Below are 72,089 nucleotides of genomic sequence, written 5' to 3'. Positions count from 1 at the left end.
CACACACATTACTCACACCACACTATACGCATTATATTAACAATGACCCAGGCTCCCCCACTTGTAAACAGTGCGGGGCCTATCCATCAAATAAACACATCTTGTGGGAGTGCCCTGCAAACGCCATCTTCAAAAAGGCAATACTTTCCAAATTACCACACAACCAGCGTCCTGGCAGCTGGGAGGAGTGGACCACTCCCCCACGAAGGTTTGAAAAACTGTGGTGGTCGCTTCTGGTGCAGCACGTCAAGAACGTTCTGGGCCAGGAGGCATGAGCCTACCAGGAGGCCCGGACTTGGGCTTTAGTTCCTTCGGGGCTAATAAATGTTATTTCTATCTCTCTCTCTCTCTCTTCCTGTGAACCTCCTTCTTGTTTTGAACTACTTAGTTGCTCTTAAATGTCCAGACTAACGGTCATCATCCTACGGCCATGTCAGGCCATCTATGTATTTCTTCCCGAATGTTTGCGTAATTGGTGGCTTCGCGCATATCTTGTGTTACGTGACGCTGGTTTTACTCTTTCGAGCACGCGTCGTTATCCTTCCCGTGCTCGTTTCTGCATTTTTGCGTTTAGGTATAAAAACATAATTTCATCGGAGAACCAGACGTACAGCTCTGCATCTCTGCTCTGCACGGCCAGATTAACGGGAACAAAATGATGAAAAAAAAATTCCCGTTCCCTCGAACGTTGGGTCCAACTTTTACAACACTGCGCATCACGATCCACTGATGCATTATGCAGGAAGCCATTACATAATTGCGGAATGACGCATGGTTGCTGCTGAGCCTGAAGTGATTGCGCTCTGCGCACACGGCCAGAGTGCAATCAAGAGCTGGTACATTTTGGTTCGGTTGAGAATGCACGTGATTCACTTCATTCATGTGTGTCACGAAGCGTTATCAGGGATGCCGGTTGCAGGCACTCTTCAGCAAATGATAAGTGCGCCATGTCAGGTAGACTTGGGGATAACAGGACAATTTATTATATTAGCGTTTTCTTTTCAGTTTTCTTTTGTAGATGAGGGCTAGACAGTAGAAACTTCCTGATTAGTTTTCCAGAACGATCATGGCGACGGGGGCACCACTAGTTAATGAAAATCTGCGTGAAGACGCTCAGATCTTGAAACAAAAACAATATATATGTAATATCTTTAGATACCCGGCCTTAAAAAGGACTGGCTTTCCTATTAGCTTTATATAATTAAGAACAGGGTAGTCTATTGCTGTCTAATTCAAGCGTAAAGACCTATTTGCCATTTAATTGAGTACAACTTCAGCGGGAACAGGCAACCTATATTGATCGTGAGCTGCAGTGCCTGCGTTGTTTGTCACTGCAGAAATAATAGCTTTACTATCTCTCTTAGCTAATCACGGTGGTTAAAATCATGAACGCATTATACTGCTCAACGCAGTAACGTATTTCCTTGTTCGCTTGTTTTGCTCTCGGCATTTCTTCGTTAGTGATGGTACGCGCTCTTCTTGGATACTTCTGTGCAAATATTTTCTGTTTCAAAATTTTCACCTGATATCCTTTCGCATACTGTAACAGTCTCATTTATACAGCTTGAAAAGTTGGCCGTGTATGCGGAACGAACCGCAACATACATGCTGTCTAAAATACGTAGATCATATGCACACCCACATTTCACCATTGCTACGTAAATGCACTCTTGGTCAATATATGATCCTATCACGTCCGTAATTTCCTCGCATGCACAAGCTTCTGTGAAAAGCAGGCAATGAAAACCAATGACCTTACACGCACGTCAATAAACATATGTAGAAAATTTGGAGACGGTCAGTTTCCGACGTACGACTTCCCGCTCCTTGGGAAGGGAACAAAAACATTGTGCATGGCAACGTTCATGTGATCAGCTCAGAACTGAGAAGACACCCACATGCAATATATATATATATATATATATATATATATATATATATATATATATATATATATATATATATATATATATATATATATATATATATATATATAGCCGAAATCACAACCTCCGCATTATGCGTGCGTTGCACTACCAATTGTGTTATTGCGACGGCCATAAATTCGTCCACTAACTTCGCTATTTATGTATACTAGATCTAGCCCTAAGAGTGTTAGCTAGCGCCACTACAAACCCCCGAAGTTTGTGGGTTCGGCTCCCGCAGGCGACAAGTTATCTTTTCGTCCACTTTCATTTCCCTTTTCTTCATTATTTTCTACATTCCAATTTCAGCCAGACTTAATTTCCCCGACGCTTTCCTTGGCTTCATTGCCTGTTGGTTTTATGTGGTTATTATGATTAGCAAAATTGAGCCCCTCAGTTCCCCTTCTTTCGATTATTCATTGCGGAGGTCTCCGATCTGGCAGCCCCGATGTGATTAGGTAGCAGGCGAGGGTTTATTAGCCAATGCCCGCTCTCCCAAGATCACGTGTTACGTGACGCTATCGGGCTAAAATGGATGTTCCACATCCGCCCACCATGGTTCTGAGTGGCGCTGGCTAACACTCCTAGGGCTAGATCTGGAATACATAAATAGCTAAGTTAGTGGACGAATTGAAGGCCGTCGCCGTAGCACTATTGGTAGTGCAACGCACGCGTAATGCGGAGGTTGCGGGTTCGGTTCCCGCCAGCGACAAGTTATTTTTTCGTCCACTTTCATTTCCCTTTTCTTCATTTTTTTGTACATTCCTATGTCAACCAGACTTAATTTCCCCGATGCTTTCCTTGGCTTCATTGTCGGTTGGCTTTATGTGATTATATATATATATATATATATATATATATATATATATATATATATACACCACTTTGTCCTCCTCTTGTCCGTCCACCACACGCACACGCACACACACACACTGACACCATAGACGCCGAATACTGGCTAATCGAATACAAGCAAGCCAGCAAGAACAACCGGTGGAACCCGACTATCATGCTGGCTAACATCATCTATTACCTCAAGGGAACGGCCCGGCCCGTCTTTGGTTCCAAACAGACGAGGAGGAGTTGGCCAGTCGGGTCACCTGCAAGAAAAAACTGCAGGAACTCTTTGGGAAGCCAGTCGAGTGCCAGCGAGCCGCCAAGAGGGAACTTTCGTGCCGGGCCAAAACATCTACTGAACCGTACGTTGTGTACATTCAACATGTATTGGTACTTTGTCGGCGGCTCGACGACAAGATGGCCGAAGCTGACAAAGTCAGCGACATTCTGGACGGCATCGCAGACGACGCCTTTAATTTACTCGCATGCAAGGACTGCTCGACCATCGACGACGTTATAAAAGAATGCCGATGCTTTGAAGAAGCAAGCTTGGAGCCGTCGCGTGGTGGCACTGGCTAACAATCCCAGGGTTAGTCCTAGTAAAGAAACATAGATACCTCAGAATATGGACGTTAAAACGGTGCCATGGTAGCCCAATAGGTAAGAGCATCGCACGCGTAATGCGAAGACATGGGATCGTTCCCTCCCTGCGGCAATTTGTTTTTTCATTAATTTAACATTTCTTTAATTCAATTAGTAAGTGCAAGTAATTTCCCCCTGTGTTATCCTTGGTGTCTTTGTTTGTTGGCTTCTGATAATATGATATATATCATATTATAAGAGGGTTAATTAAATATATATATATATATATATATATATATATACAGGGTGTTTCAGCGAACACTTTCAAAAAAACCTAAAGCTTGGTTTTTTGAGAAATATAGGAAATACTTTAAGGAGCAAGATTTCAGGTTCGGCGGACGTCAGAAATTATGAGAAACATGCGAATTACATAGTAATTAACTAAAATTGCCTAACGAACTTTTTAATTAGCGACGTTTGGTGTTTATTGCCAATGGCGAGTTTGTAGCTACGGAGACGACGATGCCGTACAAGTTTTTAAAGCAAAGAAAAAGTCACTCTGTAAAGCCCTACAGCCCGCGAAAATCAAGTATTTTTTCCCTCGTGAAACCGAAACGCGGCGAACATGGTGCGCCGGAAATCGAGTGCAAACGCAACGTCCGCTGATGACGTGTTGCGGTGACTGCGGCGCCCAATTCGAAATGTCTGTGATGATTCCCCAGGCTAGGGAGCCTCAACGCTCAGCTTAGACCACGGCTCGCGTTATCTTTTCTTTCGCTGGTAGGCGCAAGAAAACGAAAGAAAAGATAACGCCAGCCGTGGTCTAAGCTGAGCGTTGAGGCTCCCTAGCCTGGGGAATCATCACAGACATTTCGAATTGGGCGCCGCAGTCACCGCAACACGTCATCAGCGGACGTTGCGTTTGCACTCGATTTCCGGCGCACCATGTTCGCCGCGTTTCGGTTTCACGAGGGAAAAAATACTTGATTTTCGCGGGCTGTAGGGCTTTACAGAGTGACTTTTTCTTTGCTTTAAAAACTTGTACGGCATCGTCGTCTCCGTAGCTACAAACTCGCCATTGGCAATAAACACCAAACGTCGCTAATTAAAAAGTTCGTTAGGCAATTTTAGTTAATTACTATGTAATTCACATGTTTCTCATAATTTCTGACGTCCGCCGAACCTGAAATCTTGCTCCTTAAAGTATTTCCTATTTTTCTAAAAAAACCTAGCTTTAGGATTTTTTGAAAGTGTTCGCTGAAACACCCTGTATATATATATATATCTGTAAATGTACAGGATGAAAAATAAACAATTGCCTTTCATTCATATATATTCGAGGAAACTGTGCATATTTTCTATTTCGTGACATTTTCACCACCTTGATAAATTCCACCGGACTGATTTTTCCAAGATTATTGTGATTACCTCTGAAAACGCTAAGCTAGTAGTGAGAGTTGTGTTTAAAGCGGAGAAGCCGCAGTGAAGTACTGCTCGTATACCACAAGGAGTGAAGGGAAACAAAACACCTAAATGTCATACCTATACGGCTACAAGCCAGTAACATGACATAGGCAGCCGAAGCCAGTCTTGAGATTGGGGTGTGCAGACAAGGAACAAATGGAACAACTTTCGATTGCAGTGGCTACAGCGTTTCGATTAGCTCCTGCCTACAACTACGGGAATGGCTGCCACGAGGACCGCTTTTCCCGCTGTCAGGGCCGCTCTTGTGGGGCTATACGATCCTTGTTCTCTCTATACTGATTGATTGAAGCAGCGGTTAACCCTCCACCTTGGAGTATTTCTTTACTGTACTTTTTTTTACTTTGTTTCATTCATTTCTTTTACTTTAGAGTTTATTTTTGTTTTCCCTCCATCTCTCCCCTCGTTGTGCTCTTCTTCAATACCCGTGTATAAGGAGATTACGTGCTCCTGTAGGAGGCACCGGATTCTCATCTTTATTAATGCGTAAGCATTCTTTGGCGAGTACCCCAGCAAAATCTGTTGGTCACGCGAAAAGTGTAATGCCTTGTTTCTGCACGAGAATGCGTACTTTTTGAGGTCAAGACATTTAATTGTTATAATAGTGTAAATGTAGATGATTGGTAGCCTTATAAGTGATATGGAACAAGAAAAAAATGGCCGCCTTAAGAGCTTACTTTTCCGCATTATGTGTGTGTGTGCAGAGAAGCCTGTTGTGGTGTTGCTGAGTATAAAAATAAGAATAACTGATTGGTACATGTAATAATGGTATAATAATAATTATAATAATAATAGTAATAATAATAATAAATGATTCGTGCCGTTAAAAACAACTGGTGACACCTCCGTCCACGCGTCAAGGTCTTAACACAAAAGGAAAAAGACAAAATAAAATAAAAAAGGGAAATAACAGCTGTAGCACGTGAAATCGGTTGTGACAGCGTTCCGGCCCAGTTGAAACGATCGCGTTCAAGGGGCCATGCAGCTTCCTTGCAGCTCATCTTGAAACCGTTCAGTATGCGGATTTCATTTCTCTGGCACCGGAAAAGCGATAGGTAGACGTGCATAGCATGGTAGAGTAAGCAAAAGCAAAGCAACAGCTGAACCAACGAATGCTTATGAATTATTAGACAATTCTCAGAATTTCTCTAAAATATTTTTGCAACAGCGCGCTAACTACACTTGGAAAACGTAAGAGACTTGAACAGCGCTGTCGAAGTCTAGCCTGCGCCTTTTTCGTTCTAATAATGTCTTTGCAACTAACCTAACCACAACTCATCTCCACTTCTTGGAAAGGTAAATTATGCGTAAACGCACTGTAGTGTACAAAAGCAAAAAGGAACAAAAATTGAATGAATGAATGAATGAATGAATGAATGAATGAATGAATGAATGAATGAATGAATGAATGAATGAATGAATGAATGAATGAGTTAAACAAGATCACAAGTGAAGGCCCCCTTCTTCGTTTGACAAACAGAACGTTTGTTTGCCTATTAATCATTTTATTCTTCGTCACAAGTCCTGAGCGTCTTAGAGTTCTTTTACAAAAATTATGTCGTTGCTTCATGCTTGTGACTTCACGTGCCCTTGTGGCGTTTCTTCATTGTGCTTTAACTTTCTAAGGTTCTATTCAATTATGTCCTATTGTTTTAGCAATTATATGGACGCTCCGGGCGCATTAATGCAGCCGCCGTCGCCGTGATGTTCCGTATAAAGTTCAAGTGCGATAACATCGTCGCGGCGCGCCGTATGCTCTATGTGCGAGTGAAAGCGTGCGAGGGTGACCAGACGATGGTGGCTCAGCCAGGCGCGGATCCAGGGGGGATGTCTGGATGTCCTGACCCCTTCCCCCCCCCCCCCTCAGATTTCTGCATCGCCCCCTCGCTGACAGGGGAATGGCCCTGTCGCAAAACAAATATGGCCACCAGCATTCTTCAAAAGTATTTTTCGCGAGCACCAGTGGTAGCAGCCATGTATAAGTAAAGTTAGCTCGCTCACAAGCTTAGTTGTATTCCGTAGGGGTGTGGTGTCGCGAAGTTGCCGTAGTTCTTTTTTCTCATGAACACGTTGGACCTCCTGGCGCCGGCCGTGCCTTACTCGTCCCGTCGGTGGCGTCGAATGAACGAGGGGATGTCCCTTTTGCCAAGCACGCCGATGTCCGCGCCTGATCAACTTAGTTGCCCCTTGGGGTGTCATCGGTTGCGCGACCAACCTGCTTAATGAAAGAGATTTCTCGCTGAAGTGTTCATATATAAATAATAACAATAACAGCTAAACTAAGAACTACGCATAGGCAACTTCTTTACTGTAGCACTCATTGTGATCACAGTTACACGTTGACAATATCCAGCACGAGCACAGTACCGTTCGTACGCTACTAGTTTTTCATTGTAACTTCGCAGTTTTATTGTCGTACATTAAGCATAGGAGGCTGAAACCCGCCGGATCCGTTAATCTGAGTGGGCGTTCTCGCGGAGCGGGGCGAAGCCTCGAGCCGCGTCTGCGAAGTGGGGGAGCGTGACGTCAGCGGCCAACGCCAGCGCGCGTGCCTAGGATGGCGTCGCGTGGTTAGATATTGAAACGGGAGCAGATGCGCGCCTTGTGTAAAAGGATGACGTATAGTGGGAAACAAAACATGAAAACGCTGGCTCGCGCTCTCGGCTAACACGCCACATCGTTCTTCTTGTAGGTGGCGTCGTGAGTCTTCATACGCGGCGATTCGCATATCGTAAACACCCAGCTTTGTGGTTGCCGCGTTGCTGCGGGGCGTTACGCCCGTATGCAAGAACGTTCCTCTAGTCAACACAACACCTCGACTCAGGAGGAAAGATAGCACCGCCATCCCTCCAAAGAAGTGGTCACTGAGCTTCGTGATCATTCACGGGAATTCTTTAGAATTGTCGCGTCTTTATCAGTCGAGAGGCGGCGCTGTGCTCAACAAGGTGGAGTGGACGAAGAGCTTCGAGTCGAGGGCTGTTTGAGAATACGGAAGTTATTAGTCCTCCAAAGCAAATGAAGGTGTCTCAGCCGAACACAAAGAATCTTCTTAAGGAAATCAAGGTGTCCCAACAGAACTCCAAAAACGGACGCGTGCGTACGCATTTATAACGAACCTGCAACAGATAATCCCAAATTTTATTTTAAGAAGCAATACAGGCTAGATATACCGGGTGTTCAAAATTAAGCTTTATGGTTTTCTTTAAATTAGGCACTAGGTGGCACGTGAAGACCATCTGCGCAAATAAGATATGTGGCCAGGGAAACACAAAGTGAGATAATTATCGCTGTCAGCCGAATTAATTAAAATTGAATAATTAATTTTTTATTGACTGCAGTAAGTTTGTATGGTTGTATTCAAAAGTTACAGGCAATCGTGTTTCTACACAGTTTCACTTGGAAGAATTCTTCTAGCATATCTGTGCTCCGAGATATCTAACTCCAAATTTTAATTCTCCTTCGCATGATTACGCATGCAACTTGCAAGAGAGTGAGGATCGGCGCAAAGCTCCTCCCTAATGTGACGCGGCTGTTGGGTGCGGCGTTTAGTCTGACAACGGGGCGGAGGCATTGGCAAAGATAATAACTGTCCCCCTTCCCCTCATGGCTGGTGAAATGAAAAAAAAATCGAAGAACCCGTAACCGCTGTCGTAACACGCGACCGCGCAGCCTATAAAGATGGCAGCAGCTGCCATGCCGATATAATGGCGCAAGAGAGAAGCCGGAGGGCAGTGCGTGTGCGTAATGGTGACTAGACGACCGGGCATGGTCCTTGCCTGGGCTACGCAAATAAAGTGACTGCTGATTTCCAAGTATTGTAAGTTTTATTGAAATCAAGAGCAACAACTGCACCATCAACAGCAGAAACCTTTTTAGCCATGCTAACGAATATTTCATACTACCGCTTTAAGTTTGGTGTTGTCATGCACAAATCTCATGGCAACACTTCACCCATCAAGATGTGAATGCCCTAAAAATGTTCAAAATGCCTCCCTTCCAAAGCAACATAAAGCCTAAACCGCTCTCGCGTCGACTCGATAACTCTGCGCAGTACGAATATTGAAATTAGGAGTTGGATATCTCGGAGCACGGACACGCTAGAACAATTCTTCCGACTGATACTGTGTAGAAACACGACTGCCTCTAAGTTTTCAATAGAAACATACCCACTTACTGCAGTCGACAAAAAATAATTGTTCAATTTTAGTTAATTGGGCTGCTCACAGCGATAATTATCATCTCACTTTGTGCCCCCTCCCCCCCTGGCCACATAACTTATTTGTACAGGTGGTCTTCGCATGCCTCCCAGTGCCTAATTTTAAGAAAACCATAAAGCTTAGTTTTGAACAGCCTGTATTATCAGGCACAGCCGCCAAGCACATGGCTGTATTGGGCAACGTCCTTTTTCTATAAGCTCGGAGAAACCGATACCTGGCTTCGCTACAGGTCTTCTTCCTATTTCTGGGGTTTCACGTGCCAAAACCAATTCTGATTATGAGGCACGCCATAGTGGAAGGCTCCGGATTAATTTTGACCACCTGGGTTTCTTTAACGTGCACTACAACGCAATCACACGGGCGTTTTTGCATTTCGCCTCCATCGAATCCCAGCCGCCGCGGCCGGGATTCGATCCCCTCGATCTAGTGCTCAGCAGCGCAACGCCTGCACTTACTGAGCCACCACGGCGGGCTACAGGTGTTGCTCTAGCCGTATAAAACGCGGGTTTATCGTGAGCAGAAACGGTGAATTTCGGTAAATAAAGGCTACTGTCATCATCATAATAATAATAATAATAATAATAATAATAATAATAATAATAATAATAATAATAATAATAATAATAATCATTGACAGAAGCTGACCCCCCCCCCCCCCCCTCAGAAAAAACCTGGATCCGCCCCTGGGCTCAGCCTCGCGCGCGCAATAAATGAAAACGGGCAGAAGCGCGCCGTCTTCCGTCGCGCGCGAGGCACCAGGGAGAGGGTAGGGAGAGGGGGGGGGGGGGGGCGGCGGCTGCGTATGGCGCGGCCGTGTGGGCCCTATCTTGAAAGTGATCTGCGATGGGGGACAGAGTGAGCCGAATGCTGATAGCTTCGTGTGCGCTGTGTTCTCGCCGCTTAGCTCGCATTGAAGTGCCGCGCTTTCTCTTTTATAAACCCATGAAGGCAAAAGGTTCCTATACACATTCGTATTTATTACGAATGATCGAATTTATAACAAAATATTTTTGGGGGAAATCATCAACTTTAGAAGTCACAAAGCCATGCCGTTTCAAATCAAAAGGACGACGTCTAGGCAAATCTATTTACTGCCCATCAATCCAATGCTGACTGTGCAGCCAGCTTGCAGCTCATGTAAACAGTATAGCCAGAGTTCTCTCTAGTGACGTTTGTTGAAAACTCATTGCTGCGCATTGACCAAATGTCCCAGTGGCGCGCTCCAAGCCTTCCTATTCAATATAGAAGCAGCCGGTTCACGAAACTGCGTGCCCATCCTCCCCTACCATTCACTTGCGTGTGAAAGCGAATGGGCCGTGCCCGACACTTCGTTTATTGTTTTGCTCGTTCTCACTTAACTCAGTGAGCTTGATCACGGTTGCACACAAGAAGGCCCGTGGCCTGCATGCAGAAAGTGGCGTTGTAGCTGTGGCGTTCGAGTGTACCCAGCAGCCACTTTAACTTTCTGAATGGCGCACCTCCCCTCCATCCAACAGATCGGGTCTTCACTTCTGCTCGTGCGCGGTAGCCTGTTTGCTTGTTGCAAGAATTTGCCGCTGTTGCTCGGTATTTGCGCTTGTTTAAAACGGTATGCACAGTACGCTCTGCAAATATGATCAATTCATCTTCGCATGCATTAGAAAAGTTTCTTTCAGTCGTGTTTTAGTAAGATAGTAAGCACGTAACGGGGACAGATGGTATTCTAGTTGACATTAATAGAAAAAAACTGAGCTGGGCGGGTGCGCGTATAGAACTGAGCTCTATGCACGCACCCGCCTTCTCAGGATGCGCCACGTTTCCCCAATCGCTGTCGACGTCGAGACCACGACGTCGACAGCGAATATATGTGGTTGTTCGCATCATGACGTGCTGCTGGCACACTCGCTTTTGGTTTTGTTTCCAACCACAGAGGCATTGTACCGGATGACGCTAAGATAAAAAAGAGTATTTCAATATGTTTATCCTCTTTCAACGACTAAACCACGCAACTGAACTGCTCAGCTCTCTGGAATGCCCAGATGGCCACATATGAAGCGGCTCTATCGTCTTGCAACTAAAACGCAAGAACAAGTGTTCGCTGAGAGAATGGACTAGGCAGCGTTGAGTTTCGCAATGGGCTTTGCAGTAGCTTTTAAAAAAGGCGCATGTCCTGACCGTGTCATCCGGTGGCCTCAATGTGCTTACGCAGTTACTTGATCCTTCGACGTTCATCTGTCTTTCCGCTTTCTTTACTGTTTCGAACCATAAACCCGTTCGCTTGTCTCGCGCTGGTAGCTTCTTTCCTGATCTCGTGCGATGAATACTCCTGCCGGAAGGATTGTATTCGTCTCTCCGACCACTCGCCTTCCCACATTCCTGCCATCATTTCTGAAGCTTCTTCGACTGCACTCAAATGGTGCTTCACTGTTATTACGTCCCTATACTTACCGTATTGCATTCTTTGTTTTCTCAACCACTGCCGGCACCGCAAGCACCATTTCGAGGTCTGCCACGGTGTTTTCCAGGGACTCCGCCTCAAGTCCTGCTCTCCGGAAAATTGAATCTGCCCAGTCCTGGATGCACTCTTCCCGAGTGCGTGTCCGGACCCTCTTGGATTTTGTTTACCTTTGGATCCAAAGGCGATTGCGTCGTGGCATCTGCCTGCGGGCCTAAAGCAGCTTAAATTCAGCCGTGTTTCAGCGCAGGTCCTGTTCCCGTAAGCCGGAAGCAGAATTCTGTCGTACTCTTCTCTGGCGCCTGTAAGAGGCAAACGCCGGCTGGAGATTTAAGCACTGAGCATTAACTCAAAAAAAAAAGCTTTCGGTTTGAAGATTACGCCGGGAGACGAAAGGAAATAAAAAATTTCCGTGCTTTTAACGGGGAAAAAAGCACTTAGAGAAGTATAGAGTATTATTCTCAGGCGCCTATTTACTTCATTCGTCTTAACGTTCGTTGCATTCGGGGATAAAACTAGCATAAATAACTTACGTATTCTCGCAAGAACCTTTCGAAAAGTACCTCTCCTTGCGTTCGAATTGTAGTGAAACGCTACGAGTTTATCTCATAAGATGGCGAAGTGGAAATGTCTCGCAATATGACTAGAGAAATAGCGCTAGGTTGAAACAACGTATTCTGGGCAGTTGAATGGACAATATATTGTTAGTGCAATACTGGCTGGTATTTCTCATTATTCTTCCTTATGCACGGGTCCCCTGGTAATGTTTAGGTGCGGGAGAAAACGATAAAGACGTTGATGCGAATGATTGTTCAGAGGGACTCGAATAGATAATGCAATGTTGCCTATTATACTCTGTGCTGAGTTTGAACTGAGTTTTCTTTTTGACCTTCCACACGTGATATTACTTGGAGGAGGAGTATAAAAAAAAGTTTTATTCGGCCAAAAAAAAGGGGGCAACATGTACCTGGCAACAGGTACCAAGACCACGCGGCTGCACTGGTCACGCGAGCCCGACAAAAAACACACCGACAAAAAACAAGATGACGCATGTGTATGCTGCCGCAGAAATCCGGAGATCACTCAGCACATCCTAATGGAATGCGAAGGAATTCACCCAGGGACACCAGGAGGTATTGTACATGCTCCAGAAGCGCTTGGCTTTAAAGTGGACGGAAGCATCAACCGGTCCGGAGGCGTGCGATGCGATGGGCTTCTTCTGCTCGGCACAACGTCTCGGCAACCGAAATTTCCACGTCTAGGGTAAAAGGAAGAATAGTGACAAGACATCTGCGAGGAGAGCGAGCGTAGATCACATAAAATGGAGGTATACCCTGTGGTCTCATGCTTCGCGGTGTTGTAAGCGTAAGTGATATAAGGTAGCACTTCGTCCCAGTTCTTGTGCTGGGAATCGACATACGTGCACAGATAGCATGTTCGCAAAAGTCTTGTTCGTGCGCTGTACGAGGCCATTGGTCTGCGAGTGATATGGAGTGGCATGGCGGAACTGGCACCCAGGCAGACGCAGGATCTCCTCAACGACGTCGGCGATGAACTGACGCCCCCGGTCACTGATGATGACTCGTAGGGGACAGTGGTGTAGAATAATAAAGCGAAGCATAAACTGCGATACGTGGAAGGCCGTTGCTGCAGGTGTTGCATCAGTTTCTCCGTAGAGGGTCAGATGGTCGACCGAGACGACTACCCATCGATTGGCATTGTTTTATCGCGGAAATGGGCCTAGGAGATGGATACCAACAGTCTTGAAGGGAGAGTTAGGAGGCGGTACAGGCTGAAGACCGGGTGGCGTAGTCGTGGGACGCTTCTGACGTTGGCATTGTTCGCAACCCGCGACGTATTTTTAGTGTCTTGTCCCAACTTGGGCCAGTAAAACTTTCCTAGATGCAGTGAAACGTTCTGGCAAAGCCCATGTGACCGCAGGTTGCGTCGTCATGCGTGAAATGAACGTGCGAACGTAGAGTGCGTAGAACGATGAGAAGCAGGCGGGCTCCTTGACCTGAATAATTCTTCTTGTAGAGGATGTCGTCGTGGACCACAAAACAGCTTGGGTTGGCGAGCTCATTCACAGAGGCAAACAGAGTATCTAAGCCACGGTCGTCATGTTGTGCTTTCCGGAATGCCGCTAGACCAGGGAATGGGGTGCCGATAGCGTCGATATACTGATCGAAGTTGTCAGCTTCGCATTCAGTCGGAGGCAGAGGTAGGCGCGATAAGCAGTCAGCGTCTGCGTGGCGGTTACCGTTTTGTAGCGAACTACAAAGTCAAACTCTTGTAAGCGCAGCGCCCATCGTGCAAGTCGGCCAGAGGGGTCACGTAGGACCACCAACCAACAAAGGGAACGATGGTCGGTGATGACTGAGAAACGACGGCCGTAGACGTATGGGCGAAACTTGTGAACAGCGAAAACGACTGCCAGGCACTCCTGTTCTGTCACGGTGTAGTTGCGCTCTGGCTTGCTCAACGAACGGCTTGCTTGGGCAACCACGTGTTCAGCATTATCATGACGTTAGACGAGCACTGCGCCGAGGCCGATTACACTGGAATCGGCATGAATTTCTGTTGGAGCAGAAGCATCAAAGTGGCGCAGCACCAGCCCCGATGTCAGAATGAACCTTTTCTGCGTAAATGCAGAGTCACAATCCGCTGTCCAGTGGAAAGGCACATCGTTTTGCAGCAAGGCAGTCAGTGGTTGCACCCAATCAGCAAAATTTGGAATAAAGCGGCGGAAGTATGAGCCTATCCAGAAAACCTCGTAGGTCACGGAGAGATTCAGGCTTCTTGAAGTTGCTGACAGCGGCGAATTTCTACGGATCCGGCCTAACACCACTTTTGTATTTTTGTCCACAAGGTGTCCCAGAACCAGTGTTTCGCGTTCTCCAAAACGACACTTCTTGGAGTTCAGTGTCAGTGCAGCTTTCTCCAGACAGGTTAGAACAAGGTTAAGGCGATGGTTATGTTCCTCAAATGTTCGGCCAAAGATCATCACATCTTCCAGGTAACATAAACAGATTTCCCATTTGAGACCCCGTTACAAAAGCTGTATTTTTTTTGTCAGTCGGATCCATAGGAATTTGCCAATACCCGGATTGCAAGTTTACCGAGGAAAAATAAGACGCCGAATGTAGGCAATCGATAACGTCATCGATGCGAGGAAGTGAGTAGACGTCCTTCTTGGTTATGGAGTTGAGACATCGATAGTCAACACAGAACCTCCATGACCCGTCATTTTTCTTAACCAAGATAACAGGTGCAGCCCAGGGACTCGGCGATTCTTGAATAACGCCGGTGGTTAGCATCTCGCTGACTTGCTCTGAAATGACTTTGCGCTCCGACGCTGAAACTCGGTAAGGCTTCTGTCGAAGAGGATGCGCAGGTCCGGTTTCAATCTTGTGACGAGTGCGTGAGCTCGGTACCTGAGTTTCATGCACCCTTCTGAGCAAAATCAAATACTTTAGCATGTCTGGCCAACAATGTAACTAAGGCTCTGCGCTTCTGCGAGGGAAGAAACTTGCTAATCATATTTAAGTACTCTGATTCTGTAACAGAGATATCAGCAGGGTCAGACTTAGCTCAGTCCCTTAGGGCTCCAAGCAGATGCCACACTCCTTTTCAAACGGGGCAAGGCGCATACCCTCCGGGAGTATAACTGACTCGGACGAACAGTTCACCACTCATAACTGTGTTTTTCGGCCAGTAAAATAGAAGGCAGTGTTTCACAAACATGTTTTTCTTCACACAACACAAGGGCAACGACTCAATCACAATGTCAAATGAACTTGCACTCGGGTCGGTTCTCGAAGCATTAACTAGCACGCTGGACGTGGACCCAACCGGGAGAACAGAATCCTTTACTACAACGAGGTGGTCGCTTCGACAAGGAGGCTGCTGGGCGAGAGCGGATAACAGAACCTCGCCTGCTCCGCAGTCCACAGTCGCACGACACTCTTGCAAAAAATTGAAGCCAGTTCCACGCTTGTGAAATCTGATGAAACAGCTGAGTTCTGCAAGTGTGGGTGTATAGCGCAGTGGGTATAACGCTCGCCTTCAGACCGTGAGTCCCCAGCTCAAATCCCACCTCTCTCTCTCCTTCTCTCTCTCTATCTCTCTTTCTTTCTCATCTTTCTTTATCTCTCTCTTTTTTTTTTCTCTCTCTCTGTGTCTCTCGCTCTCATTTTCTCTTCCTCTAATCCCTAGCAAGTTGTGTTACAATCGTCCGTACAACAAAATCATATAGTTCTCATAAATGCATGTTCTGTAAGCGTGGGTGTATAGCCTAGTGGTTATGACGCTCGCGTTCGGACCGTGGGTACCCGGGCTCGAGTTCCACCTCGCCAAGAAAGTTTACTTTGTTTTCTTTATTTATATATATATATATCTCTCTGTGTCTGTCTCTCTCTGGACCTCCTCTCCTCATTTCACTCTCTCCACTTCGCTCGAAACTGCGAGCACCATCGCTCCGTAGGGATCGACCTTGAACAGCTCCGCTGTTAAAAGTTGATACCAAGAATAACGATGTGCGTGGAATGAGCAAGTACTGCAAATTCTGCCTTGAACGGCCTTGCCAGTGACACAAACAGTGCATTCACCTACTGGACACAAAGACGCGTTGCTCACTGCTCACTGACGTTGCTTTTGGGTAGTTGGCTACCCTACCCAAAAGGCAGCAGGTTTGTCCCAATAAAAAAAACATAACTTTACGGCCAAGTCGTTCCTTGAAAACTAAACTCATTACAGCGACAGTTGCTCCGGTGTCTATCAAAGCCACTGTGGGAACATCGTCAATAAGAACATGAATCTTATTTTGAAGCATAGAAACTTGTGTGTACGTTCAGCGACCTCATACCTTCATCGGCCGCGCAGGCTAGTTTCCCGCTTGCGAAGATGGAAGCCAGGGCCGTGCAGATGGTGACCGTCGCTGGCGCGTTGTAGGCGGCGTCAGGCTTCGCACAAAGGCAGGATAGTCACTACGGACGTTCGCCGCTACACTGGCTGCTGGGCAATTAGATCCGAAGGCCAGAAGATGTGATCGGGCCGTTGGCGTCGCCGTGGATATGCCGCAGATCGCTCGGAAAATCTCGTACGTGGGTGACGTCACGTAGGGCAGAACCGGGCGATCTGTTTATGAACTCCGCACTGGTAGCACACGGGGCGTTCACGCGGCATACCAAAAGTCACAGTATTGTGAGCGTACTCGGCGTACTTCTTTCATTGTTGTAACGACCAAATTTTAAAGGCGTATTGATATGACATATATGTAAAAAAGTGCTCATTTTGTAACATGAACACTAATGCTGTGTCGCCCAGTGCAAGCAGGACCCCGTCAAGAAGGTAATCACCTCATTGTGTCCTGACCCGCGGGCAAGGGCTTGTATTATCCTAAACAATTCAGCAGTCGTCTAAGTATGCGTATGTACCACTTGCTCACTTTCACGCAGCCCGGTGTCATTATCAATGTTGTGAAACTTGATACGAACCGTATAAACCCTTATCAACCTTTATACGTCGTTATCAACCTTACGGAATCGATCCGACCCTTATCAACTTTTAGCGGATGTTACCAAGCTTTTTAGACTCGATTCCACCCTTACAAACCGCTATCACTTGTTATCAAGCTTATGAGACTCGATCCGACCCTTATCAACCATTATTGGTCATTATCAACCTTATCGCAATCGATCCAATTCTTATCAACTCTTATCAGTGCTCATCATTCTTAACAGAATTGCTCCGACCAATATAAGCCCTTTTCGCTCTTTAGTACCTTATCCATCCGCGTCGAACCATTATCAACCAGGATGAAACCCTTATAACCCCTCATCCCTCCTTATCATCCTTATCAACTCACTGACGGCTTATCTGCGTGTGTTGCCCGACGTGAAGTGCATGAGCCATAAGAGATCGGTTACATTTCTGTCGGTGAATTAAGGCCCTAACGGAAGGTGCATCCCGCGATTAGCGAAACGCAATGGGGATGTGGCGTGTGTGGCAATAAATTTTCGCAAAATCCAAATTTTCCTTCTGTCTACAATGCTCCAAGTCCGCTCTACCTGTGGTACTAGATATGGCTTTTATTCCACCATCACCAAATCTATCAACAAAGCCTTCATAGAAACTGTTCTCCTTTGAAATTCATATTTAACGCGGGTATAACACATTCGTATGGTTCAGATATAATCACTTTCTGCAAGCGTGCGTGTTTAGCCCAGTGGGTAAGACACTCGGCTTCTGAACGTGGGGTCGAAACTTACCACCGTGAACGTTTTTCTTTTCGAATTTATTTTGTTTTATACATTATTTCTTTATAGTGATTGGTCGATTCGTCTTACGTGAAGGACGGACGGGATTTCTCGTTGGGTAGGCATAGAAATGCTTGCGCAATTAAATATGAATAAAGGAAAAATGAAATTAAATAACAAGCTCGCAGTTTCCCCCTGGCGCCACCATCTAGCTCAATAGAGCCCTCTCTCTCTCGTATGGGAGATTGGTCTAACTGTACTGGCTGAACGTAAGGAATACGTACGCTTGCAAACAGCTACGCATTAAGACATTTGCATGTTTATACAGCCTTCCTGCCGGCTCATCACTTCGCACATCCTCAAAGGAACATCGCTTCTCATTCTGGTTTTCCTCAGCAGCGCTCTTCCTTCCCTCCTCCATCAACTTGCCAAGGATCCTGACGTGATGTCACCCGTTTAGAAGTGCAGCTATTCCTCTGCTCGGCGAGCTTTATCTCCCTGATAACTTGCTGCACTCCGGTGCCTCGTCATTGCCGGCAAACATGGCAGCCGATATTTTTCCCTAGCTTGGTTCATTGCGAGAGACCTGAGAACTCTTCTCCCGCAGTTGGTACGATCTTCGTACATGGGTGACGCAAGGAAAAGTGCCTCCGTCGGCATTCGCGTGCCCGGCTTTCAGGCAACTCTTTTTTTCTGCGGTCCCTTTCTTCGTTTCGGGGAGCCTTCTCCCGTCCCATCTCCGCCCACGCATCCAATTCACGTGTTCTGCGAGTAGTCTTTTACCTGAATGCCGTGGCCCGGCGTAGCTCTGGCCTGGTAGCTCTGGCCATCAACGCAGCTTATAATGATGCATTCCCCGGGGAAATCAGATTCCGTATTCTCGTGCCGGCTTCTCGAGAGTTCAGTGCTTATTCTAGGCGCCATCTTTTGTTCTCTATTTCGCACTCCTGCTTTCGTGTGTCTCCTTGTTTGTTGCGACGGCTGCCGCTTTGCTTCTCGTCCGCTATATATTTGTTCAGGCCTTGATGTCTCATCTCCGCTTCCGGAAAAAGCATTCGCATCCAGGTAGGGGCAAGTCCAGATGCGTGTTCCTTCTGTTTTTTTTTTTTTCCTTTTTTTTACAATACCACGCGTTCTACTGATGCCTGCCTTCAAGGTCGTGCTATTTTGTACGCGTGTTTAAGGTATGAATGCATACGTGTAATCGGAAAGCTTGTTTTCAGCATTACAGGCCACCGCGCACGACGCTGCCTTTATTATGAAGGTTGCAGTGATTCGTCAATCCTTTGAAAGCGAGCGTCTTTATTTGACGGTGTGCTGTCATTTCTTTTCTGAACCGTTTCGGCACTCAGTTACTTTCATTGTAGTTGTGAGTAACGCAGGTTGCAAAAGGAATAAAATTAAAGGTAAGCAGACCAAATAATAATACCGCCTTTACCGACCAGCATGGTTTCTACAACGCGTTCAGTGGTAAACATTGTGGACAAGCAGCCGCGAACTCCAAAGCAAAAATAAAACATAATTTCTGTTTTTTTTTTTTGGAAACGTACCTCGCTGGCCACAATAACGCTACTGCAATACTGGTTTAGAATCGCGAGTCATTTTCCAGATGGTAAAATCTTTCAGAAATAACATGTGTAGCATAACAATAGACACTGAAATAAAGAAACACCAGCTAATATATAAGCGAAACAGTCCTGCAGTGGCGAAATTTAGCAGGATGCAGTAAAACACTCAATTTTAGCGCGATAGCGTTAAGGGCACCGTGTCGCAGAAAATCCGGCGTCTGCGTCAGCGGCGGCGTCTGTTAGGGAAGGCTCATCCCGAAACGTGCAGGCCCTCCGCGTGGAGCATAGGCATTACTGCACAAAATGAATGAATTTCTCAAACTAAAATGCGCCAGAAAACTCGTAAAGTACGACTTACACACAACCTACCGACATGACAGCGTCGGATTGTAATTTGAATATACGAGAAAACATAATTCTGTTACGTGAAACTCAACAACAAACCCCTCTTCCCGCTGTCGCTTGAGGCCTGTCTTAGTGGGAGAGGCGCGCCCCACTCGATTCCATGCAACACCATCCAGATAGCGCTCGCCTCAGCGCATCCCCGACAGCGGCGGCGCCCGCTGTGCAGGGGAAAGAAAGAAAAAGAACCAGAAAGCTCGTCTTCGCACATAGCGCTCGCCGCTAGCGTTTGCAGGTAAACATTACGGTTACATAAGCTGTAGTTTACAGAAGAATAAAAATGGGCCGGAGTGCGTACGGCAGGCATTGCCAAACCCTGACTGGGAGATTACCACTGTTGTTAAAAAGTGTACAATCATTGCATTCTACCGGTGCTAACATATGGGGCAGAAACTTGGAGGGTAGCAAAGAAGCTCGAGAACAAGTTAAGACCGCACAAAGAGTGATGGAACGAAAAATGTTGGGCGTTACGTTAAGGGACAGGAAGAGAGCGGTGTGAATCAGGGAGAAAACGGGCATGGCGGATATTATATTTGACATTAAGAGAAATAAATGGAGCTGGGCAGGCCATGTAATGCGTAGGGTAGATAACCAGTGGTCCATTAGGGTTACGGAATGGGTGCCAAGGGAAGTGCAGCCGTAGACGGCAGAGATTAGGTGGCGTGACGAAATTAAGAAGTTGGCAGGCATAAGATAGAATCACCTGGCGCAAGACATGGGCATAGTTAGAGATCGCTGAGAGAGTCCTTCGTCCTGCAATGAACATAAATAGGCTGATGACGATTATTATAATGGTGATGATGATGATGGCATTTTGTTCTTTAACAGGCACTCCACGCCTGTTACAAGAACCTTTTCATGCGCAGTCGAGGATCGCCGAAAACTAGGTGGGGTCATGAAATTAGGAAATTTGCAGGTGTAAATTGCAATCAGCTAGGGCAAAACAGGGGTAATTGGAGATCGCAGGGAGAGGCCTTCGTCCTGAAATGGACATAAAAAAATAGGCTGATGATGACGAGGAAGCTGCAGTTGCCGGGAAGCATGAGAAGCAGTCGGGGATCTTTGATTGTTATCGCGTTCCACTCTTAAAAGCGAAGCTTGAGCTTCCTCCAAGTTTTTTGCACGGTTCATGGAAATAGCCTTAACCAGAGTCCAAGTCCTTAATGATCTATGGCCTCAGAGGCCTTTGCGCCATGAAACATCCATCGATGAATCCATAAATGAATAAATGAATCAGAACCCAAGTGTGCCTTTCGGATGTCATTTCCTACATTGAATGAGCTGTCCCCTTTATTTTTTTGCTGTGCGCCCAGGCTGCATGAAAATGCGATGTTTTCGCTTATCCCTTATCTCATACATTAGCGTTTGGCATCGATCGCTCGGACAAATGAAAATAAATATTTGAGCACTTCATTTTGTTAGTCATATTATGCAAATTACACTACAAGAAATTGAATGCCTTACATGTTTTCAGTAAAATCAGCATACTTTAATCCTTAATTCACACTCGTATCAACGACAACAAATTGCTCATCAAATTTGTTTGACAGTGTGAAGTTACTTATAAGTATTGGTGTCACCGCCATATAGAAAGAAAAAAATTATGAATAGCAGGAGAAATGACACTAACTAAATAATAATAATAATAATAATAATAATAATAATAATAATAATAATAATAATAATAATAATAATAATAATAATAATAATAATAATAATAATAATAATCAATTGATCAATGAAACAATCACTTATTTATTTCATCCTCTGCTCCACCACGCGCAGCGTACAGTGTGTTATATATGTGATGCTGCGCATTTTTTATTTACTAGGTCAATTCAGCATCACCTTGGCCGAAGACATTGTGACGGAATAAAGACTTCTGCATAATGGCTTTGACACCCGTACACTTACAAACCAACCTTTATTTACCCTCCTCGTATTCAACGTTTTATTGGGAGTAATGCACTCGGAGTATACCATACAGCGGGCTGAAAAACAAAATGTTAAATCGCCTCGCACCTTAGGTGTTCGGCTTGGAATTAGGAAGTGCTCAGATGCACCCCAGTTGCAAAGCGATTTATTTCTGACGGTGCCGAAGCGATCATTATTCTCAGCGAACTTTTTAACCCTCCACGGCACATCGTGCAAAAGAAATCCGAATATCGCCAACTATCTTAGTTGGCCGCCGCGCAGAAATCGTCTTGAGTGGTTCGCGCTGATTTAACGAGCATCCTCTTTCGTTCCTGTGATGAGAGCACCTCGGCTTAAGCACCGGGTCGCATATTTTTTCCTCAATGGCCCTTGCGACTTGGACGAAGCGCATTACCATCCATCTTGGCTGAAGCTCCGGAAGTGGGTGAAGCGCCCAGAAAGGAGCGCTGCTTCACGGTGCCTCGGCTATTAATTAATTACTCTTGTCACCTTAGTGAAAACATCCTCTCGTCGCTCTTGATGTCCTCCTCGTCTATATTTTCGTACAGCCCTGCGAGGCTTCCCTCTTCGCTCTAAATGATGGCTGCTTCTTTTTCGTCGTTGCTGCTTTTGTTATAACATTATGCCTCTCCTCTCTCGCTCTCTTCCTTGTCCTCGCTCTCATAAGTTCCAGCTCTAGTGCAACGAAGCTTTGACTGCCCTCACTTCGACGAACCAAAACTATAAGGGAAAGACAAATGCCGCAAGGGCTTTGTGCTTTCTTGGTCTGTCTTTCTTCTTTCTTCTGGTTGGATATCCAGCTTTATTCGTTTCCTCTTTGTTTCTGTTTTATTAACTTTTTCATCAAGAATTATTTACGCGACAAAAAAAATTATTTATTTATTTATTTATTTCATTACTACAGGTTCGCAATGGCAGACAGATCTCAAGGCAATAAACAGAGGACGCGCTGTAAAAATATCCTGGGAAATAAAGGAGTACCGAAAGTATTTCATCAGCTAATATGCTAAAATCTTGCAGGAATTTTTGACAATACGACGCTTTGATCGGTTTAGTGTCTTTTTTTTTTTTTGTGAAGATATTCCTTCCCATCTTCTATGTCTCCACAATTTACATATATCTTGTTTGTGAAAGTCCGTTTCTTCTATCAAAATACCGAGCAGCAATCCCGTTTGATGTCACCAAGGTTGAAAAAGAAAAGAAAAGGCTGAAAAAAAAATGTCTCTCGCACGAGCTCAAGTCAATAAGTAAAAGCTATCTGTAAAAACAAGGAGGTAATCGAAGTTGAGTCGACAACGCCGAAATATGCTCAGGCAATGCGGGTTGCATAACACGCAGGTTGCATCGCGAGTCACATGCATGGGCCGCAAGAGAAACGTATAGGTTGGTGTCTCTCGTCACTGGTTCCTATTTTCGCCAGCTTCTAGAGAGGAAAAAGCTCTCGGGTAAAATTCGAGCGACGAGTAGAAAAGACAAACAGAAAAGAATGAAAGAAATAAGCAGTATGTCATGAGCACAATTTATGGCACTGTACATCCCTCGCAAGAGTCTCTGAACAAGACTGAATATATTTAAATTTTCCTAACACATGTCACCTCGCGACATCGAAATGTAGCTTTCATGTACACGGATGCAATAGAGCGCGCACTAATGTGTGTGCCGCAATCTGACGTGCTCGAACGCCGGACTGTGATATAAACAGATAGAAATGACCAAGTGTGCTGAGAAGACTTGAATGAAATTTTGACAAGAAAACGGGTACAACTCAAGTACCTCCAGAAGCAGGAGTCGTCTCTGCAAAAGAAACATCGCAGAGGAATCGTGGCAAAACATTCAGTTGCGATTTATTAGTAAATACAAGAGAATTGCGTTAGCATTACTTGGCCCCTCTTTGAGGTCCCGGATTCATGATTTAGACCGCGTTCACCACATTGCGAAGTGTTGTTCAAGAACTCACTCGACCAACGCTGTGCAACGTGCGCAGAAACTTGCGCAGAAACCACGTTTTGAGCGCCTGCTCAGACCCACATCGCAACAAAGGAAGGCAGCCTAGTGCATTAAATCAAGAAAAGTTCCGTTTGTATGTGGTGACCTACTTGGTTAAACAAGTGTACAGTGGACAGGGAAGCAATACGTGGTAATTATAACCGCCTACAATGTTTTATAATTTTGTACCGTGCATCTATAATATGACGTTGCAGGAAACCTCTTATATGTATTGTTTAAAGATCCCTATTTATGCTTGTATAGACACAGCCCACATACCAGGTTATCCACCTTATGGTTATCAATCCACCCTATGGATGACCATCCATTACCATAGGATGGATGGATAACCATGTATTACCATAGGATGGTCAGCCATCCTATGGTAATGTTGCCGCTGTTCATCAGCTTAATTTCTCTCATCAGTAAATCTGATTTTCAAGAATATTCGACCTTTTGTACGTGAATAAACAGAAGCGTGAGCAAAGGGTGACCATGATTGGGTACATTGAGTATATCATGGAGTAGAGCAACCTCTCGTCTTCGTAGAAAAATTCGCCTCGCCCCTTCCTTCTTCAGACTCTTTAATTTCACTCGCCAGTGTGTCTAGGGGCCACTTTTTAACCCACTAAGCCCAACAGAAACTTTGCAGCGCCAACGTTCTGCTGTCCTGCTTTATGTCCTCGAACTTCAACAGCGCCACGAAAAGGCGCCACGCGGATGACCCAAATTTCGCGAGCACCACTGCGGCTCTCCCGCAATTGAAGTGGGCGTTCTCGCGGCTGGGCAGAGCAAGGATGCCTCCACATCGCTGCCAGCGATGCGCACTGTTACCGAGAAAGGAATGTCACGTCGGCGAAACTGCACGCCGGCCTGTGTTCTTTTCCGGCTCCGTCAACTCCTCCATCGCTTCCCCAGCGTGACTCTCATCTCTCTCACTTCGCGTACAACGGCGCTTCCCCGCAGCACTTGCTTCGTGTCTCGGCGACGCATCTTGCTCCGGTCGAGGCCCCGCTCTCTTGTCCGGGCAATGCGTCGTCGCTTGTGCCCGTTCTTGAGACGCATGCCATGCACGTTGGTGGCTCGCTCTTGGCTAATGAGAATACCAGCATCGCGAAGGAGACAACATGGCATAACAACCATAGTTATACGCCTGAACGCAAGTTTGTTGTTGTTTTCTCCCCTCAGCGCTACTTCTCAAATTTACTCGCAATAGATCCAAGCAGCACGGACTATGAGAGAAAGAAAACATTTCTTTGTTGCTTTGCGTTGTTCCCACCACCGTTCTAATATAGCCGATGATCATGAAGATAATGGGCAATATCGAGTCGACCCGAAAGGTATGCCGACTCACAAAACAATCGTTCATGAGGTACGGGAAGAACCAGCTAGCGATTAGGCAAACAATGAGATATTGTAACAAGCAATGACATCAAGATGGCCCCGACGTATACGTACATGAGCGGCAATGTTATAAGGCTGGCGTTTTTTTCTAGGGTGTGAGTCTTTATGTGTACATTGTTCCATTTGCTTCCGGCCCAGCAACTAGCCTACTTTTCTCCTACCAGTACCACTAAGGAAGCGCCAGTAAAGCACAAATGGCGTAAGTCAAGGCACAAACAATATTTCTGCGCTGTAAACAGTCGTAAACCTATATTAGCGCCGGTATCCTTTTACCCAGCATAATCATGACCATGCTTTCACCGATGCAAATTACCTTTGCGCACTTCGCTGTATAATTTGCCAGCTATATCTGCTATAACAGGACTTGCTATACCTAACGTCTTAGGCCTTCTCAAAAATCTGCGCAGCCTCTGATTCACTCTAATGTTTGAATGGCTTCCATCGCATGTAGGCGTACCAGAAAATCAGGTGGCTGGAATGCCTTGCTCTTTAGTGCGCGCGCGCGTCTGTGTGCGTGTGCGTGTGCGTGCGTGCGCGTGCGTGCGCGTGCGTGTGCGTGCGCGTGCGCGTGCGTGCGCGTGCGTGTGCGTGCGCGTGCGCGTGCGCGTGCGCGTGCGCGTGTGTGTGCGTGTGTGTGTGTGTGTGTGTGTGTGTGTGTGTGTGTGTGTGTGTGTGTGTGTGCGTGTGTGTGTGCGTGTGCGTGTGCGTGTGCGTGCGTGTGTGTAAACTTTATTGAAAGAGGTCCGAACGCTCGACTGAAGTCGAGGCGGGCCGCTCCCACGTTAGCACTGTCAGGCCAAGCCCTTCAGCGACATCATGGGCCCTCTGGACAGCTTTCAGTTGGTCTTGAAGCAATGGGCTTTGTATTCTTTTTTGCCATCGTTTTGCCATCGAGTCCATTCTTCCAGGAGGCTGGGAAGAGTTGCGGGGCACCCCGCGAGCATATATTTGATTTCAATGATGTCATTACAATCATTACATTCCTGCCTAAGCTCCCTCTCTGGATATATTTTGTTAATGTGGTAAGGCGTGGGGTATGTGGCCGTTTGCAATAAGCGCAGTGAGACTGCCTGAGCCCTGTTTAGTTTTGAGTGTGGCAATGGGAATTGCCTGCGTCCTAGATAGTAATGTTTGGTAATCTCATTATAAGTTATTAAATGTTCTCTATATTCCCCGGACTGATGGCGAACGGCTCGATTATGGCTGTCACGGTTAGCAAGTCCTCGTGCCAAGTCATGCGCAACCTCGTTGAGGTTTACCAGAGTCTCGTCCACGTTCCCTATATGCGCAGTAAACCATCGGATTTCTGTTCTCCTAATCATAATGCTTTCAAAGAGTTTAGCTGCAACTACAGCTCCGTAGCCTTTATCAAAACTTTTTATAGCGGCTTTTGAACCACTGTAAATGAAGGCCCACTTATTACTCCTGATGGCTAGAGCAATTGCCACTTGTTCCGCCACCATGGGTTCCTTGGTAAAAATAGTGATAGTGTCTTGCACCTTTCCTTGAGAATTTGATACAATGGCCGTATAGGCTTCTTTACCTTTCACCCAGGCAGCATCAACTATAGCTGCCACTTGGTTCTGCTGTTCTATCTCCTGTAAAAGTGCTTTAGCTCTTGCCTTTCTCCTTTTGACATTATATTCTGGATGCATGTTTCTAGGGAGAGGGTTGGTTCTGATCCTATCCCTAACTTCAGTATTTAATTCCACTTCAGCCTCTATTGGGCTCCTTGATCTATTAGTTTCTACACCTATTGTCTGTAACATCTTTCTGCCAGCTCGTGTTTTTTTTTTTTTTTTTCAATCTTTCGTGTTGCGCTAGCTGTTGGGCCTCAGCGATTTCTTCCAATGTGTTGTGGACTCCTAGACTCATGAGCTTGTCAGTTGCAGCGGTACACGGTATCCCTAGGGCTGTTTTAACAAGTTTCCTGATCATGACATTGAGTTTGATAAGTTCTGTCTGTTTCCATTTGAATAATCTGGCCACGTAAGTGAAGTGGCAGAAAGCAAAAGAATGTATTAGCCTCAAAGCACTGTCTTCCCCCAAGCCTCTGTGTCTGTTGGTAATTCTCCTTAGCAACCCAATGACTTCATCTGTTTTGTTCGAGATATGCTGTATTGTACTATAATTAGCATTGTTTTCTTCTATGCGATAACCATGAACCTTCATTTTTCCACTAGCCTGACTGCGGATCCTTCATGAGTGTATAGGCACACTCTTGGCTCCTCTTCCGGAATGTAGCCTCTTGGTTTACGACCTTTTCTGCGATGTTTAATGACCAAGAGTTCCGACTTGGCTGCCGAGCATTTCAGCCCCATGTCTTTCAGTGTGTTCTCCACAACGTATACACTTTCCTGTAGTCTGGTCTCTGTCTGTCCTACATTACCCTCGGTACTCCAAATGGCTATGTCGTCGGCATATACGACATAATGTATACCCTCAGTTTTCTCTAAATTACTTGCAACCTGTCTTAAAATTAATAGCAACAAAGAAGGCCTCCCAGAGACTTTCAACCGCTTCTAAAAGAAGCTGTGGCCAATCATTTTCATTCTTTATGGTCGCCATCTCAAGAAGCTCTGTGTGAAAAGGGGGCTGAGCATGCCTCCCTGCTGCACTTCGCCGACGCACGGGGTCCGCGCGTACTCCAGCATGGCAATACTAGATCGTCCTCTCCGCATCGCCGTTATGTACGACGTGTAAGATTTCATGTACTGTTCCACACTATTTGTTGGAGTGTACTGGACTTGTTGCAAAGCGCAAAAAAAAATTGTTAGAAGCACTCCAACATCTAAGCTCTCCACACGCTAGTGTGTACGACATGGTGTTTCCAGTGGACACTGGACATTAAGGAGGTAGGTGTCCCTACTCCTCCTGAAGTTGTTAAGTGATAGAGACTTAGCTTATGGTTGGTAACACTTGGCAGACTCATTTCAAGCGTTGTGCCGAGAGGGGAGGGGCGGAGGGGGGCGGACGACCCGGTTCGGCACCGTGAGCAGGAGGGATCCCAGGTTGCGGTGAGCTAGTGTTCTGTTCCGCCTCGATGCACGTCATCTTGGTAAACCCGTCTCGCGCGGCCCTTGTGAAGGGTGATGAACTTTCTTAAAATTTCCTGAAAGGAGGCGCCCGGGTGGGGAAATTTCCGGCTTGGTTTTCAAGGCTAGATCAGCCTGCAGCCAACAGCATCTTACTCCTCCTTTTTTAACGCCCGTGGTTCTGTATATATAAGCATTTATTGGAAAATTCGGAACACTCTGCTGGTCTGCCACGGGCTGAGCATGGCTAATGGTTGTCACCAAATGTTTCAGCACTTAACATCTTGAACTCCAATCACTCGCTATATTCACTCATCAGCGACTTCACGTATATCATGTTACATGTAAGTGGTGTTTTCGCAATCCAAAGTATTTTATTGTGGCACAAAAATTAAATACCTATCCCTGATTGTTATCCACAATTGAAAGGTTAGGCTTGTCACGTGCGAAGAATGCGAATCCTATAAAGCCTTATTTTTGTGTGCGCATGCGTGTGTGTGTGTGCGCGCGTTCCATACAATTCAACGCGTGAAACTTATTTCTTAGTTCCTTCATTTGGTACATGATGAGTTCCGCGAAGGATGATGTGAAACTTGCGTATTATATCGTATCAAATTTTCCTAATATTTTGCTCGCATGTTATCCCATCTCGAGTAGGTATCTCTGTATATTTGTGTACGCGCTCACTAGAATTGACTCCATAAGGAGCTAATAGCCGTACGTATTTTCTTTTTCTCCGTGCTTCTTTTTCCTACTATCAGAAAGAAATAATCAAGAAGCATTGGCACGATCTTCCATCGGTGAGTGAAGCGCGCAAATAACAGAATTACCACAGTTGTTCAAGGCCTAGTTTCATTGTTGTCATAGCCAAGAATTATATGCTCTTATGATTTCATATTTCTCGTCACGTCTGATAAACTCTGTCCCTGAAGGATAATATAATTAATCCTCAGCGCTGCTCGACAGCTTCTTGACGTCACCGGTGTTATCGTAACAGGCCATTTCGCGCTCGAACCACTCTTAGAGCAACGAGGCTTCCAGGTCCAGTGATACACGTGTGTCCTTTACATCGCGGCTCTCCATGAGCCGTGGCGACAGACAGCCTGTTTTGTTATACGACACAAGGTAGCATAATGGACCATCGTTCCCAGCCACTGCTCAAAATGTTCCCTCCTGTCGCGTCAGATCATTTCATTGTCTTTCTTGAGGAAGGCGCCATCTTTATTTTCCCAGTGCCGCCTACTTTTTGTTCAATGCCTCGACATTCCAGCGTATTCAACTTATTTCTTTTTCGTTAAGGATTCATTATGAGCACGTCAAAAAGTCACCTACAGCGAGGTTTCCAAAAGCTTTGTGCATGCAATACTTGGTTCTCTTATTCAGTTTGGGTTGGCTACCATCATGAATGAGCCCTGGGGTTCACGGAATAGCTATTTCCTGACCAGTTATGCGAAAATTCACCATGATTTCTTCTTTCCTTTCTTTTCCTTCTTACTTTCTTTTTCAGTATGACGGTCCCGTGATCGCTACTCGTATCATGTAGATGTAACTTAATATCCGAGTTATTATTGTGCCAGAGAACGTCGCGCTATTTGGCTCTCATATACTTTGCACCTTTATACAACGCCTGTTGCCTGACTTCCTTTCTTTTTTCTCTCAGCCAGTCATGTACCGCAGACTGTAAACGTTGAAATTGCCCTTACTTTCGAATGGCATGACAAATACGCATACCACGGCCCCGTGCATACTGCTTCACGCAACCCTTGAAATACAGGCTGGAACACATTCACCCGACACAAAGTAGCTATTCTTCCCAAATGTCTTCGGAAAGTTTTGTTGGCGGCAACAGGTCAGGCAGCCGCATTCTGGGAAGTGCGGCTTCTTGGCCTCGTTGTTTTCTCTTCCCGTATTTTATCAATTCGCGTGATGTCGCTTCCCTGCATGAAGATCATCTTTCCACCTGCTGCTTATCTACGCAGTTCGTGGGGTGTACAGCGTCTCAAGTCTCAACCATTAATTAACCCACGGTTCCGTTCACGCCGTTCATGTGATTACAAACACCAATCCAAGGCAGCATAAGTGCGTGTCATCTGCAGTGACTTGAAAATGTCAGAGTTTCACCCGAAAGGCGAAGCATCAATCGCGATAGCAAATTACTAGAGAGCTACACGGAGTAAGGATAGTAGTCTTATAGGCTGTATAAACTTGGACTTGTAGCAGCACCAGCAACGCGCAGAACTGTTGTCGACGCCGTCGGCGTTTTTCCCGCGTTTGCACCGAACGCGCGCGGCGTTGGTGACTGTTGCCGGTACCTCGGGCGGCGGCTCCGAGGTTTTCGACGAGATCAGAACGGGACACTCGTCGAGCAGCGTCGGAAGTCTTTACCACCTTCTCGCCTCGCAACGTTTATATATATATATATATATATATATATATATATATATAAGCATTTGGTGCTGCACCTAAACGTCGCCTCCCCTCCCTCCCTCCCGTCCCCCCAGGGCCTTTCACGCGACGGAATAAGTTGCTTCTGCTCTCCGCCGTGCTTTCGCTCCCCGTCAAAGCGCGCGTCCCTCACGCGCTTTCATTCGCACATATAGCATACAGCGCGCGGCGGCGATTTTATCGCCGTTAGACTTCATACGTAACTGCACGGCGACGGCGACGACGACGCCGATGGCCGAAATCCGCTAGGAGTGTCCATATAATTGCTATCGCAATATTACGTTATCCAGGAACACTAGTACATTGATAATTGTCATTCTTTGCGCATTAAATGCCATTACGAACCGCAAAATACTTGCACTTTCGACGGCGCCGCTTCCCTGATATGAGTCAATGTCGCAGCGACGACTTATACGAGTGTTGGTGCTAAGGTATGAGCCATTAGCTTGGGCATCCGCTTGCAAGAGGTAACTTTATTGGTTGAGGGTGACCGAATGTTTCCCTCAATTACAGGTGACAGCCTTTACAAGGCTGCCCGCACTCACTCTCTAATCATTTCACGACGACAACCAAACATTTCTTTGTTAATTACTTTTCTTCTTCGGCAAAAAAAAATATGCTAAATGAAACGCCTTCTGTGTACATTTTCTTTATATTTATTGTGCTAACAAACGAGAAGAAAGTGAACCGAGGGGACCCTACTGTGCTGACAAACGTCATTTTTGGCACTGTCTGAGTAGGCTGTACGACAAGACAAACAGGAAGGCACCAAGGAATAAAGCAACTCATTAAAAAAGTTGTCGCAGTTTCACCTGAAAGGCGAAGCATCAATTGCGATAGCAAATTTGTAGAGAGCTATACAGAGTAATGATATTAGCTTTATCAGCTGTATAAACTTGGACATGCAGCAGCACCGGCAACACGCAGAACTGTTGTCGACGCCGTCGGCGTTTTGCCCGCGTTCGCTCAAAATGCGTGCGGCGTTGGTGACTGTTGCCGAAGCCTCTGATATAAAAATAGGCACTTGGTGCCGCAGCTGAACGTCGCCTCCCTTCCCTCCCCCTCCCCCCCCTTCCCCCACGGCCTCTCGCGCGTCGGAAGAAGGCGCGTTTGCTCTACATATATGGTGATTGTAAAGGAGGAAAGAGACGCCTACTTCTGCAGCCCTTAAGCGAGCACGGCGCAGAACGCGCGTTTGTTCTGCGCCGTGCGTTCACTCCCCGTGAAAGCGCGCGCCCCTCGCGCCCTTTCACTCGCACATACAGCGTTCGGCGCGCGGCGACGATTTCATCTCCATTGACGTCATACGGAACCTCACGGCGACGGTGACGGCGACGACGACGGCGACGCCGACGGCAGAAATCTGCTTTGGAGTGTCCATATAATTGCTATCGCAATAAAACTACGAACTTCATCGGCGCGCGGCGCATGCGCGGTTGGAGGTATCCATCAGCAGGCCTATCCTTTAAGAAGTGCTGCTCCTTCACATGACTTTCAAGATCATATTGTTACGGAGAGTTGGGCAGAAATGACTTTATTTACAGGAGATGGATGATGGTGAGCGCGCAACCAGGCCTAGAAGCACTTCGTCCTCCTCTTCTTTTCAACTGCTTCTTGTATGCTCGTTACATTCCCCCACAAGCAGACGAAGCCCGTAGGGCGAGTTAGGAGGCATCAGTAGGGTAAAAACGTTTCAGGCGAGCAACATGAGTCACTTGCGTTCTACTTGATCGCCGGCCATTGCCCAGGAGGCGAGCTACCACATAACAAAGTTCACTCAAACGTTCCAGGACAACGTATGGGCCGGAATAGTGGGACAGGAACTTTTGACACAAGGCCCGCTTGCGTTGTGGTGTCCAAAGAAGCACCAAGTCGCCTTTGGCGAACGAAACAGGCCCGTGACGCTCGTCGTAACGGTCCTTTGAACGGTGTTGCGAGGCCAAAGTACGAAGGCGGGCTATTCGGCGGGCTTCTTCAGCGAGGCACACAGTCTTTGACACAGAATCGTCGTCGTGCAGAATAAAGTTTAAGAAAGTATCGAGAGGGCTGCGCGGTAGCCTTGCATAGAGGAGATAAAATGGGCTGTAGTTCGTGGTTTCATGTTTCGCCGTGTTGTATGCGTAGGTTATGAAGGGCAGCACGTCGTCCCAGTTCTTATGGTTGGAGGAAACATACATGGCAAGCATGTTGGTCAGTGTTCGGTTCGTCCTTTCAACGAGGCCATTGGTCTGTGGATGATACGGTGTGGAGTGACGGAACTCAGAAGTGCACAGACGAAGTAGCTCCTCAACGGCGTCCGCAGTGAACTGGCGACCACGGTCACTGATGATAACACGCGGCGGACCATGACGAAGAACTACGGAACGCAGCAGGAAAAGCGCCACACATGCAGCGGTGGAAGAGGGTATGGCTGCAGTTTCTGCGTACCGTGTGAGATGGTCCACGCAAACGATTATCCAACGGTTCTTATTGTTAGATAACGGGAATGGACCCATAAGGTCAATGCCTACTTGCTCGAAAGGTGTACTGGGCGGTGTCAATGGCTGCAGGGGACCTGGTACAGCGGTGGTTGGTCGCTTGTGACGTTGACACGTTTCGCAACTAGCGACATAGTGTTTGGTTGTCTGGTACATGTTGGGCCAGTAAAATCGCTCTTGCGTGCGGTGTAGCGTTCGCACGAAACCAAAATGACCAGATATCGCATCGTCATGCATGGCGCGTAAGACGTCGGCGCGGAGACTCTCGGGAACAACTAGAAGAAAACGTGCTCCATTCCCGGAGTAATTGTTCTTATACAGCAACTCATCACGAATGGTGAAGCGACCGCTGCCTTGAGCAGTACGAGCGGCGGCAAACAGCGGATCCAGGTTGAGATCATTGCGTTGCTCTCTCTGAAAGTCTGCCGCGTCGGGGAACGTACGAGTAATGGCAGCGAGATAGTCATCAAAATTCTCAGCTTCGCAGTCGGAAGTCGCAAGAGGAATGCGAGAAAGGCAGTCTGCGTCGGCATGACGACGTCCGCTCTTGTATGACACCACGAAGTCATATTCCTGTAGGCGCAGCGCCCAGCGCGCGAGTCGACCTGATGGATCACGCAAGCCAACCAGCCAGCATAAAGAGTGATGATCGGTGACTATCTTAAATGGTCTTCCGTAAAGATAACATCGAAATTTCTGCACGGCGAAAACAGCTGCCAGGCATTCCTGCTCCGTAACCGTATAATTGCGCTCGGACTTGCTCAGACAACGGCTGGCATATGCAACGACATGTTCGGCGTTGTTGTGACGTTGTACAAGTACCGCTCCTATTCCGATTCCACTAGCATCGGTGTGCACTTCAGTCGGGCAAGATGGGTCGAAGTGACGCAAGAGGGGTGCTGACGTTAGTATAAATTTCAGTTGCGAGAATGATGCGTCACACTCCGGTGTCCATGTGAAGGATACATCCTGTCGCAGAATAGATGTCAACGGGTGAACAATATCGGCAAATCGGGGTACAAAACGACGAAAATAGGAACATAGACCAATGAAGGAGCGAAGTTCTCGTGCTGTCTGTGGTGGTTTGAAAGAGCTGACTGCTTCAATCTTACGGGGATCGGGTCTGACGCCATCCTTGTCGACTAGATGTCCCAGAACCAATGTTTGACGCTCGCCAAACCGACACTTTTTTGAGTTTAAAACTAGTCCAGCTTTCTCGATGCAACTCAGAACAAGACTCAGGCGGGCGTTATGTTCTTCCAACGTGCGGCCGAAGATTACAACATCATCCAAGTAACACATGCATATCTCCCACTTTAGGCCACGTAATATTGTATCCATGAATCTTTCAAAGGTGGCGGGAGCATTACAGAGGCCAAAAGGCATAACATTAAATTCGAATAAGCCATCTGGGGTCACGAATGCGGTCTTTTCCTTGTCTTTAGATTCCATAGGTATTTGCCAATACCCCGATCGTAGATCAAGCGTCGAAAAATAAGAAGCAGCGTGTAAGCAATCGATGACGTCGTCGATTCGCGGTAGTGGGTAGACATCCTTCTTCGTCACAGCGTTTAGACGTCTGTAATCTACGCAGAATCTCCAGGAACCATCTTTCTTCCGGACGAGGATTACTGGAGCTGCCCATGGGCTGGACGACTCTTGAACAACACCTTTTTTCATCATTTCCTTAACTTGTTCTGCGATAACCTTGCGCTCTGAGGATGACACGCGGTAGGGCTTCTGGCGAATGGGGTGTGCTGAGCCGGTATCTATTCTGTGGCGAGCTCGTGATGATGGTAGATCAAGTGGCTTATCTCCGTGGGTAAAATCAAATGCAGCAACATGTCGAGATAGGACTTGTACCAGTGCTTGACGCTCAGGTGTGCAGAGAGCCTTGCTGATCATACCGAGAATCAGCTCTTCAGAAGGGCGATAATCGCATGGAGAGTAAGCAGGAGCGGGCTCTGCTGTGAGTACTGCTATTGAGCTGCATGAGGCTTCATCGAAAAGGGCAATTTTCATGCCTCGAGGCAGAACTACTGGCGTGGCGGAACAATTCAGCGCCCACAACGTTGCGACTCCTCTCGTCAAGCACACGACAGAGCAAGGCACGAGTATACATTTTTTAGCACAGTTAATGCTGATGGGCCTAATCACGAGGTCAACGCAAGGAGCGTCAACAGTAGTTGCACAAACACGAACGGGCGTTAGGCACCATGAGGGGGCAAGCACTGCATCAAGCACACTGAGTGTATTCCTTTCTTCGTCACACGAGCTTTGTTCAGAAAGCGCGGGTAAAAGCACCTCGTTCACATGGATTTCACCATTTCCACAGTCCACAGAAGCGCCGCAGTGTTGAAGGAAATCTATGCCGAGAATTACATCGTGCGAACAGCGGCCAAGGACTAAAAACTCCGACACAAACACTTTCCCAGCCAACGTAACACTTACAGCGCAAACACCGAGGGGGTGGAGCCACTCTCCGCCCACTCCACGAAAGGTAACGGCATCGTCCCATGAAAACATAACTTTGTGGCCTAGGCGGTTCTTGAAAGCGAGGCTCATGACAGACACATTCGCACCAGTATCAACTAAAGCAGTGGTCGGCAATCCGTTAACTAGCACATTCACTTTGTTTTTGATCATCACAGCAGGCAGAGGTATTTCATCCAAAGACCGTCCGGCGACCTCACCTCCATCGGCCGCGGATGCTAGTTTCCCGGCGGGGGCGAAGATGCACGGCGCCGAGGGGACGGAGAACGACGAGGACGGTTAATTGGTGGTGTCAGGCTGCGGTCAGACGCTGGCGAATCGCTGCGTCTGATCTCGCGCGAGAAACGGTCCGTGGGAAGTGAACTGGTCCATGGGTCGTGCGAAGTACGGGTTCCAGGTGGCGAAAACATCGGCGGTGTCCTTCGTGGCTGACGGTGTTGGCGACAGTAACGAGCTATGTGTCCCGTGGAACCGCAGCTGTAGCACACGGGAGGGTCACGGTTCACTGTATACTCTTCAAAACCAATACTTGCTCTCTGTGGGCGGTAAGCGAGTTCGTTCTCTCTTGGGTAACTCGCCTCCGGTGTTCGCTGGGATCGGTTGTATCGGTCGTAATTGAGGTCCTGGTAGTAGGGTCGACGTTGCTCTGGTCGCGTCCCGGCATCATAAGTCACGGGGCCTTGGCGATAATACCGTGGCTCTGCCCATCGTGATCGAGCGTCAGAGGGAGCGCCGCTTTCGTAAACAAGTGGTGGCTGCCGAGGCGGGAGTCTATATTCCGCTGGATACTCGGAGAAGGATGAAACGGTTGTCTCAACAGCTGGGGACGAGCATTGGTGATAAGTATCGCGGTGAGTCACTTGTGAGTGCAGGCTGAGCTCTTCTCGAACTATTTGACGGATCGTTGAAGCAAGATCGAGCGACTGGTCGTTATCTATGCTTGCAACGGTCGTAACGTTGGCTAATCTGCCAAACTTCGGCGTAACGCGCCTCGTCTTAAGCTGCTCGAACGTGCGGCAGTGCCGGATGACGTCGGCGACAGAGGCCAGGTTGTCTTTAGCAATCAGAAAGCTATATACGTCCTCGGCGATTCCTTTTAGGATGTGCCCGACTTTGTCTTCCTCGGACATGCCAGAGTCCACCATCCTGCAGAGTTTTAGCACTTCCTCAATGTAGGTCATGCATGTTTCGCCCGGTACTTGCGCGCGTTGTGAAAGCGTCTGCTCTGCCCTTTTCTTTTTCGTCACGGAGTCACCGAAGCGCTCTTTGATTTGCGAAACAAATCTTTCCCATGTTGTGAATGTCTCCTCGTTGTTGTCAAACCACACCAACGCGGTATCCGTAAGAAAGAACACAACGTTGGAAAGCTGGGAAGTGCTATTCCACTTGTTGTAGGCGCTCACCCGTTTGTAATGGATGAGCCATTCATCGACGTCTTCGCCCGGTTTTCCAGCGAAGGGACGTGCATCTCGTAGTTGCTGGGCAGAACTGGCAGAGGCTGGGACAGGCCGTTGCTCTTCCGCGTCGCGGGACATCTCCAACTCCGCTGGGTTCGGTGGAAGTCAGGCAAGGCGGCGGCTTCGACGAAGAACTTGCGGTATAACCTCCGTCTTCGGGTGTCGATTACCCCGCACCTCCACCACAACTGTTACGGAGAGTTGGGCAGAAATGACTTTATTTACAGGAGATGGATGATGGTGAGCGCGCAACCAGGCCTAGAAGCACTTCGTCCTCCTCTTCTTTTCAACTGCTTCTTGTATGCTCGTTACAATATCAAGAGAAAGCAATGTTGAAACGCCGCGCTACTAAAAGAACACGTGCGAAAAGCTGTCGTTTCAGCTGAAACAAACAGAGGTGTGTTTCAGTCCACAAAACAGAAGACAAAGGCCCTATGATGCCACACACTCCACACGCTATGTGCGGGCAGCATGAGTTAGTATACACATACCCACATATAAAAGGCAATGCTTGGGCCCTGCCACAATATTTCTTAGATTAACTTTAAGTAGCGGAAAAAAGTAAGTGACTGCCGAGCACCAGCAGCAGAAAGGCATGGCCACATGAGTCAAACAACGCGCGGAAAGCCGCTCGCCGCAAAACGTGCCAGCACTGGCACGGGTACACATGCGGGGGTTCGCCGCCATGGTTAAGCGTGTGATAGATTCGCTCTCAGTCGGGATCCTTGGGGCTGTGGTCAGCGATGCTGAGAGAGGGTGGTAGTTCCTCGCGGCGTTTGCCCACGAGCATTAAACGGACGCTCCTCGTTGGTCTCCCAGATCGGCGGCGAATGAGACACCATAAAAATGCCTCCGTGACCCGTTCGCTCGTGGTTAGGAAAATGTTGCCGTTCGACCCTTTTGTCGCGGTGCGCTTTCTGCCGCCTGCGGCAAGCTGCGCGGGTTTTTCCACTAGTGTCCATGGCGGTGCCTTAAACTTCGTTGGCCGTTTTACTATGGCGAGCACTTTCTCTTTCATGCTACTCTCACAATCGTTTTCCTGCAACTTTCTGCAGCTTTCGTTATAAATCACTCTCGTGCTCCTCCCCTTCTTTCAATTCATGCCGGCCCTGTCAGTCGCGAAGCTCACATTCATATGTTGCCGTTTGACTAAGCCCTTCAACAACTGTCATTTATCTACCTGTTTTTACTGAAGATAGAACCAGTCACCCGGTTGTTTCCTTCTTTCCCACGATCGCTTCCGCTCGAAGACACACGGGGGGAAAAATAGTGATGCGAAATGACAGCAAGGCACACTCTTTGTCTTCGTCTCATGAGCGTTGCTAACGGAGACGGAGGAAATAAGAAACGAGTTGGAGTGGGCACAACGGTAAGATCGCGTTTCGATCGAACTTCTGCGAAAAAAAGCACCAACGCAACTAAACGTCGTGTTATCGGAGACGTCACTCCAACGCTTGTCGCTGAGGCCATCTTTCAGTCGCGCGCTGACTTGTCCGCCCTCACCCGCTTTCTGTTCCTTCTTCATTTCGCTTGCGTTTCTTTGTGCCGGCCGTCGTTTTTCATCCTCTTGTTCCCTAGTTTCTGTACACGTGCCTCTTTAATGGTTATTACAACTTCAGTGCTTCTGAATCTCGCAGAAATAAATATGGTCGCTGCTTGTAGTGTATGCTTGCCTATTTATTTTTATTTATTTATCTAACGTTTCAAAGCAACAGTGAGTGAGTGAGTGAGTGAGTGAGTGAGTGAGTGAGTGAGTGAGTGAGTGAGTGAGTGAGTGAGTGAGTGAGTGAGTGAGTGAGTGAGTGAGTGAGTGAGTGAGTGAGTGAGTGAGTGAGTGAGTGAGTGAGTGAGTGAGTGAGTGAGTGAGTGAGTGAGTGAGTGAGTGAGTGAGTGAGTGAGTGAGTGAGTGAGTGAGTGAGTGAGTGAGTGAGTGAGTGAGTGAGTGAGTGAGTGAGTGAGTGAGTGAGTGAGTGAGTGAGTGAGTGAGTGAGTGAGTGAGTGAGTGAGTGAGTGAGTGAGTGAGTGAGTGAGTGAGTGAGTGAGTGAGTGAGTGAGTGAGTGAGTGAGTGAGTGAGTGAGTGAGTGAGTGAGTGAGTGAGTGAGTGAGTGAGTGAGTGAGTGAGTGAGTGAGTGAGTGAGTGAGTGAGTGAGTGAGTGAGTGAGTGAGTGAGTGAGTGAGTGAGTGAGTGAGTGAGTGAGCGAGCATACGACAAGAAAACACGACATTTATTCATACCTACAATGTTGTTGCTCAGGTGGATCCATGCTCTGTCCCACAATACATTTTGGTAGTGCAGTTTTATTCCTGAAAAATTCCTGTGTGCAGCTGCATCTACCCTCAACGCATACTGCAGATATTAAATATAATAATGAGCACCGCTAATAACCCTGGAGAAAGTCAACAAGTAAATGTCAACGCGCTTAATACCTTGATAAGTCGTGACATGCAACACTGCTTCAGATCATTGAAAGTTCGCACGAAATCGGATTAGGTTTCATAGAAGGAGGATGAAGAGGATGATCATTTAGAGTGGGTTTTCCGGAACTGAAAAAGAAGATCAAAAAGAAGAAAAAAAAAGAAAAAGAAACGAGAAAGAATATTACATCAGCGAATAATTTAAAGACCAATGCGAGGAAGAGAGCTGGAAGTTTATAGTGGCCCTGTGGGTAAATCGGTGCCATAAACTGAGACGCCACCAGATCCCACCTGATTAAGATTCGGTTTGGCTGTTGCTTCGGTCCATGCTACTGCTTGCTGGAATCCCTCAATTGTTTTGCAAAATAAAAAAGGCACATTGCGTGAGAACAGGGTAAGAGTGTCATGTTGGAACAAACTCGTGCTCCCCAAGCTCTTTCCTGGAGACATACAGGGTCCGAATATGTTGACTTTTTTTCTACTGCCTGGCCTCGGTTCCCTTAAACCTGGATACAGGTTTTCCGTCCTTCATGACCTTAGAGAAGTCGCTACACCACCCAGGGTGGATACGTGACATGGATTCTCTCGCTTTGTGCGCCGTATACAGAAAGCGGCCTGTATCTCGTTCACTGAAGTTCCCGAGACGGCGCCAAATGGCGCACGCAAGCGTGTGGGGAGGTGGGAACCGAGGGAAGGATATTTGCTTTGGGCCGCCAGTGCTGTAGACGCCGCCTCGATGTCGTCCAAGCGCAAAGTAAGAGTGCAGCAACGACGTGCCGGCACCTGCTCGTGACGCCAACGACGCAGCAAGCTAGTGAAGCGTTGAAGCGGCAAGATTCGTTTCCCGTATTTTTTTTTCTTATTTTTTTCTCCACTTGGAGTAGGGGAATGCGTAACTTGCTACAAACAGTACGATTCGGCACGCCCCTCACTCTTTGCTGGTTTGCTTTATTTGCTTACTCTGCTGGCAACCTAGTTCTTTTTTTTTTTTCTACTTCTTTGTCTTATGTAATCTTCCCCTTCCCTCTCCTCACTTTCTTCGGTTGTGAAGGTAATGTTATATTACGACTTTTAGATCGTCCTTACTACTTCGAGTAGCGAAGTACACGTAAATGATCGTGATAACCGAAGATAAAAGCGGAGAAATTGAAGAATTTGCGAAGAAGCAAACGTTGCCCAACTGACCGTCTCATTAAGAAATGCCACACTTTGTTCCCACAGAAGTTCCTTACCACCGAATCATTTTGCGGGAACCTTGTGCGAAAAACGATTCGTCGACACAATAATAGAGCAAGAACGAGAAAACATATACCTGATTCATTTCCATAGGTAGTACGAGCTCGTAAAATTGCATATATATGGTCAGCTGTCGTTGGCCTCAGTTGATGATGCTGATGCTGCTGGCCAATCAGCAGCCTCATTAATTAGTCTCCGTAAAGTTTGTTCCATAATTAGTCTCCGTAAAACGTGTCTGCAATTAAAGGAACAATTATAATCACACTGGCTAAGCGTATTCACCTATAAGAGATTATGTGTAGCCTAAGTTTTTTTTTTCATATCATTTATTATGTATTGAAATATATAGGCTTTGTTTATTGTCACTCACTCAATTACGCTGCCTTATATTTACTACTGAAGCCACGAAGATGCATTAATACTGCTGTAGCCTTTTTGCCTACATGTACTGATGCGGCTGGAAGAAAGTGAAGGAAACAACACTAACAACGCGGTTGTGTTGTCCTATCTCCTCTGGCTTTGCTTCTGAGTTGTTTGTCTGCGTCATGGTATAACCAGTGTGGGGGAACGGCGTGAACCCACCGTCGTAGCCCGCAGGCCTCAGTCCTGGCCAACAGTGTCTGACCACGCACCGCTCGCGCCACCGCTCGCGTGTTCCACGTTTACTTCTCTTCTAGCACTAGCATCGACGTGGCGAATCAGCCCCCGGTGGCAGTTCCCACACCAGAAAACCACTTTCGGGAGTGAGGTTCGCTTTCCACAGTGGCTGCGTATAGAATATTATAATTAGACTAGTGAATTTTTCTTTTATTTGTTTCGTGTTCAAATAAAGACGTTTAATCAATCGATCACACACACCAGTCTGTATTTGAGAAAAAAGCCACGTAGATGTAATGAGTATTGTGGTTAAAACAACACTAACAATGCGTCTGTGTTGTCCTATCTGTTCTGGTTCTACTTCCGCACTGCGTGTCAGCGTCATGGTTACCACAAAACTAGTTTAAGGAATGTGTTTCGCTTTCCATAGTGAGCATACATAGCCATCGGCTAAACGGATATGGAAAATAAACACAGAAGACAAAGGGTAGCGCGACGTTGCACAAGGAAATAAGCAGGAAACGAGCAAACGTAGAGTCTGTAACCACCAGTGTTCGTTGGATGTTATGTACACACCACGATGTCCAATATTAGATATTTCCCAGAGGGCCCTTCGACTTTCCGATTGGCTGCTTTCGTCGTGTATTTTTCTTTGCCTTTGCTAGAAGAGTAGAAAAGACCTGTATGTGACTCGGCTACGAATGTCTACCTTTAATCATGCCAGCGGGCAATATTTCTCGGTGTAAGAAATCGGCAAAAAGGCAGTGTTTGCAGTGAACGACGACAAGGCTGCTGAAGTTAGGGTTAGCTGCCACGCTCACATTGAGCCCGTGAGCGCTTGTTATATAAAGCGGGTATGGAGCTTAATGAAACAGAGATTAGGAAGCAAAACCTAAAGGTTCTGACATACGGCGAGCGAATGTGCAGGAAGCTGGTATTAAAAGGGAGGATGATCTGCTGTAATATATGCGGTAGACGATAACTTTACCGTTGTATGTAGAGCCTATATCATTTCTTCTTCTCCTTCAAAATGCACAGAGATAAGTACATTAACAACTTATTGCTATATGCTGTGCTTCATTGTGTAACAGAGGGCAAGTTAGCAACCAGTTAACACAGACGGAACGTCGGGCATATTGTTGTCTGTCGCCTTATTACCGACCTGTTCTTTGGTGTGCAGTGAAGGAGCGGTTATAACGATGATGTTCCGCCAACTATCCCCCATCGCAGCCCTGCTAACAAGAACTCGCGAATAGCGCTATTCATCGTATTGTTACAATATGCAGCCAGACAAATGAAGACGCGAACTAAGCGGGAGAAACGTTGTACCATTATTCTGCGTTAGTACGCCGAATATTCACCAAGCCAAGCCGACGCCCGCTGCGTTACAGCTATAGCTTCACGCATGTGCACGAGCAATCCGTGTCGGTGTTGGTAGTTAGGTATCATTTTCTACGTAACGTTTTAAGCAAGACTACAGAAATGAGGACACGAAAAATGCATCTGACTGTATACCGCGTCCGTTTTTCTCCACGACCCAACTTTTTCTTATCGGTCGTGTCTTCTCCGCTATGTTTTCCCGAGAAACACTCAGTTATGGTTATGGAAGCGTTCCCATTTATGCAGTTCCTTAGCCGTTGCATGCACATAATATATATATGCCGTCGTCACTATGACTTGCCATCAAAACGAGGCTGAATACGAGGTTGCCGCTAATTTCATGATTCATTACAACAATGTAATCAATGACATTTTATCACAAGTGTAATAAACTCTGTCACAAATATTTTTGTAATTACTATGAATAATTATTTATAAACCATGTCGGTAATTACCTGCCTAAACCAATCAATAGTACGGCCCTGCCTGTGTCAGCGATAGGAAAATGTTTTCTTTCTAGAAGTAAACTCCGAGGTTGTTGGTTTATTCGTTTGTCTGCCTGCCTGCCCCCCCCCCCCTTTTTTTTTCTTGTAATGTTGCATTGAGCCCTCTACCCTAAGCACTTAAGACTTCGTTACTTTGCCTGGATAAACATAAAGCCGACATGTGTAAGTTCTATGTATTGAGCATATTTTAGTGTTTGTGTGGTGAATGCAAGCACCCGGGGGATCTAGCGGCAGAAGCAACGGAAGGAGGAGCTTAGCGGCATAAGCTGCTCGAAGCTCTACGTAAATGTGGAAAAACTTGGCACCAAACGAAGACCACACACAAGTCGCCTTTAGAGCAGCAATAATCAGACCCGTATTAGAATATTTTTAGTGGCCTGATAAGGATAACACGCCACTCTAGAAGTTGGAGGCGCTCCACGAAACTCACATGCAAGGAGGCTGCACTTGGAGCATTTCTAATGTAGTGTCACGATATTGCTATAGTTTCATTTCTGCAGTCATTCTTTCGACAAAAAAAAGACATTAAATATTTCATGCTTTTTCTTTTTTGTTATGAAGAAGCAAATTATTATGCGAACGCGCAATGTCGCCTGGTGAGCCAGTTTAAGCGATAGCAAAATCATCAGAATGCGCGAAGTTTTGATCGGCTTGACAATCAGAACGCGTGCCAGAGGTGATGACAGCCGCGTTATTAGTTGAGTTGCAAACAGAAACCATCTGTGTGTGAACAAATAATGGACTCAGGCTGCATGTTGCACCATGTGTGCGGAACTTATTTTGCGTAGTCTTATTACTCATTCATTGCGGATCACAGTCCCCTCTTTTTGCAAACACCAATGCGCTCTTTTTTTTTTTTTTTTTTTTTGAAGTATTACAACCTGTGCGTCGAACAAATACGTGTACATTTTCAAGCGAACACAGGAAGAATGAATTACCGGCCAGACTGGAAGTCAAAGCAAGGAGTAAATGGGAAGCCCCTCTGGAGATCCGCTCTGGCTTGCCACCGTCGAAGATGAAACCCAGATGTGCCGTTTCTCTTACGGACCGATAACTCACTGCAACAGCTCCGCCCCCACAACCTCTGCTGACCCCTATCCCATCCTTGTAATGGCCTTTTGAGGAAGCATGCGCACATGGTAAAAGAGAGGAAGCACAAAGGGATCTGAGAGAAGCGCCTGCTCTTCGAACACGCCGCGACTACAATAATCCGATTTGGAGGCTACGCGATCATCGTGTAAATGGGTGTTCCATTATTGTCCCCGGGGATCAACCAGAGCACCCGCAGGGATCGCCCGCAGAAGGGCACGGAAAGGGGCAGACAAAGCCTGGAAATAAAAGTATATGGAAGAACCCTCATCCACTCATCGTTACCCGTACGCTTCGGGGTGACTAGCGGGCCAAAAAGAAAGAAAGACAGTAGGCTGCAAATTGATCCGATACCCAAGCTCATGATCAATGAACGTAGCTCGACTGATAGAGAAGGTGAACAGCCGACTTGATGTTCTTCCGAAGGATAACACGTTGCATTTCTTCTGGTGACATGCCTGAGACTGCCTGTTATTTCTGATCAGAGAAGCAGATCGAACGCCCGCATTACCAGCGGAAGACAGTTATGCGTTAACCTGTCTGAAAGGCTGATAAAAAAATGCACGAAATTGTCTTGTGAAAATGGTAGCCAGTAGACTGGAGTCTATAAAATTTCGGTTAAAATTTATTTTATTCTAGGTTACACGCTTACAAGAAACACTACATTCCAACTCGTTTTCAGCAACGAGAAAAGGCAGCGTATCATTTCTTGGGGTTGATTTTTTTTACAGCGATACCTGTATGGGACGCACTCCCCTAGTCGTTTTGATGTGCGTCGGGATCCGTCACAGGAATTCCAAAGTGTTTTGCGAGAAGTTTATAAAAAAAAAAGAAATTGCACAGTGGATTCGAATTCCAGCCCAAGAGAGCAGCAGGTGTGGGTTTCGCCTCTCAACTACTCCAATTTCTTTAAGTACCTGTTTCTTGTCTTACAATGACTTTTTTCAAGCTTGAACAAAAATCTAAGAAACACTATAGGTAAGGTTTATGTTTTCAAAACGTCAGTCATAGTTCAGCTGTCTTCACAACGATAAAATTATTTTAAGGGGGCAAGTTCTTCCACGCGTGCAACCATTCAGTATTTGCTTCTCTGTTTCTTGCTCTTCGCTAAGTTTTCATGCTTTTCAACAGCGGAGCTGTTTAGGCCGGCCGCATGTCCGTGATGCATCGGGAGAAAATGTGGGCCGATCCTGGCGGTAGTGCAGAAAGGGTCCAAGCGCAATGGCACAGACCCCTGTGATCTAGCGAAGCTGAGCCTGCATAAGTCAAGCTACGCATGGTTGGGACTTCTTAGGCTTAGTCAGTCATCCATGGCCAATCGATAGCCAGCCAATAGCTAATCAATCAATTCCGGAAAATGCTGGGGATGACTTGGTAGTGCTTAGCCTAGCCCAAATACGTAGCCAATACCTTGCGATAGCCAATCGATAGTCAATCAATAGCTAATCGATAATCCATCAATAACCAATAAATTCCGGGAAATGCTTGGCATGACTTGGTAGTGCTTAACCTAGCCCAGAAGCCAGGACTAGCTAGGTGGTCATTAGCTCGGCCGTTTCCTTAGAATTGCGCCTCCAGTGCAAGCTACGCTAACTTTTTTTAATTAGTCACCTGCTAGATGTGCATAAATGCCCACATCGACACCACAACAGAGAAATATACTGCGCCTGGTGAACGTGGTCTCGATGCTACGTACTATGATTGGCTGAAGCCTCGTTCCGCAGCTTACATATAATTTACCGACGAGGTGAAAGAACTTAATTGAACCCAGCTGCAAAATGCGAAAGGGAGGGCAGGGAAAATGAAGATGTGCCTCTCCACTTCTTCGCCACCGGGAAGTGCCACCTCCACGAAGAAAACGACATAGACTACCGTCGACATTGAAGAACATTTTCTTCTTTTTCTTTTCGAAAGAAGATGGCTGACGCGCATGTGCGAACCTATACCAAACGAAGCAATGAAGGGCGCATTGCGTATAGTTCTGCACCAGCTATAGCGTCATTGCTTCGCATTATAGTCTAAACTGCAACTTTAATTGCAACCGTTTCATTCTGCAATGCTAAACGGATTTCTCCTTTCTTTTTTAATCCGTTTCTCACGTAAATAGATTTACTCGCTGGGACACGATGATAAAAAAGAACAAAATACAATCGTGCAGCAGACCGCAGCGAAAAATTAGATCGTCGTTTTTTTTTTTTTTTTTTTGCGCCATGTCGTGTTAAAAGCACACATTAAATTGCGAACGGCGACGAACAGCATTTTCTGCACTCCTGTCGGCATTATGCATTCTTCACACGGCAGCTTTTCTACAGCGCAACCCCATCCTAGCACTCTCCAGTGAGCCAAAAAACGCTGCCACGTTTTAAAGACAACAACAAAGCGAACTGAGGGAGCTGGATGGACCTATTGCATATTTTTACACATAAGGATTTTCCACGCGAAAGCTGATCAAAAATTTACAAAGTGAGATGTGTGATGTGCAGAGGAACTGGTGGGGAAGTTACGAGACGCGGCACAGGAATGTGAGATCTGATTTCCCTGGGGAGAGTTTGATCATGGGCTCTACGGATGATCATATTCACTGCGGCGGCTGCAATCCCAAGTTTCTGCGAACCCAAAGGGGGAGGCGAGAGAGGAGGAGAAAAGAAAATGTGGGAAACGTGCAAGGAGGAAGCACACACCTGGATGCGAGTGCCCTGCGTGATAGACGAGGATAGAAAACACAACGAACCGAGAGCCCGTAGACGAAGATGCGTTCATCTTAGTCTTCTCTCTTTATGAACACCTAACCAATGACAGAAGACTCCTTGACAGTCTTATGCGCTGGCGAAATCCGAAGGCATGCAGCCGCAATTTTGCACGGGATAAGAGAATCGCGTATATCGCGTATGCCTGCAAATCCGCCAGGCGACGAGATACTGCCTATACGAAATTGAACCAATGATGCCGCTCTCCGTGCACAACAAACTTGCCTACTTTCTTTGCTCGCTCGACGCCTAAATGAAACACTCACAATGCTTGCACGTTCTCTCATTCACACATTTATTCATTCTGATCATTGACGAGCGACTAGGGATGGGTATACATGAAATATTGAAGTAGCAGCTGAGAAATCGTAAGCAAGACTACTCGCGCGAAAGAAGACCAAGTTACGGTGCCCCTTTCAGCCACCGTAACGAAGTCGTCGCTGCTGGCGTAAAGCCAACAATGAAGGTAGCGCGGATGGGTTATGTAGTCATCCTTCTTCTCTGTTCAAGTGCGGAAACTTTTGCACCCGCCATCTTCAGTAGCTCAACAACGGTACTATGTACAGCTCTGGCGGGTAACAGGCCCGCATCGCAACAAAATATCGTTACCAATTCAAGGTTGCCAATTCAAGGCAAGACAATTCAAGGCCAAGCCTCAGTTTTGAGCTGAGCCACGGACCGGACCTAGACATTCCCATATTTCTTCAGAAGGCCACTTCTTCATTCGATCACTAATGAATGTCGTGTTAACAGCTGGAACGTGTTTTAGATGTGCATTAGCCCCAGACATTCTTGAGCGTGCATGAGATAATTGCCTTTATTGATTCGTGGAAATGACTACCCAACAGAGCTTTCGTGCGGTGGGATTAATAAAAGTGACGTGAAAGCAGCAATATGCCAGGTAAGGGCATTGCTTCGCTACGAAGCTCGGCGCATTTTTAAGAAAGGATGGAATTAAGAATTAAAGGACGAAAACGTCACAACTAGATGTCGGCACACGTGAATACACAGCTTGTATTATTTAATTATCATGTTGTCAGTCTTGGTGCATATAGCTGCTCAGCAACATTAAGAAGAAAAGCACGCCGTCAGACGGGTGCGTTTCCAGCCTTCCTGCCCTTAGGCACCTTGCGACTTGAAGAGTAGAGCTCGGCATTAGTTTTAGCATGCACAGCTTTAAAAGACACATTTACCATTAAGCCTAAACGGGAGATGAAATGAACAGAAAGTTATCAACAGCATTTATTTATTTGTTATTCATCGGTAAAACCCTTCAGAAATTTTTGCGACGATTTGTTACAGATATAAAGAAATTCCCCATGTTGTGTTCTACAATACATTAGACTACAGGCTACTTTCCTACGCTTTGTTGCTAGCATTGCTTTCTACTTTTCCATACGAAAGCTATGTTTCTACGTTTTCTAGATTCTTCATGCTGTTTTGCAGTCTTTGCAAAGACTTTTCAGAATTGTAATTAATTTAGTCATGTACTCCAAACTTGACGCCGTTGGTAATGATAGGCCACCTTCATTTCATATTAGACCTTTACCTGTCTAGCCAAAAGCAAGCAGTGACAAAATTTATATTTCCCAAGAAATGTTCTGGGGGAGAAAATACAATATTTATATTATTTATATATTATTAAATATAAATGTAATATTATATTATACTATAGAATATAATTTCGTATTAGAACTTGTCTAGCCAAACGCAAACAGTGACAAAATTTATATTTCCTAAGAAAGTTTTGGGGGTGAAAATACAATATTTATATTATTTTATATACTATTATATATAAATGTAATATTATATTATACTATAGATTATAATATATATGTACCCTACCCCCGCCAAAAAAAATAATAAAAGAAGAACCTAGCTGAGTGGTTCTCCGGCAGACCCTTGACTACAGAGGCAGCGCTACTTCGTTTAACACATCTTTGTTGTCGCCAATGGGATCATATCAAGTATCAACTGTCGTACCACTTTTCTCACGTTTCGCGCTGTTGTTTGAGCATAAATACAGAAGGTTTTATCCGAGATTCTCGCAATAGTGCAATTGCAAGACCGGCCTTTGTTTATGGACACAGCAGTGGAACACCAATCTCGCGATTTATCGGTACACTTTGATCTTAGCCAAAAGGCCAAAGTGAAGTATATGCACCGATAAATGGCGCCCGTTCCGACTTGGCAGGAGAAAAGTCCTTAATTAGCCAGGTCAGGCAGGCGGCAGAGGCCAGTGTGGCCCTGGACTTAGGGGCTCTGACCACCACTCCTTCATATGTTTTCCGGTCGCAACTTATATATATATATATATATATATATATATATATATATATATATATATAGGTGCATATGGCTCTAAAGGAGCGTTGACACTGGGATACTTTCTATCGCGCGAGTAGGCGGCGAAAGATATGCTCATTACCCCCCGCCACTTCTCCCGAGATGTGCTGTGCATACACTGATGTTTGCAATGTCACTTCTCGCAGGTTTGTTCCGTATTCATGTTTCGTGCAAAGGTATTTGGTATGTGTGTACAAAAACGACCGAAATACCCTGCACACTCAACAAACGCAGACGTTGTATTGCATGGCTAAATACGGTGACGAGCTTCCACAAAATCTCGAATCACGTTCGCGTCGCATTTCGCTCCGCGCTGCTTCAGCATCGCAAACACTCGCACTGTAGGGACAACGATGGTATGCTAGCCAAAACCGCGTCGATTGCGCTCACAGCTACAGCGCGTGGATAACTGTGCAAGACGTCGGTCGCGCTCACCAGTTACATCGTTCCAAGCCTAAATGGACACAGCGTTGGATAAACCGCGTTCTTATTCGCAGACCAACGAACTTTGCAACGGGTTAGAATGATCCCGTTAACATTCTCCAACGCAACAGTACCAGAAAAAATGGATGTCACGTACTAAAAGTGAAAGCACTGCAAACACACACGCACGCTTAATTCACAGCTATTTAAATGCACATGACGCCCACACGAAACAGGCATAAATTCACAAAACAACAACAAATACGTTTGCAAACAACGGCGCAGCCGGCTATGCCTGCGCCAGTTTGCAAAGTGACTGACAGGATGTTTACAACCGAGAGCAGCTTCAGCTTTTATCCCCTCCGTTCTGTCCTAATCCAGCGTTCTGATTGACTTGCGACAAGCGACGCTTTTTTTCTTTTCCGGTGACCAAAATTGATTACGGACCGCGATCGACGCGATGAGAGTTTTTTTTTTTTTTTTCGGCGCGCGACGTAGATTTTCTGGTAGCCGATTTTGTCGCCCACCGGAAATCTTCCAGTGGGAACAGGGCTTAAAGGGGTTATTGTGCTTTTTTTTTTTATTGTGTATGCGTTGGTGGGTGGGTGACGGGGGAGGGGGGGAGGGGGGGGGGCGACTAGCTTGCTTGGTCGCCTTTGACCATGCGATATTTGCCATGTGCACACATGCGTTCAGGGAACCTTCCGTTTCTCTCACATTTCTATTCCCTCGTCCCGTTTCCCTGCGTAGGGTAGCCAACCGGATCCATTTCCGGTTAGTAGTCCTACCTTCCTCAGTTCATATTCTCGCTTGATTTCTGTGGGTGTGTGATGGAGTGGGGGGAAGGCAATAAGATGTGGTAAACTACGAGAAAATTGTTGAGCGACAGACGCAAGAGCGTTTGTTCGTCCTCTTCTTCCCTAAACGCTAAGCAGCCGCATTTACACACATTATTACTGACGATCTACTTCCCTCTTTCCTAAGTTTTGGGCAGCCAAATAAAATGGTTTCGTCCTTGTTTAACCTCCCTGCTTTTTTCTCTTCATCTCCCTCCCTCTCTCTTTCTCTCCTTTCTCTCACTCTTTGTCAGCAAAACGCACCAAAATTCAATTTTCATGCAGTAGTGCCTTCAACGTCCCTGCATCCTCGTAGAATACTCTCGGAAAGTTTGCTTTCTAAAAAAACTTATCTTGTGTAATCTAGAGGCGACCGACGACGTTGCCATAAAACACTGACTTTCTTCCTTTCTTGACGCGCTATATAGAAGAGCATAAAAGGGGCTGTAAAGCAGAGGCTGCTCATTAATCTTCGCCTCTATTCACGAGGACGTTGTCATTAAGTTTAAGGAAGCTCCGAAGACCCTTTTTCGATTTATTCTCTGCAGTAGATTCGCTTATTGCCTACGAACAAAAGCGTTTTCTTGCATAAAGGGGCCCTCCGAGCGTGAACTAGAGACAGCTGATATTGAGAACAAATAGCAATATGAGGTAAACTAATGAGCTTGAGAGTCTGGACGCAAAGCATTCGAGACACGATAAAAGGTGATCGAATGACAATATCCTTTGAAGCATCTGAGAAACATGAGGTAGCTTGCACCGCATTCCCCCAGACATATGGGAAAAACTAGTTCATCAGCGCAAAAGGTGACAACACGCAGCGACAAGAAACTAAATATTAAGATTAAGAAACCAAGACGTCCGAGAACTTGGCTTTGTTCCGGAACATTTTTTGGGCACTCTTCGTGATGCAACATATTTATGTGTTCACTAGTCGGAAGTTGCTTTTTCTTCTTTCAGTATTTGTCTCACTTCCTGATAAAGTCAAAGAATGGTGTTTATCAAAGCTGCTGGAACCAGTGATGTATAGCACGAACTACACTCGCTCACCGGCTGCGCCTCCACAAGTGCCTTTAGCGCCTTTTATCGTGAGTTGCGTTCTTAACCTTGTCTTAAACAGCGCTTCGTCTTCGGCTAATTAACGCGCAGGAAAGCGACCCGATAACAGTAATGTGATTCGTCGACCTCACAGCTTGTGCTAATTACATTGCACAAGCTTTTCGCACCTCGTAAGTTACTCCTAATTTAATATTTTTCATCACTGAGTTTGTGCGCTCAGATTTTTTCTGCGGTGGCAGCGTCAACGCTACGTTCATCCTTCTTCATGCCGTCATTAACTGCGAGGTCCGCGTGAAAGTCTTCCTCGCATAGAACGATATCACTACGATACCAGAGTGAGAGCCGTGAACATTAAGCAATAAAAAAGTGTCAGTGACACGTGTCTTCTTTTTTAACACTATCCATCACCAATGTCATAATGTTAATTCCCACTAGACATGTTTTGCCGGATAACGCTCACTATACACTATATAATGTGGGTGGGTTCGGTGTGTATACGTACCTGTTCATTCGATTCCTTAGTTCGTATTTGCTTTAGTTCCTTAGTTCGTATTTGCTTCTAATTTTGGCGGGAAGTTAATAAACTTTTCGTTGAGCATTGCTATCAAATGAGCATCGGCTTTTGCTTTACGCACGAATTAAACCGTGTTCCAACCTACGCTTTCTCAATTTCTTAATATCGAGCCCTTGTGGACGATACACTTGCACTGCATGCTTCACTACAGTAGCATTGGGTTCCTACAGCTGCTTCCTACTTCCTCCACAACATTTTAACTGTCTTCATTTCCTCTCCCTCTTTTCTCTCTCATCTTTTTGTTGTGAAAACTTCTATACCTATTGAAGTTCACCCATGCGTCGCATGACGCTGAGCATTCTTTTCAACGCCGCGAAACAGACCCCACACAGAGAACGGGACACGCAGAAGCATCCCGTTCTCTGTGTGGTGTCTGTTTCGCGCAGTAATAGAATGGACAGTAAACCGCACCAACTTGCCCAGCAACAAGTCATTTGAACTTTAGCTCGAATGACATTTCTCTTCGAACTACCGCGTCCTGTAGAGGGTGCTCCACCTCGAGGTTAACTTTTATGCGGGAAAGATTATACTCTCAGGGGGACAAAAGTGGTTATCATAGACTGATTGTAAGAGAAGATAATCGGATGATGATAAGGTATCAGGATGATGATTATGATAATTATTATTTCAAAAATGAGTTTCTTCCCCACTGTATTCATTGACAGGTAATTAGAATTAATATAAAGATACGGTAGACAAAACGCACGTGTTGGAATCAACTTTAAGGGAAACTTTCGTGCCACATTTAAATTAAAAGCTACGCAAAGAGACACGTGGTGTGCGTAATTCTATTTTATGTCAAAGTACACGCACGGCATCATATATATATATATATATATATATATATATATATATATATATATATATATATATATATATATAAACTATTCAGCAAGACCACAGCAGTAGCAACGGTTAGCAAAATCTGGGAAGGTTCGCGAAGAAAGCTTTGCTTTACACGAATGCTTGTGTTAGGCTTTCGGAGGAATTTGCTCCTCCCATATATATCTGTCCGACTGTGGACGACAAGTGAGCTTGGATGGTGCGCAAGTGTACGAGCGTGAATAGAAATGTTCTTTGAGAACTGCAAGATCCGGCGAAAACTATGCTGAAACATGCTTGAAGCATTTAAGCATTTATAAATATAGGCATTTTATGTTAATAGTTAATAGCAAAGAAATGCATGACACGAGAGGTAGCACACAGGACACAGCTGACACTGGCATTTTATGCTTAGAATAGTTCTGAATTATCTTTGTTTCTGCTATAGTAAATACTGTAAGTAATATTATACCACCTAAGTTGCAAGAAAACATTATAGCAATAACGGTGCACAACACCAGCTTATGTTATGTGGGAACTAAAAATACTGTGATCGGCGTCTTTATATTAAAAGAGAAGTCGCACTTTCGCCCCAAAGGCAAAGCATCGATTCCGATAGCAAATTATTAGACAGCTATACGAAGTAAGGATAGTACTTTTATCGGCCGTATAAACTGGTGAACAAACATGGTGTCACGCATGCACAAGCGAACATGAACACATCTCACACGACGACCGCGGAAGCTCGCTGTCCAAACACTGGAGTGAGGAAGCGCGGCGGCAGCAGTGAGCGAATTGAACTTCGTGCTGCGTCTCGCATCAACGCGAACTAAGCCGCGAAAACACAGCGCATGCACGGTGGAATGTGTCCCCGACGCAGATAGCTTTCAAGATACAGCGCCCCGGGCGGGCGCACGCAGCCACCCGGAGAAGAACGCGCTGTTAAAAGAAAACCTACAAAAAGAAACTGTAAGTTACGGAAATAGTGACGCAAAGTACTACGGCTGTTTTACAGGTGTTTCTCCTGTTGAAATGAGGAAAGATGGCCGAGAATGAGAAGCGATGGACTGGACTGGAAAAACTTTCTATGGAGTTTTTTTTTTTAGTGATTTCAAACACATAACAATACAAGGAATGAACATTAATATGCAGATAGGGTATGGTGTGCGGATAATGAGGACATAAATTGAAACTAATACGCGGTAAAAGAGTGCCTCGAAAGCCGCACCACAAAATCACAATGGCTTCGCGGTGCACACGAACGGCGAACAAGAAGACGGCAGACGGAACACAACTAAATTTAAAAACAAAGCATTGTTTTAAAAGCAAAAGTGGAGAACAAAACGCGGGAGGCCTAGATCGCATGGTTCGGTAACACAAAGGTGAGGAAAAGAAAAGAACGGGCTGCTTCGAGAGTTCCGAAAACATGGGGATTTCAAGACAAATAGAGATAGGTGAAAGAAACGAAAGGGAAAACGCATCGACTAGAAAGGAAAAAGCTGTGATGCAGAAAACCAGCGAGGCCGATCGGCCTGTTCATCGATCGCACAGGTTCTCGTGGAATCTTGGCTGATTAGAATTCCGTTCAAGCGTTACTCCGCATTTCCTTTTTGCCACTGATCCCATTGCATCCTCATAGGATGTACGATGCGTGTTCTATAGGAATGAGAAGCGTTGCGAAAGACAAAATAAAGGACATCATCCCGAGGCTTTGTTCCCGGCACAGAGGATACGAACAGGCCCCTTTTTCCCCTCGTACAGCCCCGGTTTCCTGTTCATGCATCGCGCGGCGTGGCTGGCGTTCGTTCAGGAACGCATACGTGACGCGGATTTGTGCTTATTCCGGCGATGCGTGGTGCATCGTTTCGCCAAATCCTACCGTCCAAGCTGGCAGGCTGTAGCGAAGGCAAGCGGCACACAGCAAGAAAATCGCGATAGGCCGGACGTCTTGCGTGCAACAGGGCTTTCCACCAATGGCTCCTAGATTCTTCACGGTCGGTCCGTTTAGCACCATGGTGACGTAAAAAGTAATCCAGGAGCTGCAGACCAGTTAGCATGCCGGTTTTGTTTTTTCTGTGTTTATTTTCTTTGTCTTTTTTTTAATGAAAGCGTGTGGCTACCTGTATGATGTTGGGATTTATTTTTGTTTTTGTTTTTGTAAAGCCAATGTACACGGTATTATCACAATAATCTAATAAAATGAAGATAGCAGAGGATCATGTTTATTAAACCGTTATCTCCGCTTCATGAGTGACCCACGCTAAGGCGGGAACAGTCCTATTACTCATGTTACTCATAGGCACCTGAGAGAGGTGTGAAAGTTGAGCTAGCTCGTCGGCATATTTTCTGTTTTCTGAGGGAAAGCGCTTGGAATTCAATACTGCAGAAACTAGCAGCTCCAGCTTTCTTCATGTGCGGAAGGGATTATGAGCTCTTCAGGTGGCGGGATCCATATTCTGCATTAAGATAGGTTTTCAATCTATGGTGGTCTAAAAAGCTATTAGTCTAAATTTCATAACAAACTGTCCAATTATATACCTCGTGTATGTCACCGGATATGCCATCGTGATAAATAGAAAGCTCGAGAAAATCCGTTGATTATATAATGTGTTTTTTTTTATTCTACCGCATTTTCTGAAACACCTTTATTTTAAAGAGGCTGATCCTTGCATCCCATAATTTAAGCCCAAATGATGCAATTGGCTATAAGCAAATAGATGTTGAAGTCACAGGTTGCAGTGACATTGTAATTAAAAATAATGAATAGCAGTTAGTATAACCCGGTCGCTGTGAGACTTACAATCTTACAACAGCATTTGCTGATGACATATCATTAAAGGAGGTCGAGATTGTCAGCGTTACGATAAGAATTATGCTACGTGTTATGTAACCAGCGCATTACACCAGATCAACGAAATCACACAGTTCCCATCACTGCGCACGAATTGAAAGCCTTACCCCATATGAGTTCCAAGAATGGCTTACCATAAAGGTTTTACTATTAAGGTGCTCGTTAGTGAAATAGTGACGCTAAAAGGGTTTCTTGACTGTATCCATAACAGTAGCAGGACAGGTGAGGAATTCTTTGTCGTTTTTCAGCATTTCGGCCCTCGTTCAGAGCGGGAGCTTAAGGTCTAACCGTGAAAATTATTGCATTATGTTTTCAGCACTCAGAATCATTGAAGTTTAAAATCAATAATGCTTACATTTTCAGTCAAAACCAGTCCAATTGACATAGCACTGCATTGTCCTGTCAGGCTGGCCTGTTACTATAATGAAAAGAATGGTTTCGACAGGTCTTTAATGATGCTTGGAGTGTTATGAGGAGTATCTGGATCTTATGGTGAGATTTCAACTTCGTCGCTCATGAATTCAAGATGCACTGGGCTTTGTAGCACCTCCTCAGCGTCGAAAATGCCCGAGACGGTGGACAGTGGCGATGTTTCTATACACCAAGGTAGTCTACGATAATTCAGACTACCAAGCCATCCTTGATGACTTGTAACGTGACCGACAATGTGATCATGTTAGACGAGAGGCTCTCTAATGAACCCTATAGGGAGATTTGCTTGGCGGCTTGCCTAGCACGCTACCATGTGACACTACTCTGTGTGCTACTGTGATACTATTGTATGCAACCTTGTTATGCTACCTTTTGTGTGTGTGTGTCTTTGATGTGCACTGTGAGTATCATTCCATGTATCGTGACTCCCGCCTGAGCATGTTAGAGCGCTCAACTCAACCTTTAGCTACGATCACTTGCCAAAAGCCGTGAAGGAGCCCGTGTTGTCGATATGGTACGTTGCTTTCATAACCTAAAATACATTTCATAAAAGGGAAGTACCATCCTTTCTAATATGGGCTGGCCTAGAATGCGTCATGTGCGCGCAGATCAGTCGCTCGTGGGTGGTACCGGTCTTGCATTGTTCCCAGTCTCATTTCCTGTTAGGCGAGAGTGGCCTAAATGCCTTTGCAGCGGTTGGGTGACAATGGGCCGTTGTTCTGCCTCCGCACGAAGACAGTGGGCCTTGCCTTCAATATGACGGTACCATTGTGGCATCCCGTCTACGCTTGCAGGGATGAATAGCCCCGCGGGGGGCTGTATTCGAGCCACCGAAAGGCACTGTTTGTCATCTCTTGCTAAGAAACAAGAAACCGGTTTCCCTGAATGAACTGGGCAGCTTTCTTCTACTGCTAATAATTGCAAGATTGTACCGGACCGTCAGTTTGGTGCATGCCAAGCCAATATTTATGCATTCTTATTAACCTCAAAGTAACGCCGATATTGCTTGTTTCCGCTGGTACGTTTGCGCTTCTGTTGCGTACTGAACTGACCAAGTACACCGTTTACTTCCGTTTTACCTTTTTTCTTCTATAAATTGGTGAGCAGGATCAAGCTGCACGTAAACGAACAATCCCTGCACTAGCCCCAAAAAACAATCACCGATTTTTTTCGCTAATCTTTACAAAAAGAAACGTTGTTCTGTTTGCGCGGCAACGGCATCACCTCTGCTTATTGCAGCTTTCGAAAGCTACCTTTAGTGATTTCATTTCTTGTTACTATTAAGGTTTCAATCATAAATAAAATAGAGTAAAATCTCTCACGAGATTAACGGACGGCAATTTTTCTCAGGATCACTTCAGACCAAGTATTTGAGAGTTGAGTCAATTATTTCTTATACTGAATTGGCAAACTTCTCTTAAGGAAATGGACGGTACTGGTGCACCTATAATTTTCAACATAACGTGAACCCTCAAACCTCATTTTTGAACGCTTAAATGGCTCAGTCGCTAATTCAGCCCTATTTTCGAATGCCTTAAAGAGGGCTGCGCAAAGGATAATGCCTGCGAATGGCACCGCGTGCTCTCATCCAACCATTTTCTTTTACCTTACCTTTTTTTTTCTACTTCATTTATTCCCACTCTTTGCTTCACTTCCGGTAATTGAGACTTTAAAAAAACCAGACAAAAGAAATAACGGTAAAAGAAACGGAAGCTTCGGCCTAGCAGCAAGCCGTTGAAACGCCTATGGTCTTGCAGCAGGAAGAGTTAGCGGAGCGACAAAGCGAGGCTAATGCTATTAGCGAACAACCGTGCGCAGGGCGTGAACTGCGGGATGCTTGTCCCAGCTAATTGAATATCATGCCATTACGCACCACCGGTGATTGCTCTTAAGAGAACTCTTCTTTCTCTTCTTTTTTTTTCTATCCTACAAAGCATCACATTCATCTTTTTTCTTTGCATTCTTTTTCTCTTTTTTTTTTTCGGATGGAGCACTCTGGTCATGTGAGTGCTTCCATCCGCAGAGCTAAAACCACATTATGCGCAATGATGTTTTGTGATAGCAACTGCTCGCAAGAGCGTTGAACGTTCCTTTGTGGCCCTGTGATCACTGAATGACTCCTCCTTATTTCTTCCTCATTTCGTGTCCCCCAAGTGTGGGGTAGCCAACCGGGCGTGGCATTGTTTAATCTCTCTCCATTTATTCGACTTTTTCTTTTCTCTCTCTCTTTTTCCCAAGAACCTCATTTATTCCAGCGATAACACGCGTTCGACCGCACATCAGATCAAGCAATTATGCAAAGCGGCAGATGACGATGCAACTGCAGTCAGCAGTGTGGTCGCCCACTTGGGTTTCGGGTCCCACTGGTTTTCGTGGATACGATGCAGCCCATGAGGCAGCGCGAGCTCTAGTTTTAACCACTTCTCCGCACCCATTCACCTGCACCTTCTACATCACCAACGTCAAAACCTCGCCTGATTTCCACGACCCTGGCAAAGTCCAGCGCTCCCTTAAGAAGAAACGACAGAAACCAAAAATTTAAATTAAATTCGGTGATTTTACGTGCTAAAGCCACGAAATAATTATGAAGCACGCCGTAGTGTGTGACTACAGATTAATTTTTGACCACCTCAGGTTCTTTAAGGTGCACCAATCCACGGTACAGGGGCGTTTATGCATTTGGTCCCCATCGAAATGTGGCCGCCATGGCCGGGATTTGATCCCGCACCTGCGGGCTTAGCAGCGCTACGCGAAAACCACTGCTCCACCACGGCGGGTAAAGACAGAAGCATCTGCGGGACGCTGCACCTCCGAACCACCACCCATAGCCTCCTAGTTTACCGGCGCCGGAAACGTGCTTGTTCTCCGGCTGCAGTCTGACTTTGCCTCACACCGGACGTGCTAGAAGAAAAAGTGGCACACTTACTCTATCGTCGGGCGCAGGCATGTCAGCAAGATGTGTACGCCGATGACGAAACACATGGCACCCCTAGCTGCGGCCACACATAGCCGAACTGCAAGCAACCGGTACGGCCCACCGTCGAACTCCTGATGTGGGACTGTCATGGCGCACGAACCAGCGCATGAACCGGCGCTGAGAAATCAATTACGCCAAGAAGAGCTGCCGAGCTACGAAGGGTGGATCCGACCAGTGTGCGACCTAGAAGACCGTCGCGCCGGCGTGAAGTCTCTCCTGGCTTTTGCCAAGGAATACGTGCTATTATACGAGTTGTAGATCCTGTCCATCGCTGCGCGCCTTCCGCTTTCAACACACTTTCTTCATTTTCCCCTTCCTCTTAAATGTCCAATGATCCCCCTCTTTCAAAATAAAACACTTCGCCACGCAATGAACTCATTCTATCATTCTCTATCTCAGGCTGCGAAAACTCGCCTTTCAGCCGAATGCTTTCACTAGGACTGAACTCGCCGAATGCTCAACGTCTACGCTTATTTATTGAGACAAGATCGACCATTCATCCAGAAGTTGTCCACTCGAGAGTCTTAATACCATGTCGTCAGTGGATAAAATGTGTTATTGTTGAATGTGTCGCGAAGGCAGACATTGGGTCAGCAAAAGGATAACGACATTATCTAACCTCTTACTACCGATACAGTATTCAATGTAAAAGTTCCAGTGAAAATCCGAAAAGACGTCTGGTCGCCGTAACCGAATCACTATCCGCATGACCATTCATAGACGTTGTCGTCTCCACAACAACAACACACAATACAAGGCACACAGCAGACAGAAGACGAAAAAAAAACGCAAAGCAGAAATGGTTAAGGAACGAAAGAGGAAACAATTTCAAGTTAGCATTTTTTTAACTTTGCTTCCGAATAGAAGCACGCGTCCCGAAAAATTCACGTCGGGTTAGGGAACTGCGAGGGGTTTTGCCAAAGAAAGTGTACATGCCAGTTGCTTTATTCCTTGTGTTGAACGGACAGGCGTTCTCCTTTTGTGTCCTTCAATTTTTCTTTTTTCTCTCTCTATCTGCCTTCTGGTGCTTTCTATGCTACAGCACCGAATAGCTCTGTCCTTTCTCTAACCTCACGTCAGCTCCATTTCTGTTCCGGAACCAACGGCCGTCTTCTTACATGTGCCGAAGCAACAAGACAGCGCTTTTTGCTTCCCACTATATTCGGCGTCCTTGCTCTCTTTCTGGTCTTTTACTGTCGACGTATCGTTGTGGCCAGCTTGTCCTTACACGCCAGCCACTTTTTGCACGTACCAACACGCATGATCTCTAGCAGTTGGGATCCTTTTCAACCAGTATACCTCCTAAGAAACAAATTCTAAACGGATACAAATGAAGCTGAAACGAAAGCCGAGAAATGAAAGAACTAAACATATAACACCAACAAAGGGAAGGAAGTAAAAAGAAGAGAGAGAGAGCGAAGAACGCTGATCTCCCTGAAGACATCCAAAGCGTCAGAAGAACCTCTTCGCTTCGCATCCGCAGGGTAACTTTCTCGATTGGCTATGGATACTCTTCGATCAATGCGGCAGTGCGTAATGACATTGCTCATTAGTCTCAGAGCACCGCCAGCGCTGCCACGGACACCGTTAGTGCCTCCGTCGGGAATTTCATAGAGATGTGTATTCGATGTCCTTGTGCGGAAGATGGTGGAAGAAAGCTGTCGCAGTAAAACTTCGAAGCGCTATCTGGCAGCGATTCGAGGTCATCGCTGCAGATGGCGCCGTGGTATGTAGACAACTTTTTTTTGCGTCTTTCTTAGTTGGTTGAAGTGGCAATTTGAGTGAAGTCATACCAAACCCGATATGAGTGTTCAACTGAAGAAAAAAAATTACAAATGATACAGTGTGGCACCCCTCGTACTCAAATGCATACATTAGGAAGACCGCAGCCGAGACACTTTTTCACGCAACTGACATGATTTGCTGCTGCGGGGGAATGTAAAACTTCTCGAGCGCCACGTCATATTCTGAAGATCTTCAGCAGTATTTCGTGCATTCGAAATGTCGGGTGCTGGTTGAGTTCACAATTATGTCGCGGATAAAAAACTCTTACCGATGGCATTCCCAAATTTGAATACGACAAGAATAATAATTAAGGGTGACGAGGAAGTACCCAACGACCTGGAGGTGCTAGGGCTGAAGAACAAAATGCACACGAGACGAAAAGTTGAAAAGGCGAAGACGAAGAAAGACGAGGCTGAGAAGCTTATACAGCTATAGCCTGTCTTTTGTTCTGCGTGCAGTCATTGCTTTATGTGTTATAGCGGGCTTCAAGTGTAGCCTCTGATGATACTTGATGTCGATGCAGGAGGTCATCGACCTTCACTCTGCGGCTGTTACGAAAAGCATCGTGGTTTCCTTTCTTTCCTTATTTCTTTTTTTCCAGCGTCACGCACTCTAGGTAGCTTACGTCAGCTGATGGTTTTCTTTCCCTGTGTCTTCTTTAACTCAGTGTAGTTTTTCTGTCGAGCTTGTCCTCCTGCTGGTAAAATCTCTTCCAGTCACAATGTGACGCTAAACCCCCTCATAATTAGTTTTACAGAAAAGTTGTCTTTTAGCGTTCAGAATTTTCGAAAGCCACACAACATGAACACAGGAAAATAAAGAAGCTTATATAGAAAGAGTACAATGATACAAAAGTTTCCTTTTTATTAATGTTCAAATGTCCTAGCGCACCTTTCAGAAATATTTATTCCCACCGCTGATGACGATGACTGAGAAATGTAATAATTCCAGAGTAAACATATGCAAGAGCCGAGATGTGGCTATCAGCCATGGTATTCGCCAGTGCATTCTAGTCATTTCAATGCATAACCCCACGTGTCGCCGAAAGGAGCCTAAAATGAATTTATAAAATAAATTCGCAGAATATGCCCTTGCTACTTTTTAAAGCGAAGCTTTCTATGTCGCACTGATTCCTCCGGGCGCGCCGAAAACGCACTGCAGGAAAGCCAACTTACACAACGAAACTATCTGCGCATCTGCGCACACATTAGAACAACGGCGCACGACATACGTATCGTAGAACATTACAGTTTACATTCGCAGTTGTACCGATAAGAACAATGGTAACTGCAACGCCACACTACCCAGACGAACTGTATATATCTATTGCATTACGCGCATCACGCAATGCATTCCTGGCCGTCCCCATGGGTAGACCGCGGGTGCAGCGCACGGCAGAAGAGGCTGCCGTAACGCGAACGTAAGCGCGAGCCTGATCGCGCCCGTAAGGCCGATCCCGTGTATCGTTAACGGCATGCAGTCCGTGAAAGTGTGAATTTCTGCCTGTAATCAACGGCTACATGATCTAAAATAAAGGCTATGCAACTTAACGTAATGTGTCTTTGTTCCAATTGAACGTTAAAAAAATACAATCCTAAACAAGCAATGAAATCACATATGCATCGCATCGTGTCGCTGAGCATTTCTTGGGTTCATTGCGTGGTCGTTGGCTTTGGACTTTGATTCAGTTTGCATGGGAGAAAGCTTCGCGTTCAATCAACTTTCTTTGAGAAAGGGGCTTTGATTTTAAAAGAAACTTCGCTGTGCCGAACGCCCGAAGCCGGTTCTCGTGAAGAAAGGTGCCCACTTATCCGGCATAGTTGCCTTGATTATGATCTGTTTAGACGAGAAGCATGTCACGAACGCGCTCCGTCTTGAATTCAACAACGTCGACAGCCGGCGCTGGATATGTCGCGTTCAGGGAGCGAAATGAGCCTGAAACGAGCACGACGAGAACGGGGTGAAAGTTCCGAGAGAGGCTGATGAGCCGCATGACTAGCTGGAGGAACACCGCCAGACGTCACCATGGATACGGAAATGACGTGGTGTTGGCGAGCGGTGTTCGAGGTAGGTGTTCGCGAGCCACGGCGGTGCTGGGGCTCGCAAACTTACAAGTGCGGTAAGATTGAAGGAGGGGGAAAACAAAGTGCGACGGTGGTTCGAGACTGGCAGACGTGAATTGCGCCTCTTGGCCACAACGGCCCATGATTAGGCGCCATTGTCCCTTCAAGCCAGAAGGGGAACTGCACCCCTTTTTGTACGATGAAAAACCGCAAAGCTGCCAGTAGCTCGGAAGTGGTCGGCAGAACAGCGTTTTATGCCGGCCGCAATGTTTATGAGAAGTTGAGAACGCAATAGGAAGCGCGGTTTGCTCACACTGATTGCAGTCGAGAGAGTGAACCATCAAGAGAATGGGCGGGAATAAAATTTTACGTGTGACAAGGCAAAAGAAAAGAAACCAGAACATGATGCTTACGCAATAAAGACGTTTCGCAATACCGAGCAGGCGATAACGACCGACATCGCACGGCTCGTTGTATAACTGCGTCATTTGTAAACAGCGCCTCGCTGGGCAAGAGCGCCGTTCGCAGCCAACTGCGTATGCAGGCCGTGGAGGGAGGGAGGCCGAAGGCAACCATGGAAAGGCGGCTGGAAGATTGCCAGTGACGCGATGCGCAGAGTGTCCCGTGGGGCCGCAGCGACAGCCAGAGAAAACGACGAACGCGCACTGCTGTGTTTGCGTCCTGTCGTTGTCACATGTCGCTTTGTCCTCACCAGCAGCATTACCCCCTTCTTCGTAAAAGCGCGAGGGCACCTTCATGAACGCACAGTTTCTTCTTTTCTTTTTTTGCATGAATGAGGGCGCGGGGACGTTTGATCCATGACCGCAGCGGCCGCATTTAGATGGGCGCGAAATACAAAAACGCCCGTGTCCCGTGGATTAGTGGCACGTTAAAGCTCCCCTCCTGCTCTAAATTAATCCGGAGTCCCCCTGTCGGCGTGCCTCATAATCAAATCTCGGTTTTGGCACGTAAAACCCCAAACTTCAATTCAAAACCACATTTATCACTGTAGATGAAGCATTGAATTTTTTTTTTTATTTATGTCGTCGTAGTCCTATTTCTCTAGCCCTTTAATTTACCCTGTTTACTTTTTTTTTATTCAAAAGTATGCCTTGCGGCAACAAAATGAGTTAAGCATGGTGTGTAAACATGTATACTCTCTTACTAAATGAAGTCCAGCAAGGATTTACAGACCTTTTACAAATGATGCTCAGGTGGGCGACTTGGTTTCGCCATATTTTCGCTTAATTGATTACTGCGATTTTAAAAAGAACAGTGAGCTGCATGCGAATGAAATCAAAGTTGCATCGGTACAAGTAGTACGCGTCACCAATGTTTCGTTTTAAAAGCGAAGCTGTTTAAGCCAGCTGTAATTTGTTGTTTGCGATTCGTATCAAGAAACTACCAAGAAATAAACGTTCTTGCCGAGGCGGGATTCGAACCCGCGTACAGGCGAGCATCGTAACCACTAGGCTATACAGCCTTCGCAGAACAGGTACTACATTTGATCTTAGCCAAAAGGCCGAAGCGATACAGCCTTCGCAGAAAATGATATCGTTCGCATAAAAAAATACAGCCGTCGCAGAAAATGCGTTTATGCGAAGCATATCATTGCGTGTGAGCGTCGTCGTCGTCGTCTTCGTCCACAGCTGGCGCGTACGCACACTCGTGCTCTGCGAGGTGAAGAAGAGGTTTTGCGCGCTGTGCTCAGGAGAGAGATAAAGAAAATGAGCGAAAGAGAGAGACGCGCATTCATGGAGCGGGTCTGCTGGAACGCGGTGTCGGCGTTGCAACGCGCAGTGACGGCCGTATACGTCCGAGACACGCGAAAAGAAATTATCATCATCATGAGTAATAAGATGAAAAGTTCGCACGCACTTCCGTAAAATGCTGGGCTACGATCGCCTAAGTTCGCAGTTTCAAGCGTTGCGCGGCCGAGTGTAAGGTTAAGCGTTTTTTTTTTTTTTTCATTACATTTTATTTCTTATAAAGCATTACTAGCTGCGATAAGTATCATTGCTACCTTATAGCATGGTATCAGAAAAATTCAATTTATGCGCAGCTCTGCGTGATTATGATGATGATGATGATGATGATGATCCACCTCTTTTATGGGTCATACCCACTAAGGGGGATAGGCCAAGAATCGAGCGGCAGAAAGTAGCACTGCATTTCATTTCAATTTCTTCCTTTTTTTCGTAAAACACTGAATGCATCGTAAGCACTCGCTGTTAGATGGAGATTTTTTAAATTTAACATAATTAATTGCGTTCGTTAGAGAAACCAGTCTGTGACATCACTGCCACAGCGCCAGAATTCGCGAGAATCGCACACAAAACCTGGTAATTTCCGGTACAGGCACACACAAAAACACGAAAACAGAGTGACGCGCGATTAGGCCCCTCTTCGCATAAGAAATCGGCCTTGTCGGAGAAAAGTTCCTGTCTCTTGCACTAGATTAGGACAAGCAGTGGCAGAGGCACAAGGAAAATAACTGTTACGTTTAATTCAACTGCCAAAATATTTACAGACGAACGTTAAATTTGCTATAATCTTATATTGGTTGTTAAAAAAGAAGTGAAAGAAAATACACTTTTTATTTTTGGTGCGAACGAAATCCAAAATCTGTATGCGTCATCGACATAATAATGTATGTATCTTATAATTATATCATCATCATCATCAATATAGGCTTATTTTATGTTCAACTGCACAACATAAAGTACCCCAGGATGCTGGCCTCTGCCAGCGACATCCACTTAGTCACGTCTTACACCCTATTCCTGCAGATTTCTTAATATCATCGCACGATTTATTCCTCGGCGGTCCTCGATTCTGTTTCGCTTCCTTCAGCGCCCCATCTGTTAGCTTAACAAATCATCTTCTTTCTCGGGTTTTACGTACCAAAACCAGTTCTGATTATGAGACACGCCGTAGAGGAGGGCTCCGGATTAATGTTGACCACCTGGGGTTCTTTTGCGTGCACTACAACGCAAGCTCACGGGCGTTTTTGCATTTCGCCCCCATCGAAATGCGGCCGCTGCGCTAGCAAATCATCGGGGGTTGCGCACGGGTAACATATAGCCCTATTAGAGTAAGCGACTGGGTGCCAAGAAAAGAGAAACTAGAGAGGCGCGTGAAGTTAGGACATTTCGAGGATAGGTTGGTTTTGGTTAACGCTAGGTAATAGGGAACTTCTCTGAGAGACCCCTGCGGCGTAGTGAACTTGAATACGCACAACGTAACAGCCACCCCCGGTTCCAGTTCGTTCTGCTTTTTTCCTGTATCGCAGGACGTTACAGTTAAAGTGTTAGTTGAGCCAGTGCACTTGACAAAGCACTAGTGTGCACACACTCTAAAAACAGACGCGGTACGCTTTGTGCGTGCGTGCTTATGCTGTACGCGCCGGCATTTTCTCAAGCGCGCTGCCTAAATGAAACTATGCACAGCCAACTAGACTTCATTAGCAGTTAACCGTCCTGTCGCCGCCAATGCCATGGCACTACTGCTTCAAACGGGGCATGAAAGTTCTTGCAGTACCACAAATGCGATAGCGTATCGTGCGTCTTTTCTTGCGTCTATTTTGAGTTTTCTGAGCGCATGCATGTGTTGCGCCCAAAAGCCACTAGAACAAGCATAAGTAAAGATAATGGAGCTACAAATTCCGATGCGCTTAAAACGAATCTCGGTGCGGTAAATTACGGCGGGGTCAAAGGTACCCAGCGGCGAGGATCACTGACTTGCTGCGCAAATAACCGGGGCTCGCCATCTCTGGACCATCTGTTTTGCAGACAGGCCTGTTGTGGCTACGCACATTGGCTGGCAGGGTGTTTGACTGTAGCCCTGCGTTCTATAGCTATAGGACGCTTGTATGATCGCGAAGAGGTAGAAACGCTCCTGAACGTGAGATGGTTCTCTGACCAAACTATTTCTGGCACGTTATACGACTGAGCAGAGAAAGAATAAGCAGAAGGATTTCCACCAGCATGCTATATAAATATAGTTCCGTCATGAACATTGCGCTACACTATCATATTCACTTCGAACAAGTACAACCGCCCGCATTTACTGTACAATGCACTGCTAGTACTTATGGGTGCGTCTCCCGATCCCTGGAGTGAATGCAGCAGTGTTACTTGAAAAGATATGGGGAAAAGAGAATATGCAAATACCTGGATTACTGTGCTAATATTTGAGCTTTTGAATAAAAAACGAAAACTACCTATTCGAAGCGAAATGTGTGCTTCAGCAATCAGACAGTCACTTTCTTCGAATATTCAACATGCTGAAAATAAATCACCGACGATTACGATACTCCCTAATGCGAAATTTCATATACGTGTTTTCATTTCGCGATATATTGGCTGGCGTGGATAATGTGTCTCGTGCGGCACGTTGAAAACGGAGCGCAGTGTGGCGCGACTGCCTGGCTAATCGGGAGATCGCGAGAGGCAGCGCGTGGGTCACGCGTGGGCGCGATTCGTAGCAGCCGCCGCAGACAGACCTCAGCTCATGCCACGCTTTAATTGTTTCTATATATGGTATCGGTGGCGTCATCGGTGAACAGCCAACGCGCGCTACTCTCGCGCCATCTTGGAGCCATCGTCACCGCAGAGCCCGTCTTGCGCAGCACTAAACTTTTTTTCTTCCGATTTCGCCATCCCTCCTCCTCCTCCTCTGCTTTCCGCCTCATGGTTCCGATGCACCCTCCCCCTCCACCTTCCTCCTCGTGCTCTCTTCACTATCGCCGTCTTTCATTCGTGCTCCGCGTTCGCTCTTTCATCCTTCGCTTTGCTCGTTCGCTCGGTTGGGAGTGACCACGCTGACGCTGGCCGCAGGCACAGGCGCCTAAGAGCTGCGTTCTAAAAACATCGCAGAACACAAAACTACGTAATGATGACAATATCGGCAGCGCCCGTGTTGATTTTGATGGGCATGAACAAGATTGATTGCGTTGAAGGAGACCTTTCTTAATTGTGTGTGGGGCACATATCTATTTTTATCCTAGTTTTATACTAGATCTGGTTAAAGCAGGTTGATTCTTGAATCAATGCTAGATTTATAATACTGATTTAAGCAAAGTGTCTGTCTTGCTGGAAGACAACTTATTTGCCCCGCAAACAGAATTTATGGCATCGTAGCATTTAAACTTGCATTTTCTGAACGGCATCAGCGTGACATTCAAATTTACATTTCTCACTAATGAGCTTAAAGTTCAACGTGTATATAGTGATGCATTAGGTTACTTTGTTGTACTGCTGTATTTGTCGTAATCACACAAATAGGGGTCACTTTAACAAGAAGCCCAGATGAGCACTCACCCTTGCAAATAGGAGGTAGTCGATGAATATCGCCACCCCGCTCTTTCTTACACTTCTTATTCCCCCGTCACTATTTTCTTACTTCTTTGGAGAACACGAGACATCCATCATTCGTTTATTCAATATTCGAAATACGCATTATCAGACAACTTGCATTTTTTTTTCCACTGAAATACCCGCTTTGTTTGAGCACTTGAATGTTCTTGAAAATGAATTGTTGCAACAGATTGCGTGCCGGCAGCATCATACATTTGGGTTATTTGTCGAGGATCCATCTTTGACTAGAGCTGCACACGGAAGGCGAGAAAGGGAAGACAAATTGTGGCAAGTACAGAAGGAAGGCAGAGGTGTGTTTAAGCGCGATTCTGTAGCGATGCCTTTTCCGATTCTCTTCTTTTTCCCACTTTTCACCCTGCTTCAGTGATAAGAGCGACGCTCTGCCTGCGTTATCAATGGGATTAGCCGGCTGTGAAAAGTGCATGATGAATGTGGCACAGAATCAAGTAGAAGGCATCGCTGCAGAATCGCGGCCCTTGTGCTCTTTTGTCACTTGTGTCTTGATCGGGCTGCTGTAATCAAGTACATGCCAGCAGTGTGGCCTCCAGCAATGGTGCTTGCACCCTGAAAAACATTTAGACAACCTTCACGTCTTAATTTTGCTACAGAACAATACTTTTCATCAATATTGTGTGCATCCACTTTACGTAAAGTGGATGCACACAATTGCATCCGGGAAATGACCGCCATGGGAGCGGCTCAGACATCACTTTTTTTCTGTCCTCACGAGGGTTTCGACGGGAATTCAGGGCGCAGGCTTCTTTCCCAAGCGTATCACCCCTGAAGGAAGCCGAACGCCAGGCCGGGGGACGCTTGCGCCCATTTGAACCAGTGGCTACCCGGCGGCGGTGGGAATCGAACCCACAACCTCCCGCAGCCGAGGCGGGCGCTCTTCCACGAGGCCACGGCTGCGGTCCTATTGCATCCTATACGTTTCTGACGGGAATGTTACGGTATGCCGAGGCATCTATGATGCTCTTGGCTGGAAAGTACTATGCTCACCGAATGAAACGCAGCAGGGAAACTCTAAGTAGACCACTCTATATGTGCAATTGCTCGAGAGTACCACGTCATGTCCCTACGAATCCGGTCACTAAATAGGATGTGGACTCTGATCTAAACGTACGAGTCACAATTATGCAAATGCTGAAATATGAACTGCGGACCATGGAAACGAAAGCATGCACATGAATTAGCTCGAAGTTGACGTGTTTCGTTCTGTGAGCACTGTACAGGGTTTAAAGCGTTAAAAGAAAATGCAGGCAAGTTTGATGACGATTGCAGGGCAGAATTGTACCCTAAACTGCATACAGCTTGCAAGGGTGTAAAGAGTAAAAGCACTGCCACAGAGAAAACGTTAATTCCAATTAATGTCTAATTTCTAGCATATTTAAAGTCTTTAATGCCATTATTTTTGAAGCGAGCCGCTCATGCGTATTTCACAGCTGCACAATGCGAAAGCGATGTGGATAGGAGGTGAAAAATGTTCTTGGACGTTCTCGCAAAAGTTGCAATGCATAAATGAGCTTGGTGAACTTGAGTATATAGCAAATTTTCTGTTCTAAGTACTCTTCTCTAACCCACTCAGAAAGTAGATAAAGATAAAGAAAATGAGAGAATAAGAGATCAAAAGACAAAGCGGTTAACCAGAGTAACTCTCCGGTTGACTGCTCTGCCCTCGGTTGCCGGCGCAAGTCCGCTTCGGTAGTTTACAGGAAGTGCGAACACCATTCTACAGCTTCATTCGAACTAAACCTTGCGAGGTAAATGTAATCTCTTTCATCCCAAGTAAAATATATCTCGTGCACTATCCTTCGATGTCCATTTTTGTCACCTTGCTTCAATTTTTATTTACGCACGCTAAACATACATCAGGAATTTAGATAGAACGTTTAACTAAATTTGATGAAAAACTAACACGCAGTCAAATCCAGTAAAACAGAGAACAGTAACTGAATGCTGGTGAGTATAAAATCCTTGCAACCCAAAATGACTTTTTTTATTGCGATAGCAATTATATGGACACTCCAAAGCAGATTTCTGCCGTCGGCGTCGCCGTCGTCGTCGCCGTCGCCGTAGCAGTCGCCGTCGCCGTGAGGTTCCGTATGACGTCAATGGAGATGAAATCGTCGCCACGCGCCGCCGAACGCTGTATATGCGAGTGAAAGAGCGCGAGGGACGCGCGCTTTCACGGAGAGTGAACGCACGGCGGAGAACAAACGCGTGTTCTGCGCCGTGCTCCCTTAAGGGCTGCAGAAGTAGGCGTCTCTTTCCTCCTTTACAATCACCATATATGTAGAGCAAACGCGCCTTCTTCCGACGCGCGAAAGGCCGTGTGTGTGTGGGGGGGGGGGGGGGGGGGGGGGAGGGGAGGCGACGTTTAGCTGCGGAACCAAGTGCCTATTTATATCAGAGGCTCCGGCAACAGTCACCAACGCCGCACGCATTTTGTGCGAACGCGGGCAAAACGCCGACGGCGTCGACAACAGTTTTGCGCGTTGCTGGTGCTGCTGCGTGTCCAAATTTATACAGCTGATAAAGCTAATATCTTTACTCCGTATAGCTCTCTACAAATTTGCTATCGCAATTGATGCTTCGCCTTTCAGGTGAAACTGCGACCACTTTTTCGCAGCCCTAGGTATGCACGTTGGAATCAAATGGTAAAGCCGACGTGTGCATCCTTTCAGGTAAAACTGCGACAACTTTTTCTTTTTTTTCTCTCTCTCTCTTCGCTGTTTGTTGCAAAATCAAACGGTTCTTTTCCATGCCTCGCCGCTCAAACAAATTTCGCGAAACATAGTTGCATCAAGATGATGACTTGTCATTCCTGTCACATGGAAACCGTCAACATGAAAACCAAAACAATCAATCAAAACTTGTCAACTTGTAAACCGCAACACTACATGCAAGTATGTCTTGCAGCGAGCGGCACGCAGTTAGAGCAATAATTAAGAAATAAGAAAAAAACTGTCAGCCCTTCCACAGGGGTGGAGATGGAATACCAGCGAAGCTGTACTATGGTGGGAATTATGTATTTCTAATTGTGACTATTAACATGTGATGGGGTAATTGGTTATTTGAACTATTAACGAATGTTTAAAATATACAGTGACCACAGGGACCATGGCCTTATGGTCGCTACGGTACACCGCCATAGGGTGTACGTCAAAGGTTGGCACGTTCTTCATAAACACGTCACCAACGTCGTGCGCGTTCAGTGCGAACGCGGGCAAAACGTCGCCGCCGTCGACAACAGTTCTGTGCGTTGCTGGTGCTGCTACATGTCCAAGTTTATACAGCTCCTCAGAATTTTGAGAATGACAGCCCATCAACAAATGTCATGAAACAAAACACCGGCAACGCATGCCTTTTATGTTAAATCTTCTCAGACTGAAATATTAAAAGTGCGAAACAAAAAATGCTCGAGCCAATGAGGTTCTTTTTTTTCAACACGCGGACAGGACCATCGGAGACTGAGCCCTTAACAGCTTCGCTGTAAAAAAAAGAAACTCGTGCGACAAAATATAAAACGTGTTATGTATCAACTGTCACTCGTACATTGCATGCGAACCTACTTACACAGGCTGAATATTTAACTATTTTTTACTCACGATATAATTCATTCCTCATTTTGAT

Source organism: Dermacentor silvarum, chromosome 6 (assembly GCF_013339745.2).
Source record: "Dermacentor silvarum isolate Dsil-2018 chromosome 6, BIME_Dsil_1.4, whole genome shotgun sequence".
NCBI classification, from domain to species: Eukaryota; Metazoa; Arthropoda; class Arachnida; order Ixodida; family Ixodidae; genus Dermacentor; species Dermacentor silvarum.
The sequence above is the reverse complement of the archived record's forward strand: the minus strand, read 5'-3'. Positions refer to the sequence as shown.